Below are 72,089 nucleotides of genomic sequence, written 5' to 3'. Positions count from 1 at the left end.
ATTAGGTTTCTCTCCCTCTGTTTCTTTGTGATTCTTGATAGTGGTTTATGGATCTTGTTTATTTTCTGAAAGAATGAGCTCTTGGTTTTGTTGATCTTTTGGGCTGTTGTTTGGGGTTCCAGCTCATTGATTTCTGATTTAAGTTTTATTATTTCCTTCCTCCTGACTGGCTTGGGTTCCTTTTGTTATTCATTTTCCAAGAACTTAAGCATAAGTTATTGATGTGGGCTCTTTCTTTCTTCCTGATGAATGCTTGGCGAGCTATATACTTTTCTCTTAACACTTTTTTTTCTGTGTCCCACATGTTCTGGTAGCTCTTGTCCTCATTCTTATTTGTTTCCAGGAATCTTTCGATTTCCACTATGATTTCCACTCTAACCCACTGGTTGTTCATTAGCGAACTGTTTAATTTCCAGATGTTTGATTTGATTCTGTTTTCATGTATGATTAACTTCTATTTTCAGTGCACTATGGTTTGAAAGGATAGTGAATACAATTTCTATCTTCCTGATATTATTGAGGTATGTTTTGTGTTCCAGCATGTGGTCTAACTTGGAAAATGTCCTATATGAAGTGGAGAAGAATGTGTTTTTATCTTTCTAGGGATAAAAATTCCTGTATATAACTACCAACTCTTCTCTTCCATTTTTTTTCCTCAAATAAAGTATTTCCTTGCTGAACTTTAGTGTGGTTGGTTGATCTATTGAGAGGTGACAAAGTGGTATTGAAATCTGCAACTATTACTGTGTTGCTGTCAATGTCTTTCTTCAAGTTTATTAGCAGTTGGTTTAAGTATTTTGCTGCTTCCTCATTAGGAGTGAGTTACTTCTGATGTACAGATGCCTTGATCATTAAGAAATGATCTTCTCTGTCTCTTATAATCTTCTTCATCCTGAAGTCTATGTGGTCTGATACTAGTATCCCAGCCAGCTTTTTTTTAAGGGGGCTGTTTCCTTGCAGAGTTAGTTTTCAGCCTTTGACTTTGAGCCCGTTTTTAATTTGATTATTCAGATGTGTTTCTAGCAGGCAACAGAATGTTGGGTTCAATTTTCTGATCCATGATGTCATTTTGTGCCTCTTGATCAGTGCATTTAATCCATTGACATTGAGAGAGATCACTGTAATGGGGATTTCTGTCATTTTTTTGTAGGACTTTGGTGTACTTGGGACTTGGCTTGTTTTAAAGTAGCCCACATAGTTCTCAATGGTATTCTTTTTCTCTCTTTTTTTTTTTTTGCTTTTGGGGGTCATACCTGATGATGCGCAGAGGTAACTCTTGGCTTTGTATTCAGGAATTACTCCTGGTGGTGCTTGGAGTACCATATGGGATGCCAGGGATAGAACCCGGGTCGGCCATGTGCAAGGCAATTGCCCTACCTGCTGTGCTATTGCCCCAGCCCTTATTGGTTGTGCTTTTCTTAAATATGGTTAAATCAAGTATTGATGTGCTTTGGCAAGTTCTAAGAATACATATTGTATTCTTGCCACATAAGGTGCTACCTTTCACTGCTTCATAATCATGTAGTTTAGATGGTATTAATGCTAAGTCATAGTAAAATCCAGAATTTGGTATTGTTGCTTTTTACTTTGGGTCAAAATTAGCAAAATATATTCTGTCAATATAGACTTGTCTTGGCATCAACACACTGTATTCTAACAATTCTTGTTTTATCTTTTGTAATTAATGCCTGAAACACTAATATTAAAAAATCCTGTTTCAGACAGCAGTCTGTGGTGACAAAAAAGGAGATCTGAGCACAGTGCTGGTGAATTTCTGATATTGGTGGTGGAGGTTGTTGGGGCTGGACTGAGCTATCAGGATGAGGCCATGTAGACTGTACCAAACAACAGGTACATAGGAACATAGGGACCCATGAAAATGGGCGAGCTTTCTCGTGTGTCCTGACTGGTTTGGATGAAGCTGAACATCTTTTTCCTTTAAGATGCCTTCAATAATTTCATAAATTTCAGTATATTGAAAGAGCCAGTTTTCCCTTTTCTCACTTGGGAAAGCCCAGCCTGACCTTTGATCTTTTTTTTTTCTTTAAATAATGTAGGAGTACTGCTATTTGTTCAGCCATTGATTAAACTGACTGAATTGGGCATGAACTCCACATTACGTTTTTATTTTAGTGTATCCCTGTGAGATAGAGTTATGAAGCTTTCATATTTGAGATTCAGCCATACAATGATGGAACACTCATCCCTCCACCAGTGCACGTTTTCCACCACCATTGTTCCAAGTATCACCCCCTCACAGACATATACTTTGCAGTCCTCACCCTGCCTCTATGGCAGACAATTTCCTCAATGCTCTCTCTCTCTAATTTGGGGCATTAATTTTGCTCCAATTTTCCCACCACCATTCAAGCCTACCTACCAGAGGCAGACACTAGATAATATATTTTCCATAGCTCATTTTAAATATCATGAGAGCTCACGTGGGTGCGATTGTAAATGTAAATTTCTAGATTGTAAATGGTTGGGTTCAAGAAACATCTCTGTATGGTACTAATCCGTTATGGGATTCAACTGGGAGCCTCTGTGCCAGGGCTGTTGGTGAGCTAAGATGGCATCCGGAGGCAAATTGTGGGCATGACAGCCAATCTTCTGGGCAGGTGGTGACCCGGGGAGGAACAGCCCAGGTCCTGTGCCATCATGAGGCCTGGAGATTTAGTCCTTAACCTGCATACCTAGGCCTTGCTTTGAAAGCTCTTGGTCACCAGGATTCCATCTGGAGTAGGTGGGGAGATGCACCTGTTCCATTTGGGGTATCCCAGTGACATTGGCTCGGTATGGAGCCTGGAGAGATCTCTGGTGCTGTGGTGTCATCTGGGACTTGCTACTATGTCTCTGGGCCAGGGCTGTTGGTGTGCTAAGATGGTGCCTGGAGGCTAATTGTGGAGATGACAGCCAGTCTTCTGGATGGGCAGGGACCCGGGGAAGGACAGCCCAGGTCCTCTGCCAACATGTGGCCTGGAGATGTAGTCCTGGAGCCCGCATACCTGGATCTTGCTTGTGGAAGCTCTTGCTTCCAACCTGATCTTTCACATGTTGATTCTGGGCTCTGGCCTAGCCTAGTCTTTGGGATGCAAATTTCAAATGCTTGTCCAGTTTGTCTTTGGGATGTAGATTTCAGGTGCTGGGCCAGTTTACCTTTGGGATATAGATTTCTGGTGCCCAACCAGTTTGTCTTTGGGATGCAAACTCAAATACTTTAGCTCAAGGAAGGTTTCAGTTGTGTATCTCTTTCCTTTTGCCAAAATGGACTGGCCCGCAGATACAAGAAAACAATACATGCTTTGCCTGCCTCAATGTTCTTTCTGTAACTTCTTTTGATGACATCTCTGTATTGAGCCCTTTAGAGTATGAACAGTAGGATGGTAATAAAAGGAGATTGCGGGGCTCTCTACCTTTGTCACAGGTCTGAGAGAACCTGGACCCTCCATGACATTTGCCTTCGACTGGACGAATATTCATGCAACAAGTATTGTCACTGTCACTGTCCTCCCATTGTTCATCGATTTGCTCAAGCAGGCCCAGCAATGTCTCCATTGTGAGACTTGTTACTGTGTTTGGCATATCAAATACATCACGGGTAGCTTGCCAGGCTTTGCCGTGCGGATGAGATACTCTCGGTAGCTTGCCAGACTCTCCAAGAGGGGCGGAGGAATCGAACTCGGCTCGGCCATGTTGGCTGTGTGCAAGGCAAACGCCCTACCTGCTGTGCTATTGCTCCAGGGGAGACAACATGATTGCGTAGGTGGTTTTCCCAGGGCGAGGCCCATCCATTGCACTTGAGATGTGCTGACCTTTGCGATTTCCCCAAATGTGGGAAACTTGACTGCATACAAGTATAAAATAGTAATATGTAAACTGTTGGAAAATATATCACCAAATTATAAAATTTATTATTAATTAAAAACTGTTTCTATGATTTACTTGATAGTAGCCATCAGTTGGACCATTTGTTGCTTCTAGACTGAAAGTGATTTTTATGCTAATGAAGGTGAGAATGGTAAAGATCATGTCAGCAGTGGGAATCATTACACACTGGTTCCATCCTCTATTTTTACATTTACTAGGGATCTCTTTTGCTTTCTTCTCCTGAGCTAGTCACACTCCAGTTTTCTCACACTTTTGTTACCACATTCCTCTTTTAGACTATTAGACATTGGCATGTAATTAAAAACATTCCGAGTGCTGAATAGCCAATTCAAAAGCATGACAACAATCACATAAGTTTGATCTATCTATAACACACTTCCTCAGATTTTATATATAGCACTGCTTATCATATAACATACACTTAAGCAGAAAAACAGCAACCTCTATGATACAATTATAAGTACCCTATGAAAGATTGCTAACACTTATTTCTCTTACATAGTCTATGTTGACTGATTCCATATAATTAGTCAATTATACTATACAAAAATGTACAAGTCTTTATTCTTTTGAAACCAGTATTTTACTTGCCAGTCTTGAAATGTAAAAAAATTCTCAGTTATTTTATATTAAATATATATTGGACTTAATTCTTTCTGTATATTCATAGCAACAAAAAAGCAACATTTATAAAACACATCCAAAACGTTATTATTGAATCGACGCTTTTTTAAAAAATTCTGATGTATAATAACTTGTCATGGTCACAGTCCTCCCGTTGTTCATCAATTTGCTCGAGTGGGCCCAGTAACGTCTCCATCATGAGACTTGTTGTTACTGTGTTTGGCATATCAAATACGTCACGGGTAGCTTGCCAGGCTCTGCTGTGCGGGCGAGATATTCTCAGTAGCTTGCCGGGCTCTCCGAGAGGGGCGGAGGAATCGAACTCGGATTGGCCATGTTGGCTGCTTGTAAGGCAACCGCCCTACTGCTGTGCTATTGCTCCAACCCATATACTTAATTGTATATCATATCCCAAATCCAAGTAGTGATTAGGATGTTTGTAGTCATAAAATTAGTTGTGTTCTGAATTTCTACCTTCAAAAAACTTTTAAATCTAGCTGTCAACATGCTGATTAATTAAGGTGCGGATTATATGATTGTCATTATAACCCACACGGCAGAGCCTGGCAAGCTCCAGTTGGCATATTTGATATGCCAAAAACAGTAACAATGATGTGTCTCATTCCCCTGATCCTGAAAAGAGACTCCAATGCATTGTAGGGAAGGACGAGTAAGGAGAGGCTGCTAAAATCTCAGGGCTAGGACGAATGCAGACGTTACCGGTGCCTGCTTTAGCAAATTGATGAATAATGGAGTGATATCATTATAAATTGTAACCCTTAGGTCAAAGGATGAAGGGTAAAAGAGGCTGCCCCTGAGGTCTTCCAAGCTGATGTGAAAAACATAATAAGCAGGCTCAAAATACCTGCCACAAAGATGAACAGGAGCGGAAGTAGAAACCATCGCACACCCTAGTCAGGACAGGTAACACTGTGGTTGGTGGCATTACAGTGGCAGAGGATGTGTCTTATTACATGCGGGCTGTCAGCCCTGCACAGACAGCTGCTGGGTAGGTTCTCTTCCTGGTCATATATGTAGAGATACTCTCACACCGGAGCTGGTCATGTACAACATCACCATCGCCGTTCCCTCTCTCAAGACACATCTGAGAAGAAAGGAGAGATGCCTCTCTCAAGAAATTCTCTTTTTGTATCAGAAATGGAAGGTTATTTGTAAAATTACTCCTTTTCTTTGTGATCTGCACTCGGGAATCACTCCTAGTGGGATTCATTTGTATACGTCCCAGGCCAGCCCCTTACCTGCTACTATTTATCAGGGTCCTATTTTATTTATTATTGTCAAAAATAATCATGAAGTGTTAAAAGTTTGCATAGGAGGGAAAAAAACACTGTGAGGAAAGAAGTGGATGAAAACTAGTGATTTTCTTGGAGAGATAACTCTGAAGGGTGTGCATAAATTAAGAATAAATACAAAGTGGTAGTGGCAAAGTATAAGATCTCCGGAGAAGGTTCATAGCAAGAGCAAACAGCCTAAGTTCTAACAGAAAGGAACACATCAGAGGAAATTAAAGACAGCTAGATAGAAGGAAGTGCATTGATTATAATTGGTAAAAAAATTGGATGAAAATGGACAGATATGGAATTATTTTATCACTTTTCAAAGATTAGTTGAAATATTTTCTTTGCTTTATTTTTATATACCATTTAAAGTTATTTTATAGCCTTTTTGGATTACTTAGATGGAAGTTAAATACTCCTATGTTTGCACTTAAAATATTTATCTAGAAATGTTTTTCTGAACTCACAAAGCATAAGAAGAAAATCTTAAGATTTCAGAGCTATTCATCATCACTATCTTTTGGGGTGTCATGTGATTTGGCTTATCTGATACAATTTTTAAAAACACACATTTTTTAAAAATTTTATTGAATCACCGTGAGATAGTTACAAGCTTTCATGTTTGGGTTACAATAACACAATGATCAAACACCCTTCCCTCCACCAGTGCACATTTCCCACCACCAATATCCCCGGTGTACCCCCCTTTCCCATCCCCCACCTGCCTCCATGGCAGATATGATTCCCCATACTCTCTCTCTGCTTTGGGGCATTATGATTTGCAATACAGACACTAAGAGGTTATCATATTTGGTCCTTTATCTACTTTCTGCACACATCTCCCATCCCGACCGGTTCCTCAAGCCATCATTTTCTTATTGATCTCTTCTCTATTCCAGCTGCCTTCTCCCCTTTGCTCATGAGGCACAAACAAATATTTCTATAACAAATAAAATATCATAAGAGAACCTTTTTCCTCATAAGAGAACTTCTACAAATAACTTACATTTCCTAGTTTAATCAATGCAACCAGTTACCTTAAAGATGATAAATGGAATCATAAATTATAGGAAGGCAGAGTCTTCACCTTGAATGATCAGCTAGGATATGGCAACTTATTTCTATTTTTCCTAAGTTATCAAACCCGAAGCTTTTATCCAGATAACTAGCTTATTTGAGTGGGAGAGGGCTCCTTCGGCCACTGGTGCAGGAAAGTGGGTTCTTTGGTGGTGGGTGTGGTGTTGGAATGTTATGTACATGAACAGAGTGACTGGTAGTATTGTAAATCCCAATACATCAATAAAAATAGTTTAAAAACAAGTTATCAAGATTAAGATCATGGGTATGCTGATATTTAAGCTTATTAACAGCTTTCCAGAGGAAACTGGGTCGATGTTGGAAAATTATGTATCATTCTAGTATAACACTTTTTCTCCATCTTGCCAAGTCATTTTGATGTGTCCTACTTAGTGAAAAGAGAATCATAAATGCCTTTGCTATCCATCACTGCCACAAATCAAATCAGGATCGCTCTGCCTGTGTTTATCTAGCAATCAAAGTTGTGTTGTTAGAGCGAAGATCACCCCACATGAACCCATCAATCATCAGTGAGAAACTTTCAGTATCACTATTAGAATTCAGATCCAGTAAACATCTCAAATTTGTTCCCCTTTGTAACTATGAGGGCTCATGCAAAAGAAAACAGAGATGCTATCCCAAATGTGTTCATGCACTCACACACACACACACACACACGCACACACAAACACACACACACACACACACTTTATATGAAAACCAAACCCATTCCCATCTTATTCCCAATTGTGATCTTCTAGCAAAGGCAATACATTTACATTCTTCTTTTAAAATTAAAAAGATAGCATTGTTTACAAATATTATCCGTAGTTACTGATATAATAATAATATTAGATATCATCTAAATATCTGGCACTAAGAAAGTTGTTATTTTGATGCAGTATTAAATAATTCTACTTGGCATTCAACTTCCTCTTATGAAATCTATGATTCTCGATTAACTGTATTACTTGTCAGTGAAAATTATATTACCTTCTTCTCTTCAGATATCTCATAACTTTGATAAAGTCCAAATATTTTAAATAACCATAAGGATACTTTATCTTACCTTTAAGATGAATATTAGTTGTATTTTCTCTCTTTTACGTTCCTCTCACTTTTTGCCCTTTTCATGCTGTATAACTTCTAATTCAAACCATATGTTATTTGTAATTATTTATATCACATATTTGTCATTTGCTATAAACTTCCTTGTATTTTGATTTTTAAAATATGTGGGTATCATTCAAGAAGAGAAGGCAACGGTGAATTATTTCTTGTACTTTTCCCTGTTACCTTATATACTGTATCTTCATGATGAACAGCCGTTGTGTAACAAGTGTCTAGTCATTTTACATTCACTTTTAAGAGTGCTTAACCGTAAGTGAACCTTAGCCCATATGTTTAGAAAGGTTTAACATCGGTTTACAAGACTGTAGATGTTTACATGTTACCATACCAAAGCTATCACCAGTTGCCAATCTTTGCTAGCTTCTGTTCTGTTGTCATAGACTAAGGGTTTGTTTTCATTGGATATTGTCCATCCCTCTGCTTAATTTTCTATACCCCTCATATGAATGATGTTATCTGTTATTTGTCTTTCTGACTTGTTTTGCTTAGTTAAACCCTTCTGGTTTAATTCATACTGTAGAAAAAGGTAAGATTTCATTCTCTCTTATAATTTAGCAGTACTATATTGTGTCTACTTACTGTAAACTCTTTATCCACTCATATGTTGCTGAGAAATAGGTTATTTCCATATTGTACTATTGTGGATAGTGCTGAAATTAACACAGGTGTGCAAATATTATTTCAATATAATTTTTTTAATACTTTGAATAGGAACAGAGTAGAAAGCTAGATTTTATAGTTCAGCACTGTCCTCCCACTGTTCATCAATTTGCTCGAGCGGGCCCAGTAACGTCTCCATTGTGAGACTTGTTGTTACTGTGTTTGGCATATTGAATACGTCACGGGTAGCTTGCTAGGCTTTGCTGTGTGGGCGACATACTCTCGGTAGCCTACCAGGCTCTCTGAGAGGGACAGAGGAATCAAACCTGGGTCGGCCACATGCAAGGCAAATGCCTTACCTGCTGGGCTATTGCTCCAGCCCTAGATTATATAGTAGTTCTATTTATTTTCTTTTTGTTTGTTTGTTTTTTTCTTTTTTTAGAATTCTCCATACTGTACTCTATACAGGCTGTTTATATTCCCACCAATTCATTCATTCATTCATTCATTCATCATCCTGTTATTCGTCGATTGCCTCGAGCAGGCCCCAGTAATGTCTCTTTCATCCTAGCCCTGAGATTATATTCAAGGCTCTTTAGGAGAATGAGACCCATCATTGTTACTGGTATTTGGCATATTGGGTACGCCACGGGGAGTTTGCCAGACTCTGCCCTGTGGGCAGGCTACATTCGATAGCCTGCAAGTTTGTCCAAAGTAGGAATGAGATAATAAGATGTCATAAAAAGATGTCCTGATAAGATGTCGCGCGGCCGCAAATGCGTGGCTTTGTCCCTCTGCCAGTACCTTCATGTGTGCGGAGAGTGGTCTCAGCATGGTGGTGGCTGGTCCTGGAGGTCTTCGGCTGCCGGAGCCCCGGTCGGGGCAGGGAGGAAAGCTCAACCCGCTCCGCTCCAAGGGACCCCAGCGAGGAACAGCCAGGCGCAGGGGCAGGAGACTGCACTGGTCTCGTCAGGGGGCTGGATTTTATAGTCTCTGAGTCTTGGCCGTTGATGGGATTACACGGCGCCAGGGGGCCAGGTGGTGGGTGTGACCCCCGCCTACTGGAATTTGGAGGATCTGGGTGGAGGATGCTTGACTCCAATTCGAGTAGGCTTGGAGGTCTCGGCCCCGGAACCCGCGTGGCTTTGTCCCTCTGCCAGTACCTTCATGTGTGCGGAGAGTGGTCTCATCATGGTGGTGGCTGGTCCTGGAGGTCTTCGGCTGCCAGAGCCCTGGTCGGGGCGGGGAGGAAAGCTCAACCCTTTCCCCTCCAAGGGACCCCGGCGAGGAACAGCCAGACGCAGGGGCAGGAGACCAATAGTAAATGAGAATTCCTTTTTCTCTGCATTCCTTGTATCATTACCTATTGCTGTTGTCATTTTTTTTTTGATAGATCATTCTAACTGGTGTTAAGTTGATATCTCATTGTCATTTTAGTTTCTTGTTTTTTTTTTTATGGGGTAAAGGGGCAACTTGGTTGTGATCATACCTGGTTATTCCTGGCTCTGTGCTCAGGACTGGGCCCTAGAAATGATCAGGAGATGACATATGTTGCCAGGGGTTTGAACCCAGGTCATATATAATCAAGGCAAGTGCCTTAACCTCTGTTCTATTTTTCTGGACCTCGAATTGTCATTTTAATTGGTATCTTCCTGGTAATCAGTACTATTATGTATTTTTTTGTCATATGCCAAAAACAGTAACAAGTCCAACAATAGAGATGTTACTGGTGCCCGCCTGAGCAAATCGATGAACAATGGGAGGACAGTGCTACAGTGAAGTGCAACCTGTCCATTGGAGTAATATCGGTTCAGTATTACTTTTGTGTTACAAAGCATGTGTGCTACTACTCAAATCTCCTTGGCATCTCTCCTTAATTTTTTCCCTTAATCATTTAAGTGTTATCAAACATATTAGCATGTTATCTATCATTAGCATGACAGGGTTTCTTGCAAATCAGTGCCTTTCTGTCAAATATTAACAGAACTTCATAAGCTTAAAACAACAAACTAATAATGTGATACATATACTTGTGACATTGGTCACTAGATAACATACTATGAGCTCCTGTGGGGAGTTGCATGGCTGATCTCTTATTAAAGAAGAACGGCAAAGATTCTTAATCATTTGCTTTGAGAAAAATGGCACCAGATCTGACCGACAGTGAGTTTCACAGTGATAATTAGATTTATACTAGATAGTTAAATGTATAAGACTTATATGAAGAAGTTATAAGAAATAACTAATTCAAGTGATGATTAAAATTAATAACTAAGTATCGATACTCTATCAGACATACAAAGTGATAGTGAGATGGGAAGTCATGGGTTAGTTGAAGTCTAGCAGAGAAGTTAAGTGTGTAAGCCTTCACGATCCCCACTGATTGTAATTGAAGAAAACAAACCCAAGAAATCAAACTTAAGACTGAAAAGAATTGGAAAAGAATATATGGGTGGAAAAATTCAGTGACCTACAGTGTGTAATCTCTGGGCGGCTAGGAAAAGCCCTGGTGGTGGCTCCCCCTCTCGCTGTCAGTGTTTGGTGGACTCCGGCCCTCGCCCACCCCAGGTGGCCCAGGCCATGGGAGGACAAAGGAGAAAATGAGGGCCAGGCTGGTTCGTGATCAGTTTCCATTTATTCCATTCTCCCCATGCGTCTGTTCCAGTTTCACTAAGCCCCTCATTTTAGTCTCACACTGGCCCTCATTCTCGTCTCCTCCAGTCTCTCCTGCTCATCTCCCCACGTTCCCTCTAGCAGCCACATCTCTCGTCTCTCCATGCACCTGCTCCTGCATTCTTCCCCTGTGTTCTTCTCCCTCTGTCCTCCTTGCTAGTTTCTCTGCACTCCATCTTGCTACACTGGTCAATCTCCTGTCTCTCCAACTCCTCACATTGGGGGTAGACATCGGTCATGGTCACGGTCCTCCCGTTATTCAATTTGCTTGAGCGGGCCCAGTAATGTCTCCATCGTGAGACTTGTTGTTACTGTGTTTGGCATATTGAATATGTCACAGGTAGCTTTCCAGGCTTTGCCATGCAAGCAAGATACTCTCGGTAGCTTGCCGGGCTCTCCGAGAGGGGCGGAGGAATCGAACCCAGCTCGGTAGGGCTGGCTGCATGCAAGGCAAAAGCCTTACTATCGCTTCATCCCAGGAGGGGCACAGGGGTAGACATCAACAGATCAAAAACCCTTCCTGATTGCCAATCAGATTCAAGGATGGAAATACCACCTAGGGGTGTTCCTCTTCTCCTTACTCCAATAACTTAATTAACATCTTAATTCTACTTCTTAATATTAGTTATTTTATATGGACACAGTATTGGAACTCCGGATTCCTCTGGATTCTTTCTTGAGTGAAATGTGATATTCCAAGCACAGCTCTTTTGATTCCTCTTTGGGATACCCAAATAGTGTTCTCATCCTGTTTTTGTAGGGCCCAGATCTCTGAGGCATATGTTAATGCAGGAAGAATGCTTGAGTCGAAAAGATGTGCCCGAAACTGGAGGTTCTTTGTCCTCTTAACAACTTCTTCGACGTTCTTGAAGGCGATCCACACCACTCTCTTACACCTGCACAGTTTTGGCCCCAAGTTGTTCCTCATGTTGAGTTCTCTACCAAGGTACACAAAGTTGCTGCATTTGGAGATGTTGGTTCCACTGAGAGCAAATGGAATGCCAGGGACTAGTTCATTTTTCACAAACATTGTTTTGGTGAGATTCAGCTGCAGTCCAAACCTTTCATTCAGACAGGTAGCATATGAAGAGCCGAGCCAGTGTATTGATGAGTACTGATGGCAGATTCTTCAGGTGTTCGGGTCTGACCTTGTCTGGACCGGGTGCTGTACACTTCTTTACCAACAAAATGGCATGTCAGATTTCGGAAGGGAGAACGTTGAGAATGACATATCAATCCTGTGGAATTTGGTTGTTGTCAATCATGGCATCTTTAATAGTGCCAAGAGCTCTCAGTTGGTGGTCATTCTGGGAGTTCTCTTATACTCTGCAGCCCTTTCTCCCTGCTCCTTGAAGCAGGATTTTTCATGAAGGAGATGGTCGTTTGATACCGTTTGGAATTTTTTTTTCAGTCACACCCGGTTTTGCACAGGGGTTACTTCTGGCTCATGCACTCAGGAATCACTCCTGGTGGTGCTTGGGGGACCATATGGGATGCTGGGAATCGAACCCGGGTCGGCTGCATGCAAGGCAAACACCCTACCTGCTGTGCTCTCGCTCCAGCCCTTCGTTTGAAATTTTGGGACAATAGTGACATCCGTCAGGCAGAACCATCAATTGAATATGATGTGGTCAATTTCATTGAGGAACTGTTCACTGGGAGACTCCCATGTCCAACGTTTAGATTTGTCCTTCTGGGACTGTGAGTTACCATGGATGGTCTTGGTCAATATGATGAAGTCAGACAGTCTCTCACCCTGTTCGTTCCATTCTAGGCCATGGATCCTGATGTGGAGTTCCTCGGACAACCTTCTTGGTCCTATCTTGGCATTAAAATCTGCAAAAATTATCTTGTAGAAGGTGTGGTCATCTTTATAGAAGGAGTTCCAATCTCTGTTGATGGCCAAGAATCAGGGGCACTGTCTGATTTTCCAAGGAGTTGAAAATCAGATGGGCCAGACATGTAATGCAATTTAGAGACTACTGCTGGACTAGAGCTTGTTACCAACTGGATTCTATGGGCCATCAAAAGGACACATGACCGCCTATCTGTGAGATGGTCAGAGTTCTTCGTTACACGATGGAATACTATGCAGCTGTTAGAAAAGATGAAGTCATGAAATTTACATACAAGTGGTTCTACATGGAAAGTAAAATGAGTGAAATGAGCCAGAAAGAGAGGGACAGACATAGAAAGACTGCACTCATCTGGGGAATATGAACATAACAGAATGGGAGTTGAATACCCAAGAATAGTTGAGATAAGTACCAGGTGGTCTGTTCCAGGGCTTGGAAGCCAGCAGCACATGCTGGGGGGAAAGGCAGCTCAGATAGAGAAGGGAACACCAAGTAAAGGATGTTTGAGGACTCACTCGGGATGAGAGATGCATCTCAAAGTAGCCTATAGACTGAACACGATGGCCACTCAATACTGCTATTGCAAACTACAACACCCTAAAGGAAAGAGTGAGCAAAAGGGAATGCCCTCTCACAGAGGCAGAGTGAGGTGGGGGGGGGGTGGGGGGGGAGGGCTACTAGGATCATTGGTGGTGGAGAATGGGCACTGGTGGAGGGATGGGTACTCGATCATTGTATATCTGAAACCCAAGCACGAAAGTTTGTTAGTCTACAACTGTACCTCATGGTGTTTCACTAAAAAAAAAAAAAAACCCTTAACAAACAGTTTGAGGCTCTCCATGTTCCTGGAGTGAGCAGATGCCATTGGCCTACACTAGTATGTGACAGGGACGAATGGTGCCTACTCAAGCAAATCAAACATCAATGGGATGACAAATGATACAAGTGGTACAGTTAGAAGTACTTTGAGCTTGTAGGGTGGCTCTCTTGGGGACATCTTGCCAAAGACTCAGACTTCAGTGCTCAGGCCGGATTAATCATTCCCAACCCTAGCAGGGTTCTACTCCAGTAGTTACTTTTTGGATCATGACAGAATTTATCCATGACCATGCTCTTAACTTATAGTTAAGTATTATGGCACTTTGGCCAGACACATTTCGCTGCCAGAGTAGCACACAGTTCACAGCTTCCCCTGGTCCATCCAGTCCCTCGTTGGGACCCTGCTTTTGGGGTGCTAGTCAGTAAGGGCAACTGAGGCTTAAGTCGAGAGAGCAGATGTCCAGGAGTGAATATCATTCGGAGTTAATTAACTCCAAGTTACAAAAGCATAGCTTTAACTGTCTTCTTGTGTCCATACAAATAGGACATTGCTCTGAATTAATTATGCCAAGGACTTAAGGAGAAGAGAAAAACAATATTTACAGGTCAGCAGAGCACAAAGAAAGAGGTTACAAGTAAACACAGAGGAATGGGAGCACTGTGTTGGGAGTAACCCATTAAATCTAAGCTCCTTGTGGCAAGGCAGAAAAGACAAGCCGATGTTATCCTACACTACAGTGCATTTAAATGATGGTGAAATAATTCCTATATTCAGGTACTCAAAGTCAGTAGGAATTGTTATTGAAAATATCTTTTCTTCTTTTCTTTTGGTGGGGGGAGGGGAGAGATAACCTCTTCAGTTGGCCATTATCAGTCTTGGTAGGGCTCGGGGTCACGTGGAGCTGAGATAAAACTCGAAGCCTTATGTAATACTTGTGCTTCACACCTTTGAGTTATCTCTCTGTCCCAGTTCCTTCATTTTACATATACATGACATAGAAACCCATGAATGATCTGCATAAATTTTTATGTACTTAGTTCATAAGACTTAAGTACTTTGCAATAAATCTGACATTAGTAAAGTAAAGTAAAGGCCCTCCCGTTGATCATCGATTTGCTCGAGCGGGCCCAGTAACGTCTCCATTGGAGACTTTGTTGTTACAGTGTTTGGCATATCGAATACGTCACGGGAAGCTTGCCAGGCTCTGCCGTGCGGGCGAGATACTCTCGGTAGTTTGCTGGGCTCTCCGAGAGGGGCGGAGGAATCGAACTCGGGTTGGCCATGTTGGCTGTGTGCAAGGCAAACGCCCTACCGCTGTGCTATCACATCTGACATTGAATACATAAATGTGCATGTTGATATTTACCATAGCTGCTGAGCTGTGATATGACTTGGTCATCTTTTCAAAAGAAAAAATTTTGTTCCTCCACTCAATACTACATTACTTCACTCACCACAGAAGGAAATGATTCCTATTCCTTCTCCAATCCTCTTTGCCCTTTGGCAGATTAGGAAATCTTGGCTTCATCCGTACATCCACACAAGGGGTCCAGTTAGCAATTTTTCCTTTGCAGTTTTCCTTAATTTCTTGCACAAATGTCAGTCTCTTCTATTAAGCAAGGTAAATTAATTTCTCCCCTTTCTCCAAACATCCCTCGATTCTCATAATCTCATACTCTCATGGGAGTTCACTCATGTTTATTTATATTCTCATCCACGTTTCTCAAAAGGTGAGTTTAGGTAACTGCCTCTGCCTTCTCATTTCACAGTTTCCTTAAATCACACGGTGCCTCCATTCTTCGTTGGTAATGTTCTGTGCAGTCATCCCTAACCTCTTAATTTCAAATCCATTAGACAATGTTTGATTTACTGCCTACTCTGCAGCTTTTGTCAGTAATGCACACATTGTTTTCTAGACATCCTCTCTTATATGAATTCTGGGGCATCATATTTTCCTGGCTTACCTCACTCTTTCTTTGACCTCTATTTTCTTTTTGAATTCTCCTAAGATACTGTTTCCCAGATTCCACTCTTATCCTTATCCTTATCCCGCTGTACTCTAATTCTCTGAACTTAGGTTTGTCAATTTTAGCTGTTGTACTAAATAAGGTTGTAACATAATACAAATATAATTAAATAGCCTTATCCTCTTAGAAAAGCATATTTATGTTTAAAAGCATCCTTTTTTATTTTTTTCTTTCTTTCTTTGCCACATTCAGCAATACTTAGAAGATCAAGCAGCGCTGGTGGGTTGAAGACAGAGTACCTACAGACTTATTTCCAAGGACCTCTCTCCAATTGTCTCGTGTTATAGTAAATATTACAAAATAAACTGGCATTTTTAATGTGTCCAAAATTTATGTCATTAAAAATAAATCTTATTATCATGTATCACTTAAATCACTTAATCACTTAACTTCCCGTTAGTCGTCGATTTGCTCGAGCGGGCGCCAGTAACGTCTCCATTTGTCCCTGTCGCGTGCTAGTGTAGCCCAATGGCATCTCTTCGCTCCGGGAACATGGAGGGCCTCAAACCGATCGTTCATGATCTTGACAAAGAAGTCTGACCATCTGGTAGGTGGGCGGCCACGCGGTCTCTTGACATCCCGTGGAATCCAATCAGTAACAGCTCTAGTCCAACGGTCGTCTTTAAATCTCATTACGTGACCAGCCCATCTGATTTTCGACACCTTGGCATATGAGACAGCGTCCATGATCCTTGATCGTCGACGGATGTCAGAACTCCGGATTCGTTCTCTCATTTGAGTGAAACGTGTTACTCCAAGCATAGCTCTTTCTATTCTTCTTTGGGAGACCTGAATGGCGTTCTCATCTTGTTTGCGTAGGGCCCAGGTCTCTGAGGCATATGTTAATGCAGGAAGAACAGTGGAATCAAAGAGATGTGCCCGGAGCCGGAGGTTCTTCGTCCTCTTAGCTATTTCTTCGACGTTCTTGAAGGCGTTCCAAGCCGCTCTCTTCCTCCTGCGCAGCTCGGGTGCCAGGTCATTTCTCATGTTGACCTCTCGACCTAGGTACACATAGCTGTTGCATTCGGAGATGGTCGTTCCATTGAGAGCGAATGGGGCGTCAGGAACAAGGCTGTTTCTCATAAACATTGTCTTCGTAAGATTCAGCTGTAGTCCTACCTTTCCACACTCACGGTCAAAGTCAGCCAGCATTTGTGCCGCTTGGCTGATGTTTGGTGTTATTAAAACAATGTCATCAGCAAAGCAGAGGTGGTGTAGTTGCCGACCATCTATCTTCACTCCCATTCCTTCCCATTCCAGTCGTCGCATGATGTTCTCGAGGGTGGCACTGAAGAGTTTCGGTGAAATGGTATCACCCTGCCGCACCCCTCTCTTGACATCAACGATCACTTCTTTGTAGAATGGTGAGATCCTGGTAGTGAATCCGCAATAGAGCTCACGGAGGATCCTGATGTATTGGGCTTGAATGCCCTGATTGGCTAGGGCTTCAATGACCGCTTCTGTCTCAACAGAATCAAAGGCCTTCTTTAAATCAATGAACGTTAAGCAGAGCGGCATCTTGAACTCCCGAGAAACCTCAATGAGCTTGGTTACCGTGTGGATATGGTCGATGGTGCTGAATCCTTTGCGGAACCCTGCTTGCTCGCATGGTTGTCCTTCATCTAGTGTTCTGCCAATCCTATTCAGGATGACTCGAGTGAACAGCTTGTAGATGACAGACAATAGGCAGATCGGGCGATAGTTGCCAATGTCATGGATGTCTCCCTTCTTGAACAGTAGTACGGTCCTGCTGGTTTTCCATTGGGACGGAACCTTGCATTCAGACAGGTAGCGAGTGAAGAGCCGAGCCAGTGTATTGATGAGTACTGACGGCAGGTTCTTCAGGTGTTCAGGTCTGACCTTGTCTGGGCCGGGTGCTGTTTGCTTCTTTACCAACGAAATGGCGTGTCGGATTTCGGAAGGGAGAACGTTAGGAACGACATACCCATCCTGTGGAATTTGGTATGTCGGCAAGTGGACATGGCTATCGAAGAGATTTGAGTAGAAGTCATGGATAATCTTCTCCATTGCCGTTCTGGAGGATGTGATGGATCCATCAGGACGTCGGAGGGCAGTCATCTTGGTCTTATAGTTGGCGAAGGACAGGCGGGCGTTACGAATACTTTTCCCGGCTTCTGCCGCATCTACCAGTACTTCTGCTCTTCTCTCTTTGAGGTCTTCCTTGATCGCAACTCTGCACTGCTTTGCAAGCTCGGACGTTAGCTTGCGGTTGCCTGAGGCATGCGCCAAACCACGCTGGCGAATTAGCTCAAGAGTTTTCGAAGATAGGCGACTTTTTGTGGCTATCTCTCTCTTGGCGTTCCTCGCACATTCATGGAGGTGCTGAACCAGTCGATCGTATTCCTCGTCAATGTTGTCAACAATGGCATCTTCCCATGTTGCCGCAATAGTACCAAAGAGTTCCCAGTTGGTGGTCATTCTGGGAGTTCTCTTTTTGAACTTTGCAGCCCTTTCTCCCCGCTCTGTGAAGTAGAATTTTGCACGAAGGAGACGGTGGTCCGATCCCGTTCGAAATTTTGGGACAACAGCGACATCAGTCAGGCAAAACCGTCGATTGAATATGATGTGGTCTATTTCGTTGTGGAATCGTCCACCGGGAGACTCCCATGTCCATCGTTTAGATTCTGCCTTCTGGAACTGTGAGTTACCATGAATGGTATTGGTCGACATGATGAACTCAGACAGTCTCTCACCCTGTTCGTTCCATTCTAGGCCATGGGTCCCGATGTGAAGTTCTTCAGCTGATCTTCTCGGTCCTATCTTGGCATTAAAATCACCCACAATGATCTTGTAGAAGGTGTGGTCTTCTTTATAGAACTTCTCTAGCTCCATGTAGAACTTCTCGATTTCTCGAAGTTCTTCAGCTGATCTTCTCGGTCCTATCTTGGCATTAAAATCACCCACAATGATCTTGTAGAAGGTGTGGTCTTCTTTATAGAACTTCTCTAGCTCCATGTAGAACTCTCTCGATTTCACCGACATGGCAGCACTGAGAAGGATGAGAAAGGAGAGGCCGACAAAATCTCAAGGCCGACCTAGGCTGCCACAACGAAGGAAGACAAAAATGATCGTCTGTACTTTCAATGCACGTACGCTAGCATCAGATGCATCCATCGAGGACCTGATGGTACAAGCGCGAATGATCAAGTACGACATCATTGGTCTGACCGAGACAAGAAGGCACGAATCTCACCATGCTGTTTTCGACACGGGAGAAGAATTGATCCTCGGAACATGCGATAAAAGAGGTGTTGGAGGCGTCGGTGTCCTTGTCAACACAAACTTGGCCAAGAGCATTGATTCATTCGAATGCCTAACAACCCGAATCGGACGTTTACATTTGAATAGATGTGGCTCACTGCCTGCAGTTTCTATCTTCGTTGTCTACGCACCAACATCTCATTATCTCATTATTATCATGTATAACTCAGTGTTTCTTGATCTTCCCCACACTGTGACCCCCTTTCAAGTTTGTTTTCTTCCCTTCGACCCCCGCCTTCCCCTCTTACTGGTTGGCTCTTAAGTCTTGTGTTTTGCTTCATCCTCATGCCCAATTACACAATTTTCACCTGTGATCCTCTTGAAATATCTGGTGGCTCTAGTTGATAAATGCTGGTATAATATACCAAGGTACAATTAATCGTCCCAGAAAGATAAATATTTACCACGTTGTTTCTCACTATACTTGGTACACGAACTTAGAAGATTCATTTAGTAAGAATATATAAAAATCAGCAACAGGTTACCAGCTCCAAATTCTACAGAGAAGATTTTTCCCCCCACTGAGATATTTAATATAGACTTAAGACAGGTTTGAAGCATGAATTAAAAAATGTAAGAGTAAAGGTGTCTAGTTTACCTCTGTAGCACTGTCCTCCTGTTGTTCATCAATTTGCTCAAGTGGGCACCAGTAGCGTTTCCATTATGAGAATTGTTGTTACTGTTTTTGTCATATTGAATACGCCACGAGGAGCTTGCCAGGCTCTGCTACTCTCAGTAGCTTGTCGGCCTCTCCAAGAGGGATGGAGAAATGGAACCCTTGCATGCAAGGCAAATGCCCTACCCACTGTGCTATCACTCCAGCCCCTAAGTTTACCTCAGACTATAAAATTCAGGGATATCTTTCTGACTTGACATTATGAAGTGTATTTATAGAAAAAATAAAATTACTTTGTCATGACCTGTGAATGCACTCAATCTTTTTAGAGTTCTGAATGGAATATAAATATTAATTCCATAAAAATGAAATATATAAAAAAGAATATGCATGTTTTCATTTGTGTCTCTTTAAATGAATGCCTGAGAAAGTACTGAGAACCTACTTAATTTTTAAATTTAAAAGGTAGAAGGTGTTGAATTTTTAGACAAATTATTTACTTGATGATGTTTGAGCTGTAAAAGTTATGATTAATTTCCTGACCTCATACAGTGCTAATGACATCATTCACTTGCTTCCTTTTTCACTCATCAGTAATGATAACATAATGGATCCTTAATTGAAAATTAGGACTTAGAAAATGACTACTTTTCTTTAATTTCCTTAAATCTGTGATTACTCAAAAGTTGCACAAAAATCTATTTTTAAAATAACCCACGGAGAAAATAAAAGCTGGTAAAAACCATAGGGATTCTATAAATACTTTAAAAACTACATGATTCAATGCATTAATATTTGAGAAAGTTCCTCCAAAGAAATAAAAAAGAAAATGGTAGTGTTGATAGGTAACATTAAATCTAGTGATTTATTCTTAGATTTTTTTTTAGCCATATTAAAGACTACCATGGTGAGATTGCCCTAAATGAAGCACATTAAATGTTTAAGCAGAGCAAAATTTCTGGTACTAATCTCTGCCATTCTTGGGTGTTAGTATCCTATTTTGTTATTTTATGTTCCCCAGATGAATGCAATATTTATATGTCTATCCCTCTCTTTCTTGCTAGGGGAAAAGGCAGCTCAGATAGAGAAGGGAGCACCAAATAAAGGGTGTTGGGAGGATCCTCCCAGGATGGGAGAAGCATACTGAAAGTAGACTATAGACCAAAGATGATTGCCACTCAATGCCTCTTTTGCAAACCACAACACCCAAAGGGGAGAGAGATCAGAGGGGAATGCCCTGCCACAGAGGCAGGGGGGATGGGGGGATGGGGGATGGGAGGGATACTGGGATCCTTGGTGGTGGGAAATGGGCACTGGTGGAGGGATGGGTATTGGATCATTGTATAATTGAAACCAAAGCACAAAATTTGTAAGTCTACAACTGTACCTCATGGTGTCTCACTAATAAAAATTCAAAAAAAAATAAAGTTTAAGTAGAAATAGTGAGAGAGTCAGTAGCTCATAACCACAGGTTTTTCAACTAGTTATTTAACTAGTTATTTAAAGAGTGAGTGTCCCCTCATTGGCCTCATTTCTGGACATTCTAACAACAGATCTTGAATTAGACTTGGATTTCAAAAATGTGCCACTCTTTTAGGACCCTAAGCTCTCTTTTTCACTTTGTTTTGTGAACCAAACCTAGAGGTGCTCAGAGATTAAATACTTCTTATGTGCTCAGGGATCAGTCTTGGCAAGCCCAGAGGGCCATATATGTGGGGGAGGGATCAAACCCAGCCAGGTCAGTCATGTGCACGGAAGTACCCTACCCACTGTACTATGACTCTGGTCCCTAGTACCCTCGCTTCTGAACCACTAGACTAGGACAGTCACTTGTGCTCTGCGACAGGTTGGAAGACAAGTAAGTGACAAAATGTGCAAAGAAAACAGTATAATTTTTAGGTCAGAGAACAGAGTAATGACATATTATTACTGAGAGATGAAAAAGTAAATGCAAAATATTATGAACATATTGACAATAAATGAATAAACAACTATTTGCTTTCTATTTATTTTCTCATTTTCAATGAAAAAAATGTTTTTTTTCCTTAAATTGACTGCAGCAAATGTTTTTCCTAAATCGACTGTAAGCAAATTTATTTGAACCTTCCCCATAATCTTCCCTCCCCCATAGAAATGACTTCCTGATAGACAGTATTAGGAAAGTACTTTTTACCTATAATTTCCATTAATTAGGATGATCCTACTGCGTCTGTCATTTAGGATTCATAATTAAGAGCATAGTGATACTGATTTGAATAAAAATTGATCTATTGTAAACTTATAGAGAAGTAAGTTACCGAAATCTCCAGGCTCTCATGAAGTCGGGGATGGTTGACCTCACCCCATTCCCCTGTTCAGAAAGAGAGGGACAGACTCAGAAAGATTGCATTCATCTGGGGAACATAAAGTAACAAAATAGGAGACTAACACCCAAGAGTGGCCAAGATAAGTACCAGCACGTTTACTCCATGGCTTGGAGGCCAGTCGCACATGCCTGGGGAAAAGGTGGCTTAGACAGGGAAGGAAGCACCACATAAAGCGTGTTGGGAGGATCTTCACAGGACGGGAGATAAATGATGAACGTAGACTATAGACTGAACATGATTGCCACTCAATGCCTCTTTCGAAAACCACAGCATTCAAAAGGAGAGAGATAACAAAAGGGAATGTCCTGCCACAGAGGTAGGGTGGGATGGGAGGATGGGGGGTGGGAGGGATACTGGGATCAGTGGTGGTAGAGAATGGGCACTGGTGGAGAGATGGGTACTCGATCATTGTATACCTGAAACCCAAGCACAAAAATGTGTAAGTCTACAACTGTACCTCATGGTGTTTCACTAGTAAAAATTAAAAAAAAAAAATAAAATGAAGTTAGGTAGAAAAAATAAATAAAAGAAATACCTCTTTCTTCTAAAAGTAGAGTATAAAGCCCTGGATTATAGTTGCAAGCATTTTAGGCTTACTATTGTGTTGTCCTTTCTCCTCCCGCAGTGAGCTTAGATTAATTGAGTTTTGTTCACTATAGTGCTCCTGGACGTCCACCCTATCTCACCAGGGTATGCCTCTGTGTTTATCTTTAACCTCTCTTTTGTGTCCTTCTTCCCCTATTAGTCACAATTATCTCCAAATCAGACATGGTAACTTATAGAATTGAACCTTCTGTTGGCTCTGGATTTTGTGTATGTAAGTGAAATATTTCTTTTTTTCTTTCCTCTATGTCCTTTGCATATTTTTATTTTAGAGCAATGTCCTTTTTGTATAGACACAAGAAGGCATTTTAATGCCACGCTTTTGTAATGTAAAAGTTAGTTGACTCTGAAATATTTACTCGTGGGCATTCATCATATTTACTTGACTTAAGCCTTAGTTGCCCTTATACTGACTTTAGTTCCTTACACCTCAAAAGATGGGTCTCACCCAGGGACGTGGATGGTCCTGGGACAAACTGTAAGCTACCTGGCTTTGACATGGGACAGCCTAGATATCACTAGAAGTATAATAAATTAAGAGCATAGCCATAGAACAAACTTTCTCATGATCCAAAAGAAGTAACTAAATAAGGATCCTATTGGGGTAGCAAAAACGGTCCTGGCCTGAAGACTGTAGTCTTGGAAATATAGTGAGATGTTCCCAGGAAAAGCCACCCTTTACCCTGAGTCCAGAGAGACCATTTTTAAGCTTAATCTAAGGTACAGATAAAAGTCCATATCTCTTTTTTTAAATATAGGAGTACTGCTCTTCATTCAAAAAGTCTGTATTTCTTACTGTGTTTCTATAAGATGACTAGAAATATTAATAGTAAGTAAAGTAAGTAAAAATAAGTAAAGGCCCTCCCGTTGATCATCGATTTGCTCGAGCGGGCCCAGTAACGTCTCCATTGGAGACTTTGTTGTTACTGTGTCTGGCATATCGAATACTCTCGGTAGAAATATTAATAAGAAGTAAATTTAATATGATTTCTTAAATGGATTACCAGTAAAGGAAAGGAGTGAGCAATATGCCCCAGATGATTTGCAGCCCTTGAGCAGATCTCTTAGAGGAATCTAGAGTACTGAAACCCCTAGATGATATTCTGTCCTTGGGTGGGTCTCCTAGAATTTCCCCTGAAAGAGGGACTTTACATCTGTTCATTGTTTATGTTAATGTTCAACCACACCTATGTGTAATTGCTGTCCCCCAACCCTTCACAAATTCTCAAAAATAATGCTGATAGAGTTGAATAAAGTGCCTCTGGTTATTACCATGAATTCGTTCCTTTGTCCATTGGCCGAGGGGACAGTCATCTGCCCAAATGCACCAAGGGACCCTGGTCACCACAGGGGGGTGACTCAGACAATAAATAAACATTAATTCAATATTGTAGTTCTTGAAATTCTGAGTGTTTTGGGAATGCAGTCTGGTGGTATTAAGTAAGTTAGATTTAGGAAATTATAGAATGTTAAAAATAAAGGCCCTCCCGTTGATCGTCGATTTGCTCGAGCGGGCCCAGTAATGTCTCCATTGGAGACTTTGTTGTTACTGTGTCTGGCATATCAAATACTCTCTGTAGCTTGCCGGGCTCTCCAGAGGGGCGGAAGGAATCGAACCCGGGTCGGCCATGTTGGCCGCTTGTAAGGCGAACGCTCTACCGCTGTGCTATCGCTCCAGCCCAGAAATAATATTTTAGGGGATGGAGCAATAGCACAGTTGGTATAGCGCTTGCCTTGCAAGCGCCCGACCTGGGTTCAATTCCCAGCATCCCATATGGTCCCCAGTGCACTGCCAGGTGTGATTTCTGAGTGCAGAGCCAGGAGTAACCCCTGTGCATCGCCAGGTGTGACCCTAAAAGCAAAAAAACAAAATATTATGATATAACTCATTTCATAGGTTGTAATTCGTTTACTTCTAAATAAAAGGTATGCACACCATGTTCCAGGAACTAGGGTTACACGATGACTTAAACAAGGGTGTATACTTCAAAAGATTCCCAGTTAAGAGAAGGGGATGTACAGTAACTAGAGAATTAAGACATTGATGCCATTCGACTAGAAATGTATAAGTTCCATATTAGTAGGCATCTCTCAAATCAATTCTGTGATCCAGACTAAATGTGAATATTAAAAGCTTTTAATAAGAGGTATGCCTATTGGTTCTTTGGGGATACTCAGCTATTCTGTCTGGCAGTGTTTGGTGGTTTAGTATTTTGGGGGCCACGTGGAGCTGCACCCTGCAACTCTGGAGGAGGATGGGGGCATATAGTACCTGAGAGACAACTTGGCTTGTATTTTCTTTCTCATTGGTTTCCAAGACTCTTTTGATTTTCTCTGATTTCCTATTAGACACACTGGTTGTTTAATCTTCAAGTGTTTGAATTTTCTCCTCCTCTTTCTGGGGCTAGAGTGATGGCACAGCGGTAGGGCGTTTGCCTTGTGCGCAGCTGGCCTGGCTGAGCCAGGTTTGATTCCTCCACTCCTCTCGAGAGTATCTCGCCTGCATACATTCAATGAGCAAAATCGATGGAGATATGTTTTGTGACTGGGCATGTGGTCTATCTCGGAGAATGTGCCATGTACAGTGGGTAAGAATGTGCACTCAAATTTTAGGGTCTTAAGGGTTCGATATATGTCTGCTAGACCCATTGTTTCATTTCTTTCATCAATGGCATTTTTTTCCTTGTTGATTTTTTTTGCCTAGATAGTTTATCCTATCATCTAGTATATGAAATATTAAAATATTGGAATAGAGAAATATTGGAATATTGAAAGGAATGTTAAAATATTTTACCACTTTTGTGTTACTGTCAATGTCTACCTTTATGTCTACTAGCAGTTGTTTTAAATAATTTGCTAGACCATCTTTAGTAACATATGTTTAGGAGAATGAATTCTTGATGTATTGATCCCTCGATTATTAATAGCTGGCCATCCCTGTCCCTTACAGCCTTAAAAATTTGAAGTCTGTATTGTCTTATATAAATGTGGCTACTCCAGTATTTTAAAAGGAATTAATTGACAATAAGAGTGTTTTCCAGGCTTTGAGTCTGCACTTACCACTACTATCAGCTGTCTCTCTTGAAAGCTGAAAAATGATGAGTTCATTTTCAGCTTGATCCTGCCACACTGTGTCTCTTGATTGGAGAGTTCAGACAATTGCCATCAAGTGAGGTTACTGAGATTAAGAAATATGCTGCTTTCATTTTGTAGAAGTCATCCAAGATTGTGACTTTTTTTTTTTTTTGCATTATAAAGAAGGTGCTCCTTGGAGGTATGGTGCCGCCAGCAGGTCAATCTGTACATGTGAAGCAAGTGCATCAGCAGCCTGATGGCACCACCAGACTTTCAGGTACCTCAAAATTGCTGCTGTGCCTTTGACCAAACCCCAAAAACTTGGGGCGAAGTTTACCAAGAGAGTAAACGGCCAAAAGTTGGTATGTGAGAGACACACCCACAAATCACCTCTGGCTTAGCTATATAATTGGAGTCATGGCCTCTCTGGTTCCTCATCGAACTGCTTAATGGCCATGATCCCAGAGACTCAGAAACGAATCTCAGAACCCAAAAGCTTTTGGCAGAAATACGTCCGGTTCCTGCAGTAGGTTATTGGCGCTGGGCCGCTCCAGGCGGGAATAGGTTTCGTGCCTTGGCCTGTTCCTCCTGGCGTCCTGGTGGCCGCCATCCTCCAGAGGCCACTGGACAGTCAGGTTTGGGCCGGCAGTGACGAGACACACGGGGCCTCACCAAATAGGGGTGGAACCAGACCTTTCCTCCCCATCCCAACAAGACCTTGAGTTGCCACCTGCAAATGGCCTCTCTGGCTCCTGATCAAGCTGATCAACGGCCATAATCCCAGAGACTCAGAAACAAATTTCGAAACCCAGAAGCTTTTGGCAGAAATGCATCTGGATCACATACAAGGTGGCCACCACCTCAGAGCTTATAGGAAAGCCAGGTAGGAGCCAGCGGTGACAGGGCAACTGCAGTCTCATGGGAAGGGGGACAGAACAGGCTTGTCCTTCATGCCCTATCAAGGTCACGAATTGCCCCCCTACGAGCGGCTCTCTGGCATGGCCATGGCTCCAGAGACAAAAGGATTTAAACCAGAGCCCGGCAGCTTGTGGCAGAAAAGTGAATGGACCATGCATTAAACTATGGCGCCATGCCTGCCCAAGAGGGAAAAGGTGTTGCTCCCTTCCACCCACCCCCCCCCCCACCCCCAGCAGCAAGATGGCCACCTCCTCAGAGCTTATAGGAAAGCCAGGTATGAGCTGGTGGTGATGGAGAAACTGCAGTCTTTTGGGAAGTGGGGCGGTACCGGCTCATCCTTCACGACCTACCAAGGTCACGAGTTGCCCCCCATGAGTGGCTCTCTGGCACAGCCATAACACCAGATGCACAGAAACCAGTCTTGTAATTATCTGGCTCTTTGCAGAAATCCAAAATCATTATATGACATTATATGATTCTCATACCAGCTATAGAAAACAAGTATTTCACAATGCCTTTTCAGCAATTCTGATTGTTGGGGAGGGGGAATTCTAAACAATAATGGTGCATCTTTTATCTAAATAATGAATGTAATCAGTGTAGAGAAGAGTTAAGTAGAAATCATCTGCCTCACAAGCATTGGGAGAGGTGAAGGGGGGTATATTGGGGTTCTTGGTGGTGAAAAATGAGTACTGGTGAAGGGAAAAGTGTTTGATCATTGTATGACCGAGACAAACCTGAAAGCTTAGTAACTTTTCCCACAATGATTCAATAAATAAATATAAGAAGAAAAAAAACTATGAAAAAAAAAGTAAGGTGGAGTTCATGCCCAATTCAATCAGCTAATCAGTGGCTGAATAAATAGCAGTACTCCTACATAAAAAAAAGAAGGTGCTCCTTTAGTGCTTTTTACAAAACTGCACTTATGGCAATGAAGTTCCTAAGCCACTGATTGTGCATGAAATTTTAAATCGTTCCTTCAGTTATGAATGATAATGTAGCTGGATAACCAAATTTAAGTTATGGCCAATTTGAGTAATGAGCCAGAGCAGGATGAATTTAGCAATTCATTTTTCACAACTCTGCAACTTAGGGAAAAATATGTACTTTCATTAACAAAGTTCTCTTCTAAATTCCTCAAATATGCCAAATTATTACGTGTATTAAAATTATATTAATTGTATTGATTAAAACATTGTGTTGAGGAATACGAGGTTGATCTAAACTGATCTAAATAGTTCAATTTAATTATTTTAATGGGACACTTTCCCTAAGACATACTAAGATGATCTAATTGATTAGACTGTGTTCTTCTTATAGTTTGTTTTGTAAATATGTAGTATAAATAGTACCGATCACAAGAATTGGGATGCAGTTGGTTAAATGGCAACTACTAAATAAATGTGAATAAGAAAATAATTTTTTTCATCAGGTCATCTTTATAAAATCAACTAGGAAACAAGTGATTTTGAAAATTGCTAAATTATTAAAATATTTTAGGTAAAAATGTAATATGGAGCCTGCATTATTTAAATAAGTTTGTGTATATACACACTCTATTACCCTGTAGAACAAGGATTATCTACTCAGTAAAGTCTAAAGTATTATGTATATAAAGCAATATGTCTACATAATAAAAGATAATATAATTATAAATTATTTTCCCAAGTTTCTTTTTTCAGCATAAATACTTCACCAAAAAGTATATTTTCTGATGATTTATGAAAACATGTGAGTATAGTTGAGGCTACTAAAATTTTTATTTTCAAATTTCCTCATGGGCCACCCTCCAGAATTCACGGCTGCTTCTCCTGGAAAGGAGCATAAAATGAGGACCCCATAACCATGCCACCGGACTCTGCGCCAGGCTGTTTTCACCCAGGGTGCCCCAGTGGGGGTGGGTGAGAGCCGTCCCCAACCTAAAGGACCCAGCCCTGGCAGCCAACCTCCACAACCCAACTGCTGTCATGCTCCAGGCCATTTTCCACATGCTCTGGCCGAGTTTCACATATAAGAGAACATATTCCTGGACCATGCGGCTGCTTTTGTGGCCGTGCGACACATCATAATATAGTCCCTACCCATTTTCCATAATTAATACATCATTAGATTAGATTAGATTAGATTAGATTAGATTAGAGGTCACCCCAAAAACCTCCATTCCTCTTGGAGAGCCCAGCAAGCTACCAAGAGTAACCTGCCCGCATGACAGAGCCTGACAAGCTACCAGTGGCATATTTGATATGCCAAAATCAGTAACATTAATGGGTCTCATTCCCCTGACCCTGAAAGAGCTTCCAATACAACACCATTGGGAAAGACAAGGAAGGAGAATGCTAAAATCTCAGGACTGGGACGAATGGAGACACTACTGGTGCCTGCTCGAGCAAGTAGATGAACAACGGGATAACAGTGACAGTGCTACAAATCTAGCCGAGTTTATCTGATCTTTGCATTTTTTAAAGTTCATTGTAAACAATCCAGGGTTTTTAAAGTTTATTGTAAACAATCCAGGGTTAATTAGCTATTTTACAACTCCCTGCTTAGACATAACTCAATATTGACACTGTCCTTCCGTTGTTCATCAATTTGCTTGAGTGGGCCCAGTAATGTCTCCATCTTGAGACTTGTTGTTACTGTGTTTGGCATATCAAATACATCACGGGTAGCTTGCCAGGTTTTGCTGTGCGGGTGAGATACTCTTGGTAGCTTGCCGGGCTCTCTGAGAGGGGTGGAGGAATTGAACTCGGGTCGGCCATGTTGGCTGCATGCAGGGCAAACACCCTACCCGCTGTGCTATCACTCCAGCCCTTAGACAAATATTACATTTTTTTCAGTTATTTCTTCTAAAGAAAATTGTGACATTACTAAAGCTGATAACTCTTGTGACATGAGAGATGTTGTTATACTTCACACTTCCAAACAAAAGGGTCCTTTTTTGCGCAGGCCTTCAAGGGAGAAATATGAATGAGAACATAGACTTCTCCACTTGACTCCACTGACACCTCCCATTGGAAGAGGAATAATAGTAACCCAATTGTTTAATGTTTGTTGGCATTTATTGGGCCACAAAATTAACTGGGATCATTGTTCTCTAAAAACTGAGGAGCAGTGGTAAAGCCTCTGATAATTTAACAATTAATGTTCTGTTCTTCTGCTTGTTTATTAGTCAAAGCATGGAGGTGAAGAAGAATGTAAGTACTTAGGCAGCAAATTTGACCATAAAGACATTACCACTTCCAGACTGCAAGTTTTTAAGAAATATTCTGGAGGAATCATTACATTCCCTCCTTAATTATGAGACAGACCATGAACCACAGCATTCTACTGAAATATGAAGCCAATTAGAAAAGGCATTTGTCTTCATTAACAATGAATGTTTTGACCAAAAGAGGAGACAAAGGCAGGCATGGTATAAAGAAAAAATTCTGATATATTTATTTTTGCCAACAAACTCCTTGCTCTAAGGTGGAGTTATTCTCTCTCTCTTTTTTAATGTAGGAGTACTGCTATTTATTCAGCCACTGATTAGCTTATTGAATTGGGCATGAATTCTACCTTACTATTTTTTTCATTTTTTATAATTTTATTTATTGAATCACCGTGAGAGTAGTTACAAAGATTTTGGGTTTAAGTCTCAGTCATACAGTGAAACACCCGTACCTTCACCAGTGCCCATTCTCCACCACCCAAACCCCCAGTAAATCCCCATCCACACCCTCCCCCTACCTGTGGGGCTGATGATTTCCACATTACTCTCTTTCTCTACTTTGATCACATTCAATATTTTGACACCGGACCCACCATTATTATTTGGGATTTTACCCCAACACTCCAATCTGCTGAAAAGGCAACAGTAGACAATTTGTTTTATATCCCTGGTTAGAATAACATATGATTTTACGTGGCTGCAGTAGTGGCCGCGCGATTTTGAAATTCTGAAAATTTAACACTTAAATCTGGAGGGATTTCTGCCCAAACCTGCTGGGTTCCGAAATTTGTTCCTGAGTCTCTGAGATCATGGCCGTTAAGCAGCTTGAACAGGAGCCAGAAAGGCCATTCGTGGACGACAACTCGGGGTCTCGTTGGGATGAGGAGGAAAGGGCCAGCTCCACCCCCATCCCATGAGGCCCCATGTGTCTCGTCACTTCGGGCACAAACCTGACTGTTCAATGGTCTTTGGTGGATGGCGGCCACCAAGCCGCTAAGGAGGAGCAGGTGGAGGGACAGCACCCTTTCCCCCCTGGGGTGGCCCGGCGACAGTAACCTACTGAGGGATCTGGACAGATTTCTGCCAAAAGCCGCTGGGTTTTGAAATTTGTTTCTGAGTCTCTGGGATCATGGCAGTTAAGCAGCTTGATCAGAAACCAGAGAGGCTGTTCGTGGGTGGCAACTCGGGGTCTAGTTGGGGTGGAGAGGAAAGGGCCGGCTCCACCTCCATCCCATGAGGCCCCGCGTGTCTTGTCACTGTGGGCCCAAACTTGACTGTCCAGTGGGTCAGGAGGATGGCAGCCACCAGGCCGAATCCTATTCCCACCTGGGTAGGCCCAGCACCGGTAACCACTGCAGGGACCGGACGTATTTCTGCCAAAAGTCGTTGGGTTTTAAGATTTGTTTCTGAGTCTCTGGGATCATGGCTGATAAGCAGTTCAATTAGGAACCAGAGAGGCCTTGCCTCCAATTATATAGCTGAGCCGGAGGTGGTTTGTGGGTGTGTCTCCCACATACCTAACTTTTGGCCGTTTACTCTCTTGGTAAACTTTGCCCCAAGTTTTTGGGGTCTGGCAAAAGGCACAGCAGCAATTTTGGGGTATCTAGAAGTCTGAAGGCACCGTCAGGCTGCTGATGCACTCGCCTCACAGGTACAGAGTGACCTGCTGGCGGCACCATAGTCCCAGAGTTATTTTCATTCCAAGGAGTCAAAACTGGCTTGACTTAACTAATCACCTGGCTTATAATCCTAACAATCTGATGGAATAATGAAAGATTTCTATTGTTATTTGCTTGTATTTTGGTTGTTATTAAAAGAATAACAGAAGAAAGTTTTCATGTATTTATTTAGATATGTCACTGTCACTGTCCTGTTGTTCATCGATTTGCTCGAGTGGGCACCAGTAACGTCTCCATTGTGAGACTTGTTGTTGCTGTTTTTGGCATATTGACTACCTCACGAGGAGTTGCCAGACTTTGCCATGTGGGCAAGATACTCTCGGTAGGTTGCCAGGCTCTCCAAGAGGGACAGAGGAATCAAACCCGAGTCAGCTGCATACAAGGCAAATGCCCTACCCGCTGTGCTATCTCTCCAGCCCATTTAAATATGTAAATTTTATTTCTGTTGATTTAATTTCTGCGTATTGACATTCTGATTATTGAGTAATGGCTCTAGAGACATTAGTGTCCCTTTTTTAGACTTAAGAGCTCTTCAAGACCAAATTCCTTTATATTTTCCTCACACTGAAAATATTTTATATTTAAAAGTCAGATCAAATATCATGTCTCAGAAGTAATATCTTCCCATGTCCTTCCTCCTATTTGCCTCTTCATGTTTTATATCACTGAGGTTTTTTTGCAGGTCTTACAAATGCTTCAGATCTTGACTGTGTAATTATGTCTATGTTTGTGATATTTTGCTAATTGTTTAGATTTCTATAGCTTATGAGTCTCAGTCTTGCACTTTATCTTGAATAGTTGACTTGTGCTTTTCTTCTTTTAGGCTTTTTCTAATAATTCTCTTCCAAGATGAAACCACTTAGTGCCTATCTCTTCTCTCCTCCCACATCCATGCAAAAGAAACAGCATTAGGAGCAGGGAGCTTAGTTTTTTTAATTCAATATATTTTATTATTTATTTATTTATTTATTTTTCTTTCTTTTTAATTTTTTAACTTTATTTTTCATTTGCAAAGTTGCTCATGATTGGATTTCAGTCATATAATGCTCTAACACCCGTCCCTCCACCAATGGTCCCAGTTTCTGCCTCGCCCTCTGACCTGTTCCACTACCTGGCACTGTGGCAAGCACTTTTCTTCCTTCTCTCTCTCTTTCTCTCTTTTCTCCTATCTCTCTTTCCCTCTCTCTTTTCTTCTCTCTCTCTCTCTCTCTCTCTCTCTCTCTCTCTCTCTCTCTCTCTTTCCTTTGGGCCCTATGGTTTGCAATAAAAATAATGAAAAGTTATCAGGAGTATCCTTTTACCTGTGCCCTTCATCCCCAACACATGAGCAAGGAATTTTAAGGTGTAAATTCCCTGGAAGATCTTAAAAGCTGTTGCCATTACACTATGATTGTAAAGGAAACTTCATCAAACACAGTAGTTTTGGGTTTGGGTCCTTTATCCAGCCTATGTCTTTTCTGGCATAACTGAAGATACATAGAAGAAAGTCTTGCTCACTGGCTTCTTTTTCTAACGTCCCTGCTGGTCAGCTTCCAGATTTGAAGCAAGATAGAATAAAATTGAATATGTGACAATTTAGACTCAACAGTACAGATCCTCTCCTGAGGTCATAAATTTGACAATTTAATTGTAATATGGGCTATGGGTTTTTGAAGGTCTTCTATTGTCCATTAATAAATTTCTTTGCTGTTGTTTTTGGCATTTTTGCTATTGCAATTATTCAAAGGAATAGATCTATAGTAGATGAGATATTTTTGTCATCTTCTTATGTTTCCACTATTCAGGTGTGCTAACCTGATTTTTAGACTCAATGTCATTTGAGCCAGAGAGATAATACAGGGTTTAAGATGCTGGCCTGTATGCAGCCAACTTTGGTTCAATCTCTGGCACCATATATGTTCCTCCTGGAAACCACCAGGAGAATAATGCACACGGAACCATGCCTAAGCCTTGAGTACTATCAATTGTGGCTTAACCTACACCTCTCTGACCAGCACCCCACTCCCAAAAGAGTCACTATCATTCTTGTGATTGTAGAACACTGATTGCATAACCTCTGATTGAGTTGACATCTCTTTAGTATTTCAGTAGTGAGATAAGCATATCATCATATAATAGAAAAATGGGGGGGGGGATGAGTACTTTACTTTGAAGTATATTCAATGGTTAGACTAATTGTTGCTGCTTTAGATAGTTTTGTGACTTTCAATAAAACTGCCAATGTTTGTTCTCAGCTTGTTCTCTCCAAAAGCTCCTGCCTTGGCTTCATCCCATAGTTGTTCTAAAGGGACTTCATAAGTTAGTGTTGTGTAATGGAACTGGTATGTACTTTGGAACGCTAGGATATGATTTTTTTAACTTGTCATATTTTATTGTAGACTTTGGTTTTTAGAAAATCAGTGACCCTGCTGAAGTAGCTCCCCAAAGCATTTCTGATTATTCCAGACTTGGCAAAGCTCATGGCAAGATTATGGTAACCACCGTGAGTGAGCTCATAGAATTGGCTAACAGGTGGCTCTGGAGGTGATGAAGGGTGATTGTGGAGATATAGAATCAGTGGCTGGAGAGGGGGTGGTCAGCATAAGAAGGAATTTCTTACTTTAGGAAAAGTGGAAGCAGTATATAAGCACATCTATTACTGCCGCTCCAGCTTTCTGGAGCTTATGAAATCATTCTGAATGAGAAACAAAACAAGGCCTATAAAAGTAACCAAAACACAAAGGAGCCAAACTAACTTTCCAGTCACAAACTGGTGAAACTGAGCCAGTTGGCCCAGACCTCTAGCAGTTCCCTGTAACTTTAATTAACTGCTTTACTTTTTCCAACTCTAGAAAAGAACTATTAGTTTTTCTTTAAAAGGCAGGGTAAGAAAGTAACGAAAGCTATAAATACTGTTCATGAAAGACTTGTTAATAAATTTTGTCTCAAAACGAACAAGACCAGGAGACTTACTTCATTTACTCATCTCCATTTTCCCAAGTATTTGGAGAATGAGTAACGGGCCTTGGGAAAGTTTTCTCTTTCTTATTGCTTTACATATATGCTGCATATATCTTTCTTATTGCTTTACATCTATGCTGGATATGATGTATATATCCACCCTACAAAGTGATTGTGAAAATCCAGCAAACATTTCTTAAATTTAGAACTTTGTGAAAGGTTGTGGGTGATGATATTTGATTGTGCCAGCAAAACTGAATGAAGGCCAAATGCTTACAAGCCTCATTACTAACAGAACACATTAGTAGGCTCTCTACTGCTGGCTAAGACTTCACCCAGCATCTAACATGTTCCCTTTGGCACACGGGTGGGGAGGGGAGTTTGAAACACGAGCATAATTGACTCCTGTTCTGAGTCTCACTTTCTTGGCTCTGTCCCATCTACACTCCCACTCCTCTATTGCCCCTCCATAACTCGACTAAAATTACCATCATCTCTGTGCATATTACACGTATTGGTTTCTGTAAATTCAGTTTCCATCATAATGGCCATAATATACAAATATTTTCCAATTGACACCAATCTTAGGAAGCTTTTTTCTAAGATCTGGACAAACGGAATAAAAGTAACAAAGACTGGACTTTAATCTTAAAACTAACGTTAAGATGGAGATCATTTTTTTCCAACTGTGTGATTCTTGCTACCATGGTCGTAGTTGGCATTTTGAAATGTTTTTGCACAGTGTTTAGATTGATACAATATTTAACACAAATGGGTGTTTGTTTTTGCAGTTGGACAATGTCTGAATATGGTAGGAGATACTTGTGTATCAGAGATTTCTTGGGAATCAGTTCTATGTGAAAACCAAGATTAAGCACTCCCCCACAATGCTTTGTTCTTCCAGGGCATGTATTTGGGTAGGTTGAAATGTCTTCTGATTGGACATTTTCATCAAAGATGGCTGTGACATCTGGGATTTGGGTTATATTTAGGGATGGCTCGAATATAACATGAAGTATTTTTTGGCTCAGATTCCTGACAGAGAACTCCCCCAAATGCACCTTATTTGTGTATTTTATTAGGGAACATTAAATAGTATTAAAAGAGACATATTTGATGAAAAAATGAATAGCATGCAAGAGACAGGTAGCAAGCATAGCACTGCACTGTAGCCCTGTCTTCCCGTTGTTCATTGATTTGCTTGAGCGGGCCCAATAATGTCTCCATTGTGAGACTTGTTTTTACTGTGTTTGGCATATCGAATATGTCACGGGGAGCTTGCCAGGCTTTGCTGGGCGGTCGAGATACTCTCGGTAGCTTGCCCGGCTCTCTGAAAGGGGTGGAGGAATCGAATTTGGTTCGACCGGGTTGGCCGCATGCAAGGCAAATGCCCTACCTGCTGTGCTATCGCTCCAGCCCAATATTTCATTCTGTCTTTAAGTCTCCCAATTTCCAGGTGATGTGTGAGAACTACTGTATTTCCTTTCAACTATGCTCAGTAGAGGAAACATTTTTATAACTGGGGACCAACTGGCTATCTGGTTTGTCTCATCTCATGATTCAACCCTTTCGATGAAGTTATTCTTCTCAGTCGATACCTATCAGAATCTGAGAAGGATGATGCTGGCACTTCTGCTGCAAATTTATCTGTGGAGCTTCATGGATGTGTCAATAGAAGACCTCCCCCAAAGCAGTATACACTCTTCAGAGCACAACAATTCTCCGTGGATGCTCTTACATTCAAAGGCATAAAGGCCCTCCCGTTGACCGTCGATTTGCTTGAGCGGGCCCAGTAACGTCTCCATTGGAGACTTTGCTGTTACTGTGTCTGGCATATCCAATACTCTTGGTAGCTTGCCGGGCTCTCCGAGAGGGGTGGAGGAATTGAACTCGGGTCGGCCATGTTGGCCGCTTGTAAGGCGAATGCCCTACCCGCTGTGCTATCGCTCTCTTTTTCTGAAAATGGTAATTGTTAGCAATTTCCGTTCTCTTTGTCTCTCTGCCTCTGTCTCTAATGTTTCTTGCCTAAAAAATAGAACCTTTCTTTAGATTCTGTCCCTGAAGGACAGCTTATATCTTCTAAAGCAGCATTTCTCAACCCTTTTCTGACTATTGCCCCCTTCCAACTTTTTTCATTGCCATGAGACACCCTCCCCCAAGGGGTTGGCCACCTTACTCATGTTGTGGCCCTCATTTATGCGACCTTCACCTGTGGCCCTTTGGGATATCTTGGGGATCCTAGTAGGTCCAAATGGCCTGTGGTTGAGAAATGATGCTCTAAAAGACATTGGTTAGCGTATAGCCCACTGGTTTAACTCACTCATAGCATCTCCCAGTCTCTTCGTGTTATACTGGATATGTTATTTCACCGGTCAACTAAATTTTCACATTTGGAGGTCTAAATTTGGCCAAAGGTTTACTGAAGATTTCCAATATTAATTTTCTAAACTACGCCTCCTCTAAACTTCAGAGCTACACATTCATTGCATCAAATGGCATCAGAAACCAGTGCCACCCTCATACCCTTTTTCTCTTCACTCTCTATAGACTGAGGGCTCCTTACAGGAAACATTTGTAACTGGCTACCTGTGAATAATAAAATCATTCCTCCTCACCATATAAACTGCAGTTTAACAATACATCTCTGAGACTCATTCTGTGTTTGATTTGAAGGCGAAGCTCATAAAGTATCTTTTTATGAGTGCACAGTAACTTTTACTAGGACTTCAGTATGTCATTAGTTTTTGTTTTGCTGTTTCTGAACAGATTGTGTGTTTCTATAAATTGATCAATTTCCTTTAATTATTCTGTTTGTTGGCATAAGTAGTAGTTATTTTCTATAGGGAATGTGTTCCACAAACTCAGTGGATTGCCTGAACCTAGGGTAGTAGCTATGTTTGTGTTTGTGTATTTACAGATATGTGTAGCACTGTAGCACTATCATCCATTGTTCATCAATTTGCTTGAGCAGGCACCAGCAATGTCTCAGTAATGTTACTGTTTTGGCATATTGAATATGCCATGGTAGCTTGCTTGCCAGGCTTTGCCGTGTGGGCGGAATACTCTTGGTAGTTTGCTGGGCTCTCTGAGAGGAGTGGAAGAATTGAACCCAGGTTGGCCACATGCAAGTCAAATGCCCTACCCACTGTGCTATTACTCCAGCCCAGATATGTGTAGAAGTATTATATATATGAGAATATGATGATTTTTTTCTTAAACTATGTATAATCTAGTTTAATTAGGCACAAAGATTAACAATGACAATAAATCAAATAATTATACAAATGAAACATGAATGTAATAGCTCTCTCAAAATATTCTTTTTGTAGTTTATTGTGTTTTTTAAATTTATTGAATTATCATGAGATGATCATTACAAAGCCATTTATGATTGGGTTTGAGTCATACAATGTTCCAACACCCATCCCTCTACCAGTGTACGTTTATCAACACCAGTGTCCTCAGTTTCCCTGCCACCATGTACCATCCCCCCGCCAACCTTAATGACAGACACTTTTTCTTTCTTTTTCTTTCTCTCTCTTCCTTTGAGCATATGGTTTGTATGATCAAACAAAGAGGTTTTTGTGTTTATTTCTTTATCGACTTTCAGCACACAGATCTTATCCGAGTGATCTTATCTTGTCATTTCTACCTATCATTGTCCTAGTGGTCTCTTCTCTATTTCAACTGCCTTCTCCTCAACTTTTGGGGCAGGCTTACAACCGTGGACCAATAAATGGTTGTATCTCATCATGGAGACATTAAGTCCTTGATGAAATATTAGTAAGATGTTGTTAGCCTTCTGTGTTTATGTGTTGTTAATCGAAATAGGTTGCCTTCTCCACTTTGGTGTGCTCCTACTGGTTCATCAGTGTTGTAGTATTGAGATGTCAGGAGGTTCAGATTTTATTTTTTAATTTTCCAAATATGTTTGAAAACATTATTCCTCTCTGGAATACAAACCCATATCATTACATGTATAATTATACATAAAATAAAAATAAGGTCAATATTTATTTATATTTTTCTTTTTGTAATATAGGAGTACTGCTATTATTCAGCCACTGATTAGCTGATTGAATTGGGCATGAAATCCACCTTACTTTTTTTCCATAGTTTTATTTATTTATTTATTTATTGTCTTATATTTATTTATTGAATCACTGTGGGAAAAGTTACTAAGCTTTCAGGTTTAAGTCTCAGTCATACAAAGATCAAACACCTTTCCCTTCACCAGTACTCACATTTCACCACCAAGAACCCCAATATATCCCCCACCCTACCCAATGCCTGTGAGGCAGATGATTTCTACTTAACTCTTCTCTACATTGATTACATTCATCATTTCGACAAAAGATGCACCATTATTATTTAGAATTCTCCCCCCCCTCAAAAATCAGAATTGCTGAAAAGGTGTTGTGAAATACCTTGTTTTCTATAGCTGGTTATGAGAATCATATAATGTTGTGTGGCCGCTACTGTGGCCACGCAATTTTGGATTTCTGCAAAGAGCCAGATAATTTAGAGATTGGTTTCTGTGTGTCTGGTGTTATGACTGTGCTGGAGAGTCGCTCATGGGGGGTAACTCAGGACCTCGGTAGGGCATGAAGGATGAGCCAGTATACCACCCTCCTTCCCATGAGACTGCAGTTGCCCCGTCACCACCGGCTCATACCTGGCTTTCCTATAAGCTCTGCGATGGTGGCCACCTTGCTGCCGGGGGTGGGGGTGGGGGGGCGGAGGGAGAAAAGGTGGAAGGGAGGAGAGCAACACCCTTTCCCTCCCGGAGAGGCATTGCACCATAGTTTAATGCATGGTCCATTCATTTTTCTGCCTCAAGCTGCTGGGCTCTCGATTAAGTCCTTTTGCCTCTGGAGCCATGGCCATGCCAGAGAGCCACTTGTAGGTCAATATTTATTTTAATAATTAAAGGAAATAATTACTAAATAACAAATTTTTATATACAACTATATATAAGGGCTTATATTTTACTGGTTTCCAGGCATTTACAAAAAATGACTGTCTGTACTTTCAATGCACATATGCTGGCATCAGATGCATCTATCAGGGACCTGGTGGTACAAGCAGGAAAGATCAAGTACAACATCATTAGTCTGACCAAGACGATAAGGCATAAAATCACATCATGCCATTTTCGACACTGGAGGGAACTCAGAACACACAACAAAAGAGTCATCGGTGATGTCGGTGTCCTCATCACCATGAACTTGGCCATTAGCATTAATTTGTTCGAATGCCTAACAACCCAAATCGGATGGTTACACTTGCACAGAGGTGGCTCACTGATGGCAGTTTCTATCTTCATCGTCCATGCACCAACATCCAATTATGATGAAGGAGAAATTGAGAAGTTCTTCATGGAGCTGGAGAAGTTCTGTAAAGATGACCACACCTTATACAATATCATTGTCAGTGATTTTAATGCCAAGATAGGACCAAGAAGATCAGCCAAAGAACTCCACATCGGGACCCATGACATAGAATGGAACGAACAGGGTGAGAGACTGAGTTTATCATGTTGACCAAGACCATCCATAGTAACTCACAGTTCTAGAAGGACGAATCTAAACGTCGGACATGGGAGTCTCCTGGTGGATAGTTCCACAATGAAATTGACCACATAATATTCAATAGATGGTTTTGCCTGAATGATGTTACTGTTGTCCCAAAATTCCAAATGGAATTGGACCACCATCTCCTTCGTGCAAAATTATACTTCACGGAGTGGGGAGAAAGGCTACAAAGTTTAAGAAGAGAACTCCCAGAACGACCACCAACTGGGAGCTCTTTGGCACTAGTGCAGCAACATGGAAAGATGCCGTCAATGAGAACATTGATGAGGAACACTATCGACTGGTACAGCACCTCCATGATTGTGCAAGGAATGCCGAGAGAGAGCCACAAAATGATGCCTGTCATCGAAAACCCTTGAGCTCATTTGCCAACGTTGCTTGACTCAAGCCTCAGGCAACCTGAAACTAATGTCCGAGCTCTCAAAGCAGTGCAGAGTAGTGTTAAAGGAAGACCTCAAAGAGAGAAGAGCAGCAGTGTTGGCAGATGTGGCAGAAGCCAGAAAAAGCATTCACAATGCCCTCCTGTCCTTCACCAACTACAATACCAACATCACTGCCCTCCAACGTCCTGATGGATCTATCACATATTCAGAAGGGCAATGAAGAAGATTATCTATAACTTCTACTTGGATCTCTTCAATAGCCAGGTCCACCTACCCACATAACAAATTCCACAGGATGGATATGTCTTTCCCAATGTTCTCCCTTCCAAAATCTGACACGCCATTTCATCAGTAAAGAAGTGTATGCCAACCAGGCCAGACAAGGGCAGACCCAAACACCTGATGAACCTGCCATCAGTACTCATCAATACACTTGCTCAGCTCTTCACATGCTACCTGTCTGAATGCAAGGTTCTGTCCCAATGGAAAACTAGCAGGGCTGTTCTACTGTACAAAAAGGGAGACATCCATGGTATCGGCAACTATTGCCAGATCTGCCTGTTGTCTGTCATCTACAATCTGTTCACTCAAGTCATCCTGAATAGGATTGGCAGAACACTAGATGAAGGACAACCATGAGAGCAAGCCGAATTCCAAAAAGGATTCAGCACAATCGACCATATCCACATGGTAACCAAGCTCATTGAGGTTTCTCGGGAGTTCAGAATGCTGCTCTGTCTAACGTTCATTGATTTAAAGAAGGCCTTTGATTCTGTTGAGACAGTAGCAGTCATTGAAGCCCTAGCCAAAGAGGGTGTTCAAACTCAATACATCAGGATCCTCCGTGAGCTGTATTATGAATTCACCACCAGGATCTCACGATTCTCTAAGGAAGTGATCATCCATTTCAAGAGAGGGGTTCAGCAGGGTGATACCATTTCACCAAAAGTCTTCAGTGCCATCCTCGAGAATGTTATGTGACAACTGGAATGGGAAGGAATGGGAGTGAAGATAGACGGTCGGCAATTACACTACCTCCACTTCGCTGATTACATTGTTCTAATAACATCAAACATTAGCCAACCGGAATAAATGCTGACTGACTTTGAACTGTGAATTTGGAAATGTCAGACTACAGCTGAATCTCATGAAGACAATGTTTATGAGAAATGGTCTTGTTCTTGATGTTCCATTCGCTCTCAATGGAATGAACATCTCCAAATGCAACAGTTATGTGTACCTAGGTCGAAAAGTCAACATGACGATCCAGTCATTGTGGCACCTGAGTTGGGCAGGAGAAAGACAGCAGCTAGGAATGCCTTCAAGAGCATGGAAGAAATAGCTAAGAGGACAAAGAACCTCTGGCCCCGGGCACATCACTTCCATTCCACTGTTCTTCCTGCATTAGCATATGCCTCAGAGGCCTGGGCGCTTTGAAAGCAAGATGAGAATGCTATTCAGATCTCCCAAAGAGGAATTGAAAGAGCTATGCTTGGAGTATCACACTTCATTCCAATGAGAGAATGAATCAGGAGTTCCAACCTTCGTTGATGATCAAGAATCAGGTATGCTGTCTTGTTTGCCAAGGCATCAAAAATCAGATGTGCTGATGTACTACAATCATAGTAATGTGATTGACTATGAGATGACCACTGGACTAGCGCCATTACAGACTGGATTCCATGGGACATCAAAAGATCTGGTGGCCGCCCACCTACAAGATGGTCAGACTTCTTCATCAAGACCCAGAACGATTGGTTTGAGGCTCTTCATGTTCCTAGAACAAGCAGATGCCACTGGGCTACACTAGCACGTGACAGGGATGAATGTAGACGTTACTGATGCCCGCTCAAGCAAATCTATAAGTAACAGGATGTCAAGTGGTCAAGTGACTCTTTTCCTTTATTATTTTGACCTTAGAATGTTTATCTGTACTTTTTGTTTACTTGTGGTGCGTGTGTGTGTCTGTGTGTTTGTGTGTAAATAGTACGGAGATGGAATCCTAGGCAGCACACAGGCAAGACTAGTGTTCTATTTAACAATGAACTATATGCCAAGCTCTAAGTTTAGCTTCTTTAGAGATTAGAGTTGCCTAGTAACAAGAACAAAAAACAATAAAGGCATTTATTCCTTTCGGTAGAGTTGGTTTTTTTCCCTACCACATTGTTTTGGGCTTTTAAGCAGAGCGACTTCAAACCAAATTTTCGTTGGTACAATTTTTAATTTTTTAAAAATTTTATGCAGTATTTCACAATATTTGATTGCACTGAATATTCAGACATCAACTCCACCACCATTATCCCTTCCCACAACCATATTGTGAATGTTTCCATCCCGAACCCCAATCCCTGCCCCAAAGCAGAACTGAACCGAAATAGCATATTTTGTATTATTTTTTAATGAAAAACTGCTGAAAATGCTACTAAAAAGTATCGTTAGAGGAAAGAGTATGAAGATTATTGTATTTCACACAGGAGCCATTAAACCCTTCTATAAGAGATCACTAACATGTTAAAGGTTAAGCCTGTGTGCTTTTATATATATATATATATATATATATATATATATATGTATATTTGAAAAATATATTTCCCTCAATGATTGGCTGCCTCCTACTTTGAAATCCATCAAATATACTGTGGTACCCTGGGGTATGGGTAGGGTTTGTCCTATGAGGTAGGAATAGGTTGACTCTTGGGTGAGTCTCCACCCAAGTGTGTGGGGAGCAGCTGTGAGCATATCGAATATGTCATGGGTTTTGGCTGCTGGGGCTGGGTCCCTTGGGGTGGGGAGAGGTCTCACTGTCCCCCTCCGGGGCATCCTGAGTGAAACAGCCTGGTGCAGGGTCTGGCGACATGGTTATGGTGAGTGTCATGTTATGCTCCCTTTCTGGGATTGAGGTTCAGTAATTTTAGAGGGAAGATGCAACTGGCAAGCTACCCATGACATATTAGATATGCCAAAAACAGTAATAATAACGGGTCTCATTTCCCTGAGCCTGAAAGAGCCCCCAATACGCCACTGGGCTACGCTATCACATGACAGGGATGAATGGAGACGTTACTGGTGCCAGTTGGAGCAAATCAATGAACAACAGGATGACAAGTGACAAGGGAGGCAACTGTAGTAGATTTTAAACTGGATGACAGCTTTGGGGTATGGACATGACTAGCAGGGCTTTCAGAAGTACAGGTAAATGGGGGAGGTAGCCCAGCCTGACTCCAAGAAAGCTTGAAAACTTCAGTCCCAAATCCTGCATATGTGAATTTTCAGTAGATTAATTTCTCGGTGAGGTTTACCCAGAGACAGTGGAGTCCAGCTGGGGGCATGCAGTGATTTTGGATTGTGGGAGAAACTGGCTACCAGGTGCTCTGTATGGGCATGCACTGGGATATATCGCCCCCTCTGGGGTGCCCTGGATGATTCAGCCATGCACGGCTCTTAAAAGATTGACTGTGGTGTTTTGATCTCTTTCGAGATTTATTTATCAGCATTTGGAACAAGGCTGGTGGAAGACCTTACATGGTGGCACTGGAGGTGGTTCATGGGCATGGTTCCTACATACCTAAATTTTGGCAGTTTAATTTCTTATAAAACTTGGTCCAGAGTTGAAGGAGTTCAGCCAGAGACATGGCAAAGATTTTGGGGTGTCAGGAATCCCAAGAACACCTACAGGTGGGTGATGCTCTTGTCCAGTGAGTCCAGGTTGACAATCCATTGGTGCTGCACCCTCTGAGTTTCAGTTTTAGCAGATGCAGTGGCCTTGGCCTAACCAGGACTGGAACTGGGGCAGAAACGGTGCATGACTCGCCTGCTCTGCGGGTGGCACTTGGTGGCACTTGGTTGAGACTTTCAGTCTGTATTTTACTGCTTTTTTTAAGCATTATGATTTTCAATATTTTATGATAGGATTTCATGAATGTACTGTTCCAGCACCACACTCAGCACTAGAATGTCCTCTTCCCTCCATCAGAGTGTCCTCTTTGCGCCACCATTTTTGGGGGTCTCTTTCTATCCATCCCCATTTACCACCATCTCCCACCCTTCATGAGCTTTGGCTTGTAGACCAGTTTCAGGTTCTGTTGTTTCTGAGAATTTTTCAAAATATTTTACTGTATGGATTTTCAGAAGATAGTTAACCATAGAATTTGAAACCACAGGAAATGAAACACCAAATCAGGGATGATGTCTGCAATTGTTTGTAATAATATCTCATGTTCTTATTTTTGTGGCATGAGTTGTAAGACCTCCTTTCAGATTTCTGATTTCAGTTATTTGAGTCTCTCTTTTCTTCTTAGTTTATCCCAGGGCTTGTCAATTTTGTTATTCAAAAAACTTGCAGTTTCAATGATTCTTTTTGTACTCTTTACTACATTTATCTATGCTCAGATCCTTATTATATTTTTTTCTAACTCTAAATTTATTATTTCCTGGTTCTTTGAGTATAAAGTTAGGCCATTTAAGATTTTGTCCCTTTTTAAATGTAGACATTTTGCTGTTAGAGAGTTTTCTCCTAAGAAACAGGGGGAAATGGCATCCAACTTCTCCATAGTCCCCTGTCTCTTTCACTCCAAAAGATAAATTACCAACAGTCATTTACAACAAAAAAATTTCTAGGCCACATCTAAAATCTACTTCCTAATAAGAATGAGTAAAATGAAGAGCCTACATTTTTAGTAACTTTCCTTCTTTCAGGATAATTTTTATGTATTTTGGTAGAATGCCTTATGGGATCACAATCTAAAATTCATATTTAATATCATTAAAGTCAGATTGGAGGTCAACTACCTGCATAATTAGAGTATTTAAAGGTAAGTCAGGAGAAAATCGTAGCATTAGAAGACACACAAGTCTTTCAGAGATTTACAGGTGTCTGATTAGAACCTAGGACCTCAGAAATAAAAATACTGTTTGAAATTTTAACTGGGAGTAACTGAAAACAGAAGAGGAGATTCTTTCTGCCACATGGGGAAGATGCTGGTAGAATCACAGATTGAGGAGGCTTTGTTCTATATCTGGTCTCTGGGCACTCACACATAGCCATTAAGTGCAAACAAGAAGCCAGAGAGCATGTGTCCCCTCTGATCTCCAGTGGCACATTTCTCACCACAAAACTTTGCAGCCAAATATTCCCCAGGCAATCCAGGTTCATCTAAGCAGAACTGCCATGCTTTCTGGCAGATATTCCTGTTTATGTCAACCTAGTCTCATGAGCTGTCTGAAAGAGCGAAGGGATTTACTGTTCAAAGGAGATGAAAGATTGGAAGAGGCCAAAGATCTCAACTCAAAGGGAACCCATTAAAGATATTTTGCATGTCAGAGATTGTCTTCATGCCAACTCTATAAAAAGGAAATCTAAACCTAAAGACAAAGATTTATAAAAGACAGAATTGCAGATAAGGCATCAACTCTACATATTCTGTTTTCCCTCACACATTCAAATAGAATTCACAGCACTATGTTCACTGCCATCCAGTAATTGTTTTTATTTCCCCAACCCTATTCTTACCATTCCTTATTGAGTTTACTGTTCCCAGTAATTGGTTTCCTAATGCTTAATTTTTATTGGGACTTCCCCCTTCCCCTTAAAAACTTCTACTATACCAACTTTACATTATGCTTGGAAGAAAAATTGAAAAGACAGTGCCTGAATAATATTTTCTATCCTACAAAAAAATAAGTTCTCTCCATGATTTTTCTTTAGTTCCAGATGTTAACTTCAAATTTTAACTGAAGTCTCTCGAGTTCATTGTCAGCATGTTCTGTTGTTGCTCCCAGGAAGATTCTTTTCCCTATATCTCCTTGTCTCTTTCTGCTGGTGTCAAGTACTCAAAATGCTGGCATTACGGCTCCTTCGTGGCACCTCCCCACCAATCTACCTTAAAATACAGGAATGTCTGCCAAATCTCACAAGGAACAAAGCAGAAAAAAAAGGGTGTACTGCCACGCAGAATCACAAATGAAAATATCAGCCAGCTTTAAAGGCATCAAATGATCTCTCCAGTTCAAATTGCCAGCCTCTGTCAAGGAGTGACACGGTGTTTCCTGAAGTGTTGAAAGCAGCATTGCGATGAAAGGAAGGTAGTGCCCTAAGCCAGCTGAAATTCTGAACTGGATACCTGGGGGGAGTTCTGTATACAGCCTTTGACTCATCATGATAAAGACTGGCTGCTGACAGCTCATCAACTCTGACTTCTGGCCAAAACTCTAACACTTGGCTTCTCTCCTTTTCTCTTCCCACTCACCCGACCCTGAACTCTTCCATTTCTCCATTTTCCCCAACTTTTTCTACCCATTCTGTTTAAGTTGAAAATATTCCTGGGTCTCAAGATAGCAAGTTAGTCCATTTTATTATTTTTAATTGAAATGCGGTAGATACGTTTGGTCCTAATATTTGCAATGGAACTAAGATTTATTTGATATTCTACTGGATGTCATAGATGCAGAAGTGAAAATAATAAACATGGGTGTGGCCCTCCAGGAGTGCTTCCAAAATTTGTACCTAGGGACACTGAAATAACAATTACTTATAGAAATTTGTTAAAATGCATATTTCTGGGTTCCAATTCATGTTTGTTGATTGAGAAAATTTTTAATTTGGTGCAGGAATCTACATTATTTTGCCAGGGGTGGCTCCCAGTTGGTTCTCAGGAGGCCTGGGGTACCACCAGTGATTCTTGGCTACGGTTCCTGTGGTTCAATGCAAGGGTCCAAGAATGAAATACTCCTTGGGATTGGAGGTGCTGGGGATTTCCCAGGCACCTCTGGCAGTGCAGTTCAGAGAAGCAAACCCAAGTGGGATGCATGCTAAGCACTAATCACTGCACTATTTCCTTGTCCCAAGAATCTCTTTTTTACGGAGTTTCTTAAGTTGTTCTCAAGCATATTGTCACTTGAGAAATACCAGTAAACACAGAAATATAGAATTTAATTTTATTATGAAAAGTTAAAAATGTAATAGGATTACAAGGAAGAAGTGAATTTACATTAGTCTACGTAGATGACAAAGGACCAGTGGAGGTGAATTTTACATTGAAACTTGAGAGGTAAAAATTGAGTAAACATTACTCAAGAAGGAAAAGCTTTATAAAAAGTCCTAAGTATATCGTCTTAGTGGGTTTTTTGTTTAATTTTTTGGGGGCCACACCCAGAAACTCTTTAGTTTGTACTAAAATTAGGAATTTTATACTACACGATATGGGAATATTTATGTAAAAATACCTTAGAACACATTATTTCCAGACAAATTTATATCAGGGTTAATTTCACACAAACTAAACCCTGCAGTAATTTTGGAAATTATAAGAAACATTCAATTAAATATTAATAATATATCTAAATAAAAATTGGAAATTTGAAAACTAAATACTGGTAATTCTTACTGACTTGTGACCCACAAGCAAACTCTTTGACTCTATATAAAAAGTACTATTTACATTCTGTTGCAGAGGAAGAGGAGATTCTAATAGTGATGATGACACATAGACTTCTGCATTCATATGAATAATAAGTAAGGAATCACACTATATTGCTATAATGGATAACATACTTATATTTTTAAAATAAATTAATTTTAAAAAGATTTCCAGATGCAGACAATATATTAAACTGATGTTTTCACATAATACCCAAAAGCAGTTAAATGTTAAAAATGTTAAAAACATAAAAGTTGGGCTTAATTTAATGAAAAATGGTAAAGGACACAGAAAAATATAAAATATAACTAGAGGAACTAAAGGAGACTTAAACAAATACAGGAATATGTGTTGTATGTGTATTATGGCTCAAGAAGCACAATGAATTGAAAGTATAACTAAATATATGTCGATTTCTCTCTATATAGCGATACAGTGGAACACAAAAATCAAACAGAATTTTTAAAAGTACCAGATAATAAAAATGCTTTCTACCAATGGAATTATGATTAGCTAACAGCTGATTTTCCAAAAGAACTGATAGCAACTTGAAGGACTCTGGAAAATATTTTAAAAGTACTTAAATAAGACAACTGTTGACCAGAAATATATCCAGAAATATGTTTTCAGTAAAAAAAAATTAAGAATGAACACAATAGAGAGAGTAAAAAAATAACGGAAAGTTTTTGCTACTAATGGAATTTTAAAGGCATTATTACAGATAAAGAAAGGCAGTGACCTCAGAAGAAAGGTCAAATACATACTGGAGAGTACCATTCTGAGTAAGAGCAGTCAGAAAGAGAGGGACAGACACAGAATGATATCTTGCACGTGTGGGAAATAAAGAAACAAAATAGGAGTACACCAGTTGCTCAAAGGCAACAGCAGCTGGGACCTTTTCTGTTTAAGGAAACTTAAACAGAAGAGAGGAAGGAAGGGGAGGAAGAACTCTCAGGGTAGCACTGGGACAACCCTGGATGCGGATGCAGAGATAGCGTGTGTGGTATGAAAAACCCTACTGCTGTGTGTGGTATGGAAAACTCTACTGCTAGCAGTATTGTAAACGGTGGAAACAAAAATAAAAATTACAAGAAAACAGACATTGTAACAAAGGAAATCAATAGTGCATGTATAAGTAAGTAATAAAAATTGTGAAAGACTAGTGTAATAAACAGATCTCTCCCTGGAGAGAGCTCAGGGGTCGGGGTATGTCTGTAGGATCATTTCTGACAATCTTGCCCCCACCCCAACACTGCTGGATGTGGCCCTGTAGGTCCCTGAGCTATACCAGGGGTGCCCCTGGAAACCTCCAGCTACTGACAAGCCCAGTGGCACTGCACTTGTCTGGCCTGAGTATTAAATACGGCAGCTTAGTTGGTCAAGTATCATCAGGAATGGCCTTGAGATCTCAGAGCACTGCTTGTCCCCTACCCTAACACAAGAATATTAAAAAGAGCTTGAAGAACTATTTAATACTTCAGGCAATAACTATGCTACAGCTTCTTGAGTTTTTAGAAAGAAGATAAATACATGAATTTATTTCTACTTATTGAGGTTCATCCAAATATTAAAATTTTGTGAGTAAAATTTTACATGATGGAAGAAATAATACCCAAACAAGAATGAGGAGGAAAATTGGATTTAAAAATAAAATTCTAGGGGCCAGAGTGTTACTACAGTGGGTAGGGTGCTTGCCTTGTATGTGGCTTACCCAGGTTCAATCCCTAGCACCACATATGATTGGTTCCCCACCCACCACTAGGAGTAATCCTTGAGCACAGAGCCAAGTGTAAGTTACCCTAAGTACCGCTGGGTATTGCCCCCAAACCAAAAATAAATTAAGTAAAATTCTATTCTCAATTGCTGATTCAAAAGAATGTATAGAAAATTAAAATAAAGCATGAAAAACCACTTTTTAAAAAATTTTTATTAGTGAGACACCATGAGGTACAGTTGTAGACTTACAAATTTTCGTGCTTGGGTTTCAATTATACAATGATCAAATACCCATCCCTCCACCAGTGTCCATTTCCCACCACCACGGATCCCAGTATCCCTCCCACCCCCCAATCCCCCCATCCCACCCTGCCTCTGTGGCAGGGCATTCCCTTTTGTTCTCTCTCCTTTTGGGTGTTGTGGTTTGCAAAAGAGGCAATGGGTGGCAATCATGTTTGGTCTATAGTCTACTTTCAGCATAAAGCATGAAAAACAAATTTAAGGGAAAGTATAGGATGAGTTGAAAAACATATGCTACTATATTGATATTAGAGAAAATCACCCCAAAGCAAAAATATCAGGTATAAAAGCAAATATAAAAACATAACTTTGAGCAGAAATAGAAGATAAAACAATAGACTAATTCAATGAGAATAAACAATAACAGGAAAATGAAGAAAAACAATAATTATTTGATATCCATAAAGAAAATAAATAACCGATATAAAGTACGTATACAAAGCCTTTCACTTTATATTTTGAGAATAAAATATCTCAAAAATACAATTAATGAGAAATAACTAGGTACTCAATAATGTCACTGTCCTCCCATTGTTCATCGATTTTCTCAAGCGGACCCAGTAATGTCTCCATCGTGAGACTTTGTTGTTACTTTTTTGTTACTGTGTTTGGCATATCGAATACATCACGGGTAGCTTGCCAGCTTTGCCGTGCGGGTGAGATACTCTCGGTAGCTTGCCGGGCTCTCCAGGAGGGGCGGAGGAATCGAACTCGGGTTGACCATGTTGGCTGGGTGCAAGGCAAACGTCCTACCCACTCCAGTCCTAGAACTCAGTAAAATGTAAAATAGTGTCAAATGTATTGTTTTCTCTCATAACAGTGCATTACCAATAAAGCTCGAGGCCCTCCTGTTGATCGTCGATTTGCTCGAGCGGGCCCAGTAATGTCTCCATTGGAGACTTTGTTGTTACTGTGTCTGGCATATCGAATACGTCACGGGGAGCTTGCCAGGCTCTGCCATGAGGGCGAGATACTCTCGGTAGCTTGCCGGGCTCTCCGAGAGGGGCGGAGGAATCGAACTCGGGTCGGCCATGTTGGCCGCTTGTAAGGCGAACACCCTACCGCTGTGCTATCGCTCCAGTCCCCATAAGTTTTAAAAAATCTTATATGCATATATCAGAAATATTTCAATGATTTGATTCCAAAATCAAAAAAAAATAAGAGTACATCAAATTAAAAGGTTTTACATGACAAAAAGAATCCTTGGAATAAAATTAAAGGCACCCTATTGAATAAAAGGGTACTAAATAAAGACCCTACTGAATAAATTTAAAATTTAATAACCTCATCCAAAAAAAGTTGGGAAAGGAGATGAAGAGATGAATAGACACCTTCCCGAAGAGGACATACAGATGACCAATAATAGGTATATGAACAGTGCTCGCCATCATTTATTACTGGAGTTAAAGCAAATCAAAAGAACAATGCGAAGCCATCACAAGTTAGTGAGTGGCACATATTAAAAAGACTGGAGAGGCCAGAGAGATATTATAGCAAGTGAGATGCTCATCTTGCATGTGGCAGACCTGGGTTCCTTTCCCGGAGCCCTATATATTCCCCTGAGTTCTTCCAGTACTTCCAGGACCGACCCCTGAGCACACCAGGCTAAGCACTGCCAGGTGTGACCCCAAAATCCAAACCAAAACAACAGCAGCAAAAGAAAATAAAGCAATCGGTGATGTGTTCTGGATCAATCTCTTTGGAAAACAATATGTCAAACCATTGGGCTTGGATAAAACTGAAACTGTCAAGAGTGCAGTGAGTGGAAAAGAATGATAAGTTGGACTCGCGGTTATGTCCTCAATATGTATCATTTTTTTGCCACACCCAGTGGTGCTCAGGGATCCCTCCTGGAGTTATTGGGGAACCATAAAGGGAGCCTCAAGTGCTTGCCCTGCACACAGCCAGAATCGTTCTGTACATTTATCTGGCTCCTGAATTTATTTGTGAATGGTATGAGATATGGTTCTAATTTTTTTTTTTTTGCTTTTTGCTGAGTCACACCCAGTGATGCACAGAGGTTACTCCTGGCTCTGCACTCAGGAATTACCCCCGGCAGTGCCCAGGGGACCATATGGGATGCTGGGGATTGAACCCGGGTTGACCGCGTGCAAGGCAAACACCCTACCCGCTGTGCTATTGCTCCAACCCCTATAGTTCTAAATTTTTAACCTGTGGTTATCCAGTTTCTCCAACACTATTTGTTGGTGAGACTTCTTTGTTCTCTTTGATGGATTTAGTTTTTTCAGGGGTGTTGGCAGCAAGAGCACACCCAGCAGTGATCAGGATTTACTCCTGACTCTGAGCTCATGACCACTCCTGCCGGAGTTTGTTATACTATATGGTGTGTTGGGGATCAAACGTATGTTGGCCTCACACAAAGAAAGCACTTTATCTACTGCACCATCTCTGTTGCCACTACTTAGCTTTTTTCGTCATAGAGTAACTTCCCATAAACCTGGGGTTAAACTCAGGAATCTCAAATCTGCTGCATTAATCTGCAGGTTCAGTTTTATTCCTGTACCATAGCACAGCGGGTGGGGCATTTGCCTTGCACGCGGCTGACACAGCTGACCTGAGTTTGATTCCTCCCCCCTCTCCGAGAGCCCAGCAAGCTACCGAGAGTATCTAGCCTGCATGCCAAAGCCTGGCAAGCTACCTGTGACTTATTTGATTTGCCAAACACAGTAACAACAAGTCTCACAATGGAGACATTACTGGGCCCGCTCAAGCAAATTGATGAACAATGGGAGGGCAGTGCAGTGCAGCGCAGTGCAGTACAATTCAAAGTTGGGAGACTCAATACCTGCCAACATATTTATATATATATATATTCCCCTCTGGATTGATTTGACTAGATGGGGAGTCCTGTGGTTCCATACAAATTTTATTAGATTTTGTTTCAAGTCCTGAATATATATGATTAGTGTTTTCAAAGGTATTGTATTAAATCTAGAGATGTCGTTTTGGCGATGTTGATTCTTCCAATCTATGAAAAGGAAGTATCCTTTTATTTCTCATGTCATCTAATTTTTATCAGTAATTCATAGTTTTTAATGTGTAACAATATCTCCCCCATTAAGCTGATTCGAAGGTATTTGATGTTTTTGAACACTATGTTGAAAGGGGTTGTTTTAAATTTATCTTTTAGGCCTTTACTTGCATACAGGAATAATACAGATTTTTTTGTGTGTTTTTTAATCTTGTAGCTGCTACATTCTTGTATTGGTTTATTGTTTCTAGGAAGTTTTTATTTTGAACTCTTTGGAATTATCAGTATATATTATTATCTGCAAATAGTGATAGCTTCCCTCTTTTAAAATTTGGATTAATATCTTTCTTGTCTTTTTGCTTTGACAAGTACTTCTTAAACTAGCTTGAATAAGAATGTTGAAAGTGGGTATCCATGCTTTGTACATGATTTCAATAAAAAGGCTTGAAGTTTTTCACCATTGAGTATGGTATCAACTGTAGATTTGTTGTAAATGGCTGTTATTATTTGTCATATTTTCCTTCTATCACTATTTTTTCAATTAATGGGTGTTAGATCTTTTCAAAGGACTTATCATCATCAATTTATACAACCATTTGATCTTTATCTTTCCTTTTATTGATATAGTGTACTAAACTGTTTTGCATGTATTGTACCATTCTTGCATCCTTGGGATTGATCATGGTGTATAATCTTTAAATGTATTGGTATAGTCAGTTTCTAAAGTTTTTGTTGAGGATACTAGCATAATGTTCATTAGAAGTATTGTTCTTTGATTTTTTTAGAAAATTCTCTGTCTTCTTTTTGTATTGGGTATTACTGATTTCAGAAAGATATTAGGGGCCAAAGTGATAGTACAGCTGGCATAGCATTTGCCTTGCACACGACCAACCCAGGTGCAATTTCCAGGATCCCATATGGTTGCCTGAGCCTCACCAGGAGTGATCCTTCAGTGCAGAGCCTGGAGTAACCGCTGATCATCACTATATCACAAAACAAACAAACAAACAAATAAAAAAACAAGAAAAAAGTTATTAGGAGAAATCCTGTGTCTTGAATATTTTGAATGAGCTCAAGGAGTATGGGCATAAACTCTGAACTTTTGGTAGAACTAGTGTACCTTTCTGGGCCAGGGTTTTTGTTCCTGGAAAAAAAAATTTTTTAATTGAATCACCATGAGATACAGTTACAAAACTTTCATTTCTGAGTTTCAATCACACAAAGATTGGACATCCATCCCTTCACCAGTGTGCATATTCCACCACAAATATCACTGTATCCCTCCTGCCACCCCCTGTCTCTGTGACAGGCACTTTCCTTTTCATTCTCTCTACCATTGGGGCATTATGGTTTGTAATACTGAGAGGCTATCTTGTTTGGTCCTTTGTCTACTTTCAGCACACATCTCCCATCCCAAACTATTCCTCCAACCATCACTGACTTAGTGGTCCCTTCTCTTTTCCAGCTTCCTTTCCCCCCAGTTCATGATGCGGACTTCCAACCATGGAGCAATCTTCCTGGCCCTTCTCTCTACTGCCCTTGGATATTAGTCTTATATTATGCTGCTTTATATTCCACAAGTTAGTGCAGTCATTCTATGTCTGTCCCTCTCTTTCTAACTTATTTTGCTTAACATGATACTCTCCATGACCATCCACTTATAAGCAAATGTCATGACTTCATCTTTCTTAACAACTGCATAGTATTCCATTGTGCAGATGTACTAAAGTTTCTTTAACCAGTCATCTGTTCTCAGGCACTCAGGTTTCCAGATGCTGGCTATTGAACAGTGTTGCAATGAACATACAAGTGCAGATGTTATTTCTAATGTGCTATTTTGCACCCTTGGGATATATTCCCAAAGTGATATTGCTGGGTTATATGAAAGCTCAATTTCTAGTTTTTTGAGGAATGCCCTCGATGGCTCACTGCCTCATCATGGCGAGATATTGGCAAAGAGTGAACCAACATGCCACCCGCATGGAAAAGCCTGGCAAGCTACCCATGGATATTTGATATTCAAAAAGTAGTAACAAAAATGGGCTTCATTCCCCTCACTGGGGAAGATCCCCCAATATGGCAGCATTGAAAAGGAAGAGCAAGGAGAGGCTACTAAAATCTCAGGGCTGAACTAGGCTGCCAAAATGAAGAAGGACTAAAATGACTGTCTGCACTTTTAACACACATACTCTGGCATCAGAAGCGTCCATCCAGGACCTGATGGTGCAAGCGCAGAAGATCAAGTATGATGTCATTGGATTGACCGAGATGAGAAGGCATCGATTGCATCATGCCGCTTTTAACACTGAAGAACTGTTCCTTAGAACATGTGACAGTAGAGGCATCGGTGGTGTCAGTGTCTTCATCAATAAGAACTTGGCCATGAGCATTGATTTGTTCAAATGCCTAACAGCCCAAATTGGATGCTTACATTTGAACACATGTCGCTCATTGCCGGTAGTTTCTGTCTTTGTTGTCTACTCACCAACATCCAACTATGACGCAGAAATTGAGAAATTGTCCAGATTTTACATGGACCTGGAGAAGTTCTATAAAGAAGACCATACCTTCTACAAGGTCATTGGTAATTTTAATGCCAAGATAGGATCAAGAAGGTCTCCCAAAGAACTCCACATTGGGACCCATGGCCTAGAATGGAACGAACAAGGTGAGAGACTGTCTAAGTTCATCATGTTGACCAAAACCACCCATGGTAACTCCCAGTTCCAGAAGGCCAAATCAAAACGCTGGACATGTGAGTCTCCCAGTGGACAGTTCCACAATGAAATTGACCACATCATATTCAATGGAAAATTTTGCCTGACAGATGTTGCTGCTGTTCCAACATTCCAAACAGAATCAGACCACCATCTCCTTTGTGCAAAATTCTACTTCATAGAGTGGGAAGAAAGGGCTGCAAAGCTTAAGAACTTCTAAAATTACCACAAACTGGGAACTTTTTGGCACTATTGTGGCAATATGGGAAGATGCCGTCATTGACAACATCGATAAGGAATACGATCAACTGGTTCAGCACCTCCATGATTGTGAGAGGAATGCTGAGAGAGAGAGAGAAAGCCACAAAAAGATGCCTGTCTTCGAAAACTCTCGAGCTCATTCACCAACGTCATTTGGCGTCAGACTCAGGCAACCACAAGCTAATGTTTGAGCTCATAAAGCGTGCAAAGTAGTGATAAAGGAAGACCTCAAAGAGAGAAGAGCAGCAGTGCTGGCTGATGCGACAGAATTTGGGAAAAGTATTTGCAACGCCCGCCTGTCCTTTGCCAAGATGACTGCCCTCCAATGTCCTGATGGATCTATCACATCCTCCAGAAGGACAATGGAGAAGATTATCCATGACTTCTACTCAGATCTCTTTGATAGCCACGTCCAACTGCCCACATGCCAAATTCCTCCCGATGGATATGTCGTTCCCAATGTTCTCTCTTCCAATATATGACATGCCATTTCATCAGTAAAGATGTGTATACCACCCAGTACAGACAAGGTCAGACCCAAAAACCTGAAGAATCTGCTGCCAGTGCTCATTAATACACTGGCTCGGCTCTTCACATGCTACCTGTCTAAATGCAAGGTTCTATCCCAGTGGAAAACCAGCAGGACCGTTCTGTTGTACAAGAAGAGAGACATCCACGACATCGGCAACTGTTGCCCGATCTGCCTGTTGTCTGTCATCTACAAGTTGTTCATTTGAGTCATCCTGAATAGGATTGGCAGGACACTGGATGAAGGACAATCATGCAAACAAGCCAGGTTCCAAAAAGGATTCAGCATGATCTACCATATCCACACAATGACCAATCTCATTGAGGTTTTTCAAGAGTTCAAAATTCAGCTTTGTATAATGTTCATTGATTTAAAGAAGGTCTTTGATTCTGTTGAGACTGAAGTGGTCATCGAAGCCCTAGTCAAACAGGGTGTTCAAATTCAGTACATCAGGACCCTTCGTGAGCTGTGATACAGATTCACTACCAAGATCTCACCATTTTACAAGGAAGTGATCATTGATGTAAAGAGAGAGGTTTGGCAGGATGATACCATTTCACCAAAACACTTCAGTGCCACCCTCAAGAATGTCATGCGATGACTGGAATGGGCAGGAATGGGAGTGAAGATAGACAGTCAGCAAATACATCACCTCTGCTTCGCTGATGACATCATTCTAATAACACCAAACATTAGCCAAGTGGCACAAATGCTGGCCGATTTTGACCTTGAATGTGGAAAGGTCAGACTGCAGCTGAACCTCATGAACACAATGTTCATGAGAAACAGACTATTCCCTATGTTCCATTTGCTCTCAACAGAGTGAACATCTCCAAATGTAGCAGTTATGTGTACCTAGGTCGAGAACTCAACATAACAAATGACCTGGCAACTGAGCTGCGCAGGAGGAAGAGAATGGCTTGGAACGCCTTCAAGAACATCGAAGAAGTCGTTAAGAGGATGAAGAACCTCCTGCTTCAGGCACATCTTTTTGACTCCACTGTTCTTCCTGCACTAACATATGCCTCAGAGAACTGGGCCCTACGAAAACAGGATGAGAACGCTATTCGGGTCGCCCAAAGAGGAATTGAAAGAGCTATGCTTGGAATAAGCAAGAGAAGGAATCTGGAGTTTAGGCCTTCGCTGATGATCAAGATCAGGGATGCTGTCTCATTTCCCAAGGTGTCGAAAATCAGATGTGCTGGACATGTAATGCTATTCAGAGATGACCACTGGACTGGAGCTCCTACTGACTGGATTCCACGGGATGTCAAAAAAACCTGTGACCTTCTACCTATGAGATGGTCAGACTTCTTTGTCAAGACCCTGAATGAGCGGTTTGAGGCTCTTCATGTTCCTGAAGTGAGCAGACACCATTAGGCTACACTAGCACGTGACAGGGACAAATGGAGACGTTATTGACACCTGCTGGAGAAAATCGATGAGCAACGGGATGACAAGTGATACAAGTGACTGAGGAACGCTCATATTATATTCCAAAAAGGCTAGACCAGTTGGCATTCTCATCAACAATAAAAAAGAGTCCTTTTCTGTCCGTATCCGTGTCAGCACTGGTGGTTCTTATTCTTTTTGATGTGTGCCAGTCTCTTTGGTGTAAGTGGATATCTCATTGTTGTTTTGGTTTGCATCCCTGATGATTAGTGATGTAGAGCATTTTTTTCATGTGCCGTTTTGCCATTTGTATATTTTTTTTTACGAAGAAGTTTCTGTTCATTTGTTCTCTTCATTTTTTTTTGATGGGGTTGGAGGTTTTATTCTTGTACAGTTCTCCAAATGTCTTTTATGTCCTGGATATTAACCCCTTATTTAATGGTTAGGTAAAGGTAAAGGTAAAGGCCCTCCCGTTGATCGTCGATTTGCTCGAGCGGGCCCAGTAACGTCTCCATTGGAGACTTTGTTGTTACTGTGTCTGGCATATCGAATACTCTCGGTAGCTTGCCGGGCTCTCCGAGAGGGGCGGAGGAATCAAACTTGGGTCGGCCATGTTGGCCGCGTGTAAGGCGAACGCCCTACCCGCTGTGCTATCACTCCAGCCCTGAAGCAGGAGGAGGGCACTGAAGGCATCTGCATCTGGTACCCCTGGCACCGGGCATCTGACTGCCCCTGTTTAATGGTTATTGGGTAAATAATTTTTCCCATTCAGTGGTCTCTTTCTGTATTTTGGTCACTGTTTCTTTTGATGTGCAGAAGCTTCTTAGTTTAATGTAGTCCCATTTGTTTATGCTTGTTTCTACTTGCTTGGTCAGTGATGCTTTATCCTTTAAGATGCCTTTAGCTTCAATGACATGGAAGGTTCTGCCTACATTTTCCTCTATGTACCTTATGGATTCAGGTCTGATGTTGAGGTCTTTAATCCGTTTTGATCTGACTTTTGTGCCTGGCATTAGACAGAGGTCTGAGTTCATTTTTTTTTTTTGCATGTAGCTGTCCAATTTTCCCATATCACTTGTGAGTGAGTGGTTTTCCTAATGGAGAAAATTTTAAATTATTGTTTTTACTTCCTTACTCATGATTGGTCTATCCATGTTTTCTATTTTCTCTTGGTTCTGTTTTGGGAATTTGTATAATTCTAAGAACTCATCCATTTATTTTAGGTTTTGAAGCTTGGAGGTATAGAGTTGTTAAATAGTAACCTTATGATTTTCTGTCTTTCTGATGTGTCAATTGTAATTCGTCCCTTGACCTCCATTATGTTATTTATTTGGGTTTTTACCTGGTTTGTGTGTGTGTGTGTGTGTTTATGTGGTGTGAATCTTGCTAATTGTTTTTTTGCAGAACAAGGTCCGGCTTTCATTGGCCTTAATTTTTCCTTGTTTTCTATGTAATTTATTTTTTCTAATTTTTATTTAAATATTTTTTCTTTCTCTGTCCATTTTATTTCATCTTACTAGAATAGCACCTAATTAGAACTTTAGGCTCAGAACCTACTTTTCTTTCTTTCACACAGAAGTAATAATCTTATGTGTGCGTTATAATTTTAAATAATTTCTCCTGGAGTAATATTGGTTTAAAACATAAGTTTCGGTTGTGCAGCAGATTACTCATTTTAAAAATACATATATATGTATATATATATGTACATACTATATCATGATTGTCATCAAAAGCATAATTTCTATCCACAATTTACTATTGTAAATAATACTTCTATGAATGTAAGGATACATGTGAGATAAAATTTTGTTTTCACTGTCACACTGTCACTGTCCTCCCATTATTCATCGATTTGCTAAGGTGGGCCTAATAACGTCTCCATAGTGACACTTGTTACTGTGTTTGGCATATGAATACATCACAGGTAGCTTGCCAGGCTTTGCCGTGTGGGCAAGATACTCTCGGTAGCTTGCCGGGCTCTGCAAGAGGGGCGGAGGAATCGAACTTGAGTAGGCCATGTTGGCCACTTACAAGGCAAACACCCTACCCACTGTGCTATTGCTCCAGCCCAATTTTGTATTATTAAGATAAAAATTTTGAGATAGCACAGCGGTAGGGCGTTTGCCTTGCACGCAGCCAACATGGCTGACCTGAGTTCGATTCCGCCGCCCCTCTTGGAGAGCCCGGCAAGCTACCGAGAGTATCTCGCCCGCACGGCAGAGCCTGGCAAGTTCCCCGTGACGTATTTGATATGCCAAACACAATAACAACAAAGTCTCCAATGGAGACGTTACTGGGCCCGCTCGAGCAAATCGATGATCAACGGGAGGGCCTTTACTTTACTTTACTTTTAATAATTTTGTAATTTTGTATCCTTGAATACATACTCAAAGCTGCTCCACTTGTTGAGGAAACTCCCTTGCTCCACTTAATGCACCTAATTTTCCCCCAATTTTATTTTAGTTTTATAAAGTTGTTCACAATAATTTATTTCATTCAATATTACAACACCAATTCTACCACCATAACACCTTTCTTCCACCCTTATTTAGAATTTTCCCACCATCATCCAAGCCTGCCCCAAAAGCAGGTTTTAAAAAAAATATTTTGTATGGGTTGTTATCAACAAAACGTTAAAAATGATTCTAAAATATTTTCCTTACAGGAAAATGGGTGAAGATTATTGTATTTCATCGTAGAAACATTAAGCCCTTGTATAAGATTACTAACATATTGTTCTAACATATTGTTACATGTTGGGCCTTGTGTGCTAATATTTATTTATTTTTGGGTCAAGATCAATTGCCTTCTACCTTCACTCTATCACTGTCATCCTGTTGGTCATTGATTTCCTCGAGCAGGCACCAGTAACGTCTCCTTCTTCCTAGCCCTGAGATTTTAGAAAGTTCCACATTCGCAGCTCTTTCAGAATCAGAGGAATGAGACCCATCATTGTTATTGGGTTTTGGCATATCGAATACGCCACAGGGAGTTTGCCAGACTCTGCTGTGCAGGCAGGATACTCTCGGTAGCCTGCTGGGTTCTCCAAGAGTAAGAACTAGATAATAAAATATGGTCATGCACTTCCAGGAGCTGGGTTTTATAGTCTCTAGGTTTTGGCCATTGATAGGATAACACAGGCAGTTGCTGGGTGTAATGCCTACCTACTGGAAGATGGGGGATCTGAGTGAAGGAGGCCCAGTCCCGATCCGACCAGGCTTGGAGATCTCAGCCCCTAGTCTCGCATGCCTGGATTCCTCTGCTGGTTCCTTCATGCATGAGGCTCATCCGACCATGTGGAGAGTGAGTCTTAAGCATGGTTGTGGCTGGTTCCTGAGGTCTTCAGCTGCATGCGCTCTGCTCTGGGCGGGGAGGGAAACTCAACCCGCCTCCCTCCAAGGGGCCTTCTACCTTGACCCCATCAAATATGGTGTGCTACTCTTGATACATCAGTGGAGTAGAGTATGAAATCTTGTGCAGCTGCAAATGCAGCCACATGCTTCAAGGATTCTAAAATTTTAAATAGAGTAATACATGGGGCTGGCTCTATAGCACAGTGGGTGGGACGTTTGCCTTGCACGTGGCTGATGCAAGTTTGATTCCCAGCATCTCATATGGTCCCCTGAGCACCACCAGGAGTTATTCCTGAGCGCATGAGCCAGGAGTAACCCCTGTGCATTTCTGGGTGTGACCCAAAGAGCAGAAAAAAAAATAGAGTAATACAACTGGAGGTGACTTTGGAATCCAGAAACGTCTCTAGCTTGTGGCTCTCTTCTGAGATTTATTTGTGAGTCTCTGGATCATGGCCATTAATGAGCTTATATGGCACCAGCAGTTTGTAAATCTGGCTGTCAAGCTCTGGGAAAGACAGGGAAATGGGGGGAGGTCACCCATCTCCAACACCAAGAGAGCCTGGAGATTTTGGTCACAAAATTCACATACCTGAGATTTTCAGCAGATTGATTCTCATGCATAAGGAGCTTGTTCTGATCCTGTGGACATGAGCGGTGAGCATGGCAGTGGTTGGGTTCTGGAGGTTTTGGCTGCTGGGGCTGTATTGGAGCTGGTGCTGGACTCAACTGGCCACCTCTGGGTATTCCAGAAATGAGGTTCAGCCTGAAGACATCTCTGCAGCTTGTGGCTATCTTCAAAGATTTATTTTTGAGTCACTTGTTCTAATTATTATTATTACCCATTTCCATGCGTTGTCTTCTGTGATTCCAAAACTAATGTCATGATAAAGGAACTTTTATTATGTTTGATCATCGATTTGCTGGAGCGGGCCCAGTAACATCTCCATTGGAGACTTTGTTGTTACTGTGTCTGGCATATCGAATACTCTCGGTAGCTTGCCGGGCTCTCTGAGAGGGGCGGAGGAATCGAACTCGGGTCGGCCATGTTGGCCGCTTGTAAGGCGAACGCCCTACCGCTGTGCTATCGCTCCAGCGAAAGTAATGCATGCTGACAGTGATAGTATGATGTAAATCCAGAATTTGAATCCACATTGTTCTACTGAGGAACTTATGGCTTCTCCAGGATCTTGTTTCACAAAGAATTCTTACTCACACACCTACTTAACTTTTAGGATCAGGTTTCATATTACCTTTAGTGCACACATAAACACACACACAAGAGCATGAGCAAAGAATAGAACAAACATTGTTGTTATTATTTTTATGGAAAATCGTAAATATTTATTTTTGCTTTGAGGGATCACACCCAGCAGTGTGCAGGACTTACTCATGGCTCTTGTGCTCAGGGATCACTCCTAATGGTGCTCCAAGGACATATTTGGTGCCAAGGATAGAACTAAGTTTGGCTGTGGGTAAGATAAGTGGCTTACCTGTTGTATGCTCTCTGGCCCCTTAAAGCATGGACTGGGGTGTGTTTCAGTAACAAGTCACATTCCTTTTGGGTTTTATTTAGTTTTAGCTTTTGGGCCAAGGCAGGAGTAGTCAGGGCTTACTTCTACCTTATGCTCAGGGATCCTTCCTGGCAGTGCTTAGGGATCCGTTTGTGGTCTTCGGATCAAACTGGGGTTGCCTGTGCTTGACTAGCACCTGCCACACTGTTCTTTCTCTCTGGTCCTCTCTCCTGTTTTGTGAGTTGCCATTTTATTGAACTCTCTATGTTCTTTAATTTTTTAAGGGAGATTTTTAGCCTGAAGACATCATTCTTTTGACATCTATTTAAAATAAGAAAAAAAATAAGAAAAAAATAAGAAAAATGAAAACTTTCAGGCCTGGGATAAAATATTTTTTGTTCTGTTTTTCTATATATTTTCAAATTTATATTTATTAAGGGCTGGAGCAATAGCAGAGCGGGTAGGGTGTTTGCCTTGCAAGCGGCCGACATGGCCAACCCAAGTTCGATTCCTCTGCCCCTCTCGGAGAGCCCGGCAAGCTACCGAGAGTATCTCGCCCAGACGGCAGAGCCTGGCAAGCTACCTGTGACGTATTCGATATGCCAAACACAGTAACAACAAAGTCTCATGATGGAGACGTTACTGGGCCCGCTCGAGCAAATTGATGAACACCCGGAGGACCGTGATCCGTGATCCGAAAAAAAATTTATTAAAACATCATTATTTGCAAAATTATTCATAATATAGTTATTTTGAATATATAATATTCTAACACCAGCCACACCATTCGTGTGACCTTCCTTCGACCAATGTCTCCAGTTTCCCTCCTGTCACTTGTGCAGCCTGTCCCCTCAGTGGCACAAAGCTAAACAACTTATTTGATATTAGCACTGTAGCACTGTCCTCCCGTTGTTCATTGACTTGCTTGAGCGGGCCCAGTAACATCTCTATTGTGAGACTTGTTGTTACTGTGTGTGGCATATCAAATACGTCACCGTGCGGGTGAAATACTCTCGGTAGCTTGCCGGGCTCTCTGAGTTGTAGTGTAGTGTGTTGACAAATTGACATGGGTTTTATCTCTTATAAGCAGGTTACGAACCTTTACTGTTTTTTGTTTTTGTTTGTTTGATGGGTACCATCAGCAGTGCTCAAGGCTTCGTCCTTGGCCCTGGCCTCAAATGTCATTCCTGGCAGGGTGTCATATAGGGTGCCAGGGATTGAGCCCACATTGACTGTGTGCAAGGAAAGCATCCTACCCACTTTATTCTTTCTCTGGCCCCAGTTCAGAACAGTTAGTCACCTATAAAGCTTTGTGGGCCACATCTGGTGGCTCTGCACTCAGAAATCAGTCCTGGCAGTGCTCAGGGGACGATACTTGATGCTGGGAATAGAATCAAGGTCAACCCACATGCAAATGCCCTACCATCACTCTGGCCCAGAACCTTTAATGTTTTTACAGAACTGTTGTCATCGTGAACATCTTTATCCCAAAGTTTTGAGCAAGTAGTCTGCTTCATTTAGAAAATTCTGTTCTTCCAGCTGAGTTCTCGGCCCTTTTTTTTTTTCTTTCAGGGCATCAAGGACTATATCGAGGCTACAAAAGCACAGTTTTGAGAGAGGTAACTCGCTCAGTTCCATCATTGAAGTGTAAAAGAGTGATGGGCTGGGGAGTGTGGTGTGATGCGCCAGCTGCTCAGGCCTTCTAACTCTTGGTGCCAGTCAGGGATTCAGTATCTGCTACCTTTCTTTTTGGTTGAGAAAGCAAAATGATTCGTATATCCTTGCTGAATCTGCTCTTCTGTATGTTCAGTGTGTTGTAGCTTTTGTCGCACACAGGAGAAGTTGTGTTTCAGTGCCAGGGACTGAACCCAGATCTGCCCCTTGCAACTGTCCTACTGTGGGGTTCTATCCCTGGCCCTTGGGGAGGCTGCCTTGAATAACTTCAAGAGGTGGATTTATACATCGCCGGGCTGCTTTGGTTTTGTTTTTCTTTGTGGCTGAGGAGTTGGCACAGTCAGTGGTGTGCTGGGGTACTCCTGCTTGGTGTTCAGGGGCTGCTCCTGATGGTGTCGAGAGGGGGTTGCTAGGGATTGACCTGGATCTGTGTTAAGGTGAGAGCCGTAACTCTTATACTCTCTCCAGCCCTTATAGATCTGTGCCAAAAACTGAGGCTCTGCAGGTTCTCCAGGAGAGGCAGAAACATACAGATACCAAGACCCTGAGTCACCATGCCTCGTTCAGGCTATCCTAGGATAGTAGCCCACCCAAGTACAAGGACCCCTCAGTGGCTGTCACTGTTCCCCTAGTTACCATCCAGGAAGCTGGGTCTTTGGCACTGCCATCATGCATGGGCAAGGTGGTCAGTCACTGAGCCCTGGAGCTCTTATTTGATATTACTTGATTAAAAAACCTTTAGAGACATGGAAAATGCAATTATCAAAAAAGAAATTAATAAAAGTCAGTATTTGATGATTGATGGTCATATGGTATTAGTCTATGAAAATACATTAAAATTGTTTAATATGTCTACTCTCATTTACGTAGATCTGTTTTCAACTCTCTTCCCTGTCATTAATAGAACTTTTTAAAAATGTTTTGCTAATACATTTTAGAGTTTAAATGCCATGGGAAAAGCCTACAGCTGTCAAATTTGTAAGAATGAGGATAATTAAGAAAATATAATGGGCCTGGGATAAAATATCTTAATGAAGAAAGCTTATTAACTGGTACATTTTCAGCAAAAGGCATAAAAGCATTAAGGATACTGAGTTAGAAAATTGTCCAGATCTACTTCATATAGTATTTTATCTTTATAAAGTCAAATGTAAGTAAACATAAACTAATAAAATCTTAGCCACAAACATATTAAAGATGGATAATTATTTGTATCTTAGAAAGAGACCCATAACCTGGTTTTCAACAGATTCAGCTTGTTTTCTTTGTTAGGGAATCTATAAAGGCATACAAACACTTATTTTTTGATAGGAAACAAATAGAGTTCAGAATACTGATTATAGCACTGTTTATAATAACATGAAAATGATAGCGGTCTGGATCCCAACCATGGGAATCATTAGCACAATGTGGATGCAGATGATGGAGTATGTGGCAGAAACTAGAAACCATGTACTGGATATGTGCAGTATCCAGTTATAGAACTTACCTTAGGAATATATTGCTGGTGAGGAAAGGTAAGAAAATATCTATAGCACAAAGCTAGTATTATAAATTAAATGATATGCACTGATCATTTCCATTTTGTAAGGATTTTTATAAAGCAAAAGTTTAAAATTAAGCCTATGGCTACTTGCTTGCTAAGAGAATGAGAGCGTTATGGGGTACAGAAAGAAAATGAGCAAGTGAAAAAAATACATAGAACAGGAGAGAAATCTTATACAAACTAATAATAGTAGTATGTCACCACTTGAGGAACGTGGTGCAGTAGGGGTCTTTGTAAAACTAAAATTAAATTAAAATAAGAAAGAGGAATAAATGTCAATTGCTAATCTAGGAATGAAATATTCCCAAGAACTCTGTTATAAGGTAAAATATGATGTGAAAAATTAAATTTACTTTCTTGTAAATGAATGAGACCAAATGTAACATAAGAATACAGCCTTGGGGCTGGAGCGATAGCACAGTGGGTAGGGCGTTTTCCTTGCACGCGGCCAATCCGGGTTCGATTCCCAGCATCCCATATGGTCCCCTGGACACCGCCAGGAGTAATTCCTGAGTGCAGAGCCAGGAGTAACCCCTATGCATCGCCCGGTATGACCCAAAAAGCAAAAAAAAAAAAAAAGAATACAGCCTTGCATATTAAAGTATTGTGCTCTATTCTTTTGTGCATCAGAGAATATTCATTCATTAGTCACACAACTATTATTCTCATTCTACTTTATGGTGTTGTTAGATCCTATGTAAAGTTTAAAACCTAATGTTATTACACCCAATGTGCTCTAAAGCTAATGTATGGAGTTTCTATTAGCAGCTAGTTAACTCCTAGTTAGACCTATGGGCATTTTCTATGTTAAAATATGTGGATATTAAAAGGAACATTCTCCTAACCCTGAAAGAGCCTTGATTGTGGTACTTTTTAGATTCTCAGGGCTAGGATGAAGGAGACATTATTGGTGCCTGCTTGAGGCAATCGACAAACAACAGGATGATCGTGATCGTGATCGTGATTGAAAGGAACTAGAGAACTTGTTCTTGTCTTCTTTGCTAACCAGAGCAGGGGAGTTAAATAACTCAAGGAACAAATGCATAAAATGTCTCTGTGGATGTTTAAAGATTCTCTTTCTCAGACATACATACAGACATACATAGGTTCACAATAGAACCAGTGATAAACATGTTTATGGTATAGTAGTAAAAACAATCATATCCCAACAACAGATGAGGGAGTGTACTAGCCCCAAGTCCCTAATGTCTGACAACTATACACTACATCCTTAGGTAGATAGATCAGTACAATGATGACAGGAGCTTATATATGACTGAGCTAAGGTTTCTTTTGGATTGTATCCAATATCAGGAGTTATAGACAAACTTTGCTTGTGGCGATTAACTGCATATACAATTATTATTTGAGTAGAAAAGGGTTAAAATAAATGTTGGACTTTGCATACTGCTGTTCTTCTATTTTCAGAAACTATCATCTTAAATAAAAAAAAAGAAACAACACACCACTTTAATGCCCTTAGCAGATGGATCTGTGTTATTGCAGAACAGGGACCTGGAAAGTCTCCATATACCAAGCTATAAATATTCCTCTGACATTTATTATCCTCACTTGAGTTCAGGTGCTTAAATACTTGGACTGAAGTCATGTTTGTAGCAGAAAAAAGTTGATCTTTAAACATACCTTGTCCCTGCCTAAATTATTAGCAACAAAGATGGAGGGTAAGCACATTGCAGCAAGGGAGTCTCCCACTTAAGAGAGGTCATGCAACCTTTAAGTCAAATTAGTGGAAGTTTAGATATGCTTGTAGTACAAATTCTTAAACACCTCACTTTGGACAATTTGATGGATCACATCCCAGCAACTCCCCACCAACCCCCAGCTTTCCAAGTGTGTGTATCTACTAGTGTGAAGTTCTGTGGTCTTGAGTTAAGAGTCCCAGCCCTACCAGCTGCATAGAATAGTAAATTCCAATTCCAGTGAATCTCAAGTCACATTACCTTTAGGAAAGAGAAGAATTAGATATATCAAGAGATAATTAACCTTATAAAATCCTTCTAATAAAATAGAATTAAGCTAAAGATGTTAGCATATATTAATAGTCCATCTTCATTTAAGGGCATGGATTCCTCAGTGAAGTGATTTTGTGATTTGGAGTAACTCTCTCTGTAGCACTGTCCTCCCATTGTTTATTGATTTGCTCGAGCGGACCCAGTAACATCTCCATCGTGAGACTTGTTGTTACTGTTTCTAGCATATCGAATATGCACATCGAACATGTCATGGGTAGCTTCCCAGGCTTTGCCATGTGGCGAGATACTCTTGGTAGCTTGCCAGGATCTCTGAAAGGGCCAGAGGAATCGAACCCGGCTTGGCCGGGCTAACTGTGCGCAAGGCAACTGCCCTACCTCTGTGCTATCACTCCAGCCCACTGTGATTTGGGGTACAATTTAATAATATTGCTCTTAATTAAGGACCACTTAATTTCTTTGGGGATGATTTTGAGGAGCTAGGGATAGGTTTCATTTTGAGATGAAAAATAACCAATGCAAGGCTTTTCCTGGAATTTTACATTTTAAAATATCTCACAAATATATCCATTCCCAAAGCTATTCCTAACCCTTGCCCAGAGGACCCAGGAGTGTGTGAAGCTGAATAAGATGCCTTACTTCATTCTGTCCTATTTCTCGGGCATGAAAGGCCCCTTTGTCATTGAATAGTTGACTTAGTGTGATGTTTAACTAGTATATTATAAACATACTAGTATGTTTATTTAGACCTGGGCAACACATTTTTAAAGGGACATTCTCATACTACATTGTCAAGAGATAAATGAAGGATTAGAAATTAGGAGATAAAAATGAAGTCAAAGAAGTTTGGCTTCTATGATCTGAATAAAGTGTCAGAGTTTCCATGCATAGATTCAGGATCCAGCCTATTTTCAAATGTTTGTTCTTTCAGTTAGTTGCTTTGTCAATGTAGGAAATTAACTCTCCTATTCTATAGGAGAATTTCTTCATATGTAATTGTAAAAGGTAAAACCAATGCTACCTACACTATAATGTTGCTGAAAATTAAATAAACTAGTAATAATAAAGTGCTTAGTAAACATTTGAATATATAAGATAACTTTGTTAGTGCTTTACATTAATAAATACATAAAATATAAAAACCATTATAACCAGGGGCTATGTAATTAATTTGAAAGCAGGATCTTATTTGAGATGGTATTAGGTAAAGGGGACTTAATATGGGTATACATGGAAAGATCCTAAAGATATTCAAAACTATGAATTGCATGTAAGTTTCATGTATATGTATATTTTCTTGGGGGAAAATTAGCTAAGTATTCTTTATATTTCTAAAAAAGATCATGCTTTTGAGAAAATCGTTGGAAATCAACTAAAATCCATACATGGAGTACTGATTTTACTTTCTTTGATAACTAAAAATCTTAAAATTTAGGCTAAGAATGATTTCATATGACATTCATAGAACACATCTTCAGTGTTGGAGAATCAGACCAAATTAACTTACTTTAATCGGACATTTTAGAGCTGAAGCAGGTTTCAATCTCTATGTCCTACAATTTTCCTGCATCCTTTCCTTCCCATAACTGAAGACTATTTGAGTATTCTGAAACTTTATTTTGAAGTTATAAGCTTTCTGAATGAGATCGTGAATGATACGATCATTTGATGAAAATTTTCAGCATAATTCTAGACAGTTCAATACCTAGATTCTTTTGTAAAGAACTTAAGTCAATTATAACTTGGCATCATCCTAACCATTACACATATTTCTTATCTACTATATTCCCAATATTTTATTAATATTTGATTTAAACATTATGTTTGTCCATGATATCTTCCACAAATTTTTTTCTAAAGAAAATTGCTGTGTTATAATCTGCGTGATATTTTACTGATATCTCTGTCATATCATTCATGATGTAGTATGCCTTCCATATTGTAATATAAACACATGGAGGTTTTTTATTGTATATTATTCAGTATACTCCTGTTTTCACCTACCAAAATCATTTTTCTATCTTTCCTAACTCAAGATTAGTATTCTGAGAGATTTAGATTCTCATGAAGCAAGAGTGATCATGCAATTAATAGGATGTTTTTATTTTTGCTATTTTTACTTTGGGAGATTTTTGAGCCTCCTGGATATGCTCAGGACTTGCTCTTGGCTCTCTGTTCAGGGGTCACTCCTGCTATGCATAGGGAACCATATGTGGTGCTGAGAATTAAAGCTTGATTGGCTGCAAGCAGGGCAAGTGCCTTACTGGCTATACTATCATTCTAAGCAGGTTTTTTTTATAACAATACCTTATGACGGGGCTGGAGCGATAGCACAGCGGTAGGGCGTTTGCCTTGCATGCAGTCAACATGGCCAACCCGAGTTCAATTCCTCCGCCCCTCTCAGAGAGCCCGGCAAGCTACGGAGAGTATCTCGCCCACACGGCAAGAGCCTGGCAAGTTACCCGTGATGTATTCGATATGCCAAACACAGTAACAACAAAGTCTCCAATGGAGATGTTACTGGGTCCGTTCAAGCAAATCAATGAACAACGGGAGGACAGTGATACAGTGATACCTTATGACAGTGTCCTGTCACTCGTGGGGCAGGAAGGATGTGCTGGTTCCACTGCCCATCCCATGAGGCTGCAGTTGCCCCATCACCACTGGCTCATACCTGGCTGTCCAATAAGCTCTGAGGTGGTGGCCACCGCCTGGCGGGGTGGGGGGGAGGGGGGGAGGGGAGATGGTGGAAGAGACAGCCACCCTTTCTCTCCGGGGGGGAGGGGCACAGCACTGTAGCTTAATCCATAGTCCATTCACATTTCTGCCAAAAGCTGCTAGGTTCTGAATTAGGTCTGTGTGCCTCTGGGACCATGGCTGTGCTGGAGAGCCGTTCGTGGGAGGAACTCATGGTCTCAGGGGACCGGAAGGACGTGTGTCATGGGTTTCTGATACAATTAACTCCTGTTTCAACTCCTTTCTAGTCTTTTTTATTTAAAGTTCACGTGCTTTTCTTTTTTCTGTTTTTTTTTGGCGGGGGGGTGTTGAGGTCGTTGGGTCACACCCAGTTCCCCAGCACTTACTTCTTTCTCTGTGTTCAGGGATCATGTAAGCCGGCCATGCTCATGGGACTATACATGGTGGCAGGGATTAAATTTGAGTTGGTTGTGTACAAAACAAGTATCATATAGAATATGCTATTCTATCTCTCTGGCCTCAGAATCCAGTTGGCTTTTATAAAAAATAAATATAGACTTTAAAATGCCTATTCAAGATAAGGTAATGCCACTTAATGCCATTGCCATTTATTTAATAAAATCAGTTAATAAAATTTTATTATTAACTTAGAGCTACTGTATTTAATACTCATAACATAGTAAGAAAAATGATTCTAATAATATATGTACTTGTATTAATTCCGATCCCGATCATGATCACGATCATCCTGTTGTTTGTCGATTGCCTCGAGCAGGCACCAGTAACGTCTCCTTCGCCCTAACCCTGAGATTTTCAGAGTCTGGCAAACTCCCCGTGGTGTACCCCCATATGCTAAATACCAGTAACAACAATGGGTCTCATTCATTAATTCTGATTTCCTTAAAAATAAAGGTTCAGTTGAGAAAAGTCATCATTTCTAAGCTATTTAAAGAGAATTCTAGCAGGATTGCACAGATAAATAATGTAGGAGGTGAGATGCCTGCCTTGCATGCAATTGACTCAGGTTCAATTTCCATCAGTCCATATGGTTTCCAACCACCACCAGACTCACTCCAGAGCATAGAGCCTAGAACAGCCCCTGTGTAGTGCTGCGTATGAAAAAATAAGTAAAGGTAAAGGCCCTCCCATTGTTCGTCGATTTGCTCGAGCGGACCCAGTAACATCTCCATTGGAGACTTTGTTGTTACTGTGTTTGGCATATCGAATATGTCACGGGGAGCTTGCCAGGCTCTGCCGTGCGGGCGAGATACTCTCAGTAGCTTGCCAGGCTCTCTGAAAGGGGCAGAGGAATCGAACTCGGGTCGGGCATG

The sequence above is a fragment of the Sorex fumeus genome, unplaced genomic scaffold (assembly GCF_029834395.1).
Source record: "Sorex fumeus unplaced genomic scaffold, SorFum_2.1 ptg000001l, whole genome shotgun sequence".
Taxonomy (NCBI): domain Eukaryota; kingdom Metazoa; phylum Chordata; class Mammalia; order Eulipotyphla; family Soricidae; genus Sorex; species Sorex fumeus.
Note: the sequence above shows the minus strand (reverse complement) of the source record.